Source organism: Pygocentrus nattereri, chromosome 22 (assembly GCF_015220715.1).
Source record: "Pygocentrus nattereri isolate fPygNat1 chromosome 22, fPygNat1.pri, whole genome shotgun sequence".
NCBI lineage: Eukaryota > Metazoa > Chordata > Actinopteri > Characiformes > Serrasalmidae > Pygocentrus > Pygocentrus nattereri.
Genome location: NC_051232.1, coordinates 10,763,154 through 10,824,101, shown reverse-complemented (window position 1 = coordinate 10,824,101; position 60,948 = coordinate 10,763,154). Strand labels below are relative to the sequence as shown.

General features: G+C 42.9%; 1 protein-coding gene across 2 annotated transcripts; it reads left to right on the top strand.

Moving 5' to 3' along the window:
* Nucleotides 1-1,668: 1,668 nt before the first annotated feature.
* LOC108438113 (CD209 antigen-like protein C) lies at nt 1,669-43,860 on the top strand. Of its 2 annotated transcripts, none has more exons than XM_037532899.1 (5): nt 1,669-1,898; nt 14,242-14,628; nt 15,032-15,156; nt 15,253-15,359; nt 43,570-43,860. In XM_037532899.1, the coding sequence occupies exons 1-5, from the start codon at nt 1,727-1,729 to the stop codon at nt 43,721-43,723; spliced, it is 945 nt and encodes a 314-aa protein (XP_037388796.1). In that variant the 5' UTR covers nt 1,669-1,726; the 3' UTR covers nt 43,724-43,860. The 2 variants fall into 2 exon arrangements, with proteins under 2 accessions (XP_037388796.1, XP_017571179.1); XM_017715690.2 differs by lacking the exon at nt 43,570-43,860 and adding an exon at nt 15,462-17,517.
* Nucleotides 43,861-60,948: the final 17,088 nt, after the last annotated feature.

Sequence of the window (60,948 nt, the reverse complement as noted above, 5' to 3'; positions counted from 1 at the left end):
TCAGCTTAATATCTAGATCCCGTTAGATATTTCATTGTATTTTAGTTGCATATAGCCTGTTTAGCACTAGACAACAGCTGCTTGGAAAGGTTAAACAAAACATAAGTGATAGCAATGACTAGGTGGCCAGAGCTTGGAAAACAAACTGTATTGAATATAGAAAGGAGCAATGTTACACGATTAGCACTGTAGAAATGTGCTGCTCTGTAATGTGTTTAGCGTTGTGTTAGATGTCGTTATATTCAGTATTGTGTGTGCCTTTACTGTGACTGTATTTAGAACATTCTTCACACCTGTCACTTGTCATGTATAAGCTGGGCCTAATCTTGGCATCAGTCCTGCTATCAAACTGCATCAGCCCAGTGTCTTATGGGCTGGCTAGGTGTCTGGTACCTGAGGGTTTGGATTCTTCTGCACTTCAGCTCACATTAGCTCATGTACTGATTAAACCCAGGGGCAAAAAAAGATGGTGCTCTGTCTACGTCGTTGGTACTACACAGTTTGTATAGACCTGCTTGATAGATGACTGTCAAAATAATGTTACAGCAGGGTTAAAAACATGCTTCTGCTTATTTCGCTGATTTACAGACAGGGTGTTCCAGCCACTGTGTAGTTTTGGACTCGATAGCCCACAAGCACCTCACAACCCAGGATGTACTGGAGTTCTTAAGATTAGAGGTTCTCCATAATTAGAGATTTTAATCTTAAATGTCAATAGAAGGACCTGTTAATTAGCTAGAACCATGTAGTTTTTCCTTGACAGTAAAATAGTTCAGGTTATATTATATGCAGATACACGCTCGTCACTTGTAACTCACAGCAGCTTGAACAGGAAGAGGCCAGCTTCACAGGGAGGAGCTGTTACTTAGTCAAATTGACATCTTAGCCATGTGATGTTCTTCTGAAGCCAACGTGCCTTTCAGAAACACCACTTTTTTTAATGCTTATCAGTTTCACATCTACAGTAGTTCTCAGACAATATAACACACTATGGTTAATGCTGACAAGAGCAGAACTGTTGTGGAGATCCTTAACAGTGATGGCTGGATGGATAGATAAGAAATTATTTATGAAATAAAAATATTCTTTGTGGCCTTTGGTGACCTATAACTCCTCCCAGAAGGGAGTTTTTCAAATTCATTATAAGGAGGATGTGAAATATCCCTCAGAATCTGATCAACATTCTGTCTAATAAAAGCCTGATATACCTCCCACTGCAGTTTCTGTGATATTCCTTGGATTTTCTCAGTTGTTCTGAAAGTTCTACACAATGTTTTCCTATTTCTTACTCTATTAACGCCATGGCAAGTAGAAATGCTGCACACTCTCAGTAAGACTATTGCATATTGGCTCTGTCCATGCTTACATTCTAGAGCTGGAGTGTTAGATGTAAATGCTGCAAAGCCTTTTAATGAATATGTTCAGAATTATAGCTATGAAGCTGAATCTACAGTTGATTCTGAATGTGGTAATATATGAACATCAAGTCTTGTAATAGTAAAGTGAAGGCATTAAGGGCCTCATGTACAAAAGATCAACATCATGTAAAAACAATATGAGGTCTGCACTCTGCTCTTCTCACACTTTGACCAGAAGAAGCTACTGAAGCTGCGTCATTTCCTGAACTGACAGCAGACGAGCAATAATAATAGGAAAGTGCATATGAAGTGCAAATAGTGGTGTCTTCAGACAGAGACACAGTAATTTAGCCGTTTACAGATTAGAGATGTCTCAGAATATTTACGATGATGTGATCAGCGTTGAAGAGCTGAAAAGAGGACAGCGAGTCGAGGTGGAGGTGGTTATTTATGAGAGTGCAGACACTGTTAGACGCCATGACCCCAACACGGACATGGAGGCCCCCAACAGCAAGAGGAAAGCAGAAATTCACAACACAGGTACCGGAAAGTTTTGCCATTTTTTGCTGCGTTATGAAGTCAGCTGGAGTAAAATCAGCTGTTAGGTACATTGTAAGACTCGAGAAGACACTGGAGAGCTCACTGATCACTCATGATGAAATCACACCCCATGAAATATTCACTGAATGTGTAATGATGCTACTGTTACCTCTAGTCACTGTAAGTCAGTAGTAGGGAACACCTACATTCTGCAGCAGTTGTGATTAGATTAACAGCCCGTCTCAAAGTTTCAAACGCATGCTTTTCTGAATTGATTCAAAGAGCACTGATTAAGACTGTGAGTGTGTATATATGCAAGATCAGGCCAGTCTAGTATTCACACTGTACAGTTATGCATTTCTAAATAAGTACACATTCTCTAAAGAGACCACACTTTTGCAGATTTGTCACACAAAATGTTTCATAACTTTTACACAGGTCATATTTCATGCAGAGGGGAATCCTTAGGGCAGGAGTGCTCAATCTGCATTCTGGAGATTTACTAATTTAACACACCCGTTCAGTGTGCCATGTCATGAAGGCCTTCAGGGGTATCTGATCATTAGAAGTGTGCTGGATCTGATCTCACCAGGGTGGTAGGTCTCCAAGACTTCTCCAAGACAAGAAACTGCTAAACTGCTGGGATTTTCATGCACAACCATCTCTAGGGTTTACAGAGAACGGTCCGAAAAAGAGGAAATATCCAGTGAGCGAAAATGCCTTGTTGATGTGAGAGGTCAGAGGAGAATAGGCAGACTGGTTCGAGATGATAGTGTGGTGGAAATCGTGACAAAAAATTAATTTGTGATTGACAGGTTTATTAAAAAGCCAACATGACAAAAAATGGATTCTCTCTCCCTTTCCTATATCTTTCCTAGCTGTGTGTTGTGCTTCTTATACCCTTCTGTCATTCCCCCGCCCTTACGTTCCTTTCATGGCAGTAAGCATTAGTCAGCATTATTCTCAATTGTACACCATTCTCTTACATGTTTATCTTATACGACCTGTTTACAGCGAGCAGCCAAGGAAAACATCCAGATTCGACCCATAGCCTTGTGGCTAGGCGCCACTGCCTTGCCGCCATCTTCACACTCTGCTTCTGTTCTCATAGCGAGGTCACTTCCACTTATCTCCTGAGACACAAAACAATCCCGCTACCTCTCGGCCACTGTGACATTTAGAATCATCCTTAAGCATAAAAGCTCAAAAGTCATATTTCAACACTATTAAATACATTTCCACGACAATTCCCCCCTTTGATTCTAAATCAACCTCTAAACTCTACTTTCCCTCATTAAATAATTGTTGCAAGTTCAAAGAATCAGAAGAAGGGTGATTTTCATCATCCACAAAGTCCATCTGTAACATGTGATATTGAGCAGTAAAGGAGCGGGCAACCATGGCAGAAATGCAATTAGAGATGCAGGGAGCAATACATATCACAAGAAGTAGCACACATATAAATGGTATTAACATAGTAACAATCCAGTGTCCCCATGGGCCCATCAGAGAGGTCAGCCTCTCTGAGTGTGGGCGTCTGTGCGCCCGTGCGCATTCTTCCCTTGTGTGCGCCCTCGGGCTCGTGTGCAGCCGTGCATGTTCCTCCCGTGTGTGCACCCTCCCGCACATGTGCACGTTCGTCCCATGTATATCCCATATACCACCCGGTCCTGGGTGGGCTTTCCATTTGCCCCCACCTCAGAGGGTGTATGGATGTGGATGATTGTGTGTCTATGTCCTTATCTCTTTCTGTATGGGCGGGTGAACGTGTACATTTAGGGGGGTGGGGGGGTGTATATATGGATGTGTGTGTGTGTACATATTGGGGTGACGTGTATGTATAAATGTGTGTGTATGTATGTATGTATGTATGTATGTATGTAGGAGTGTGTATATGTGTGGGGCGTGTGTGCGTAGGTGTATATATAGGGGTGGATAAATATATGGGGGTGAAGGTGTGTGGGTGTATATATGGGCGAGGATGCATATATGAGGTTGAGTGTGTGTGAGGACAGCTGGTTCTGGGTCGGGGGATTGTTGTCCCCGGTCCTCTCCCGGCTGCTCCCCTGTGGTTGCTACTTCCCCCCCGGATGGGGGCGCCTTGGGGTTTCAGGGCCTGGCCTGGTGCTCCGGCGTGGCGGTTGGCCCGCTCCCCTGGGTGGTTGGGTTCCGGGGCGGCTCAGGGCCCCTCGGCGGGGATGGGGCCCTGCTGGGTGTTGGGTGGCTCTCGGGCGTATGAGGCGCTGGGTCTTTGCTGCTGGCCCGTGATAGGGGGGGGCATCCTGGGGGCGGCTCTGGTTCCTCTGGTTCCCCTGGACCTGCGCTCCGTGGCTGGGGGGGTGCTGTCCGGAGTCCCCCTCTCCCTTCCGCTGGGGTGGGCATGCAGGGGTCACTGGGAGGTGCGGCCCTGGGTCTCCACTGCTCCTGGGGGGGCCGTGGCGGGCGGGATTCCCTGGTCTTTCTCAGCCTTCCTCTGGCCTCTGGGGGGATGTTGTCGCAGCTTTCTGCCCTTGCTATTAAGTGCATCTTGTGACAAATTTATACTGTACTGCACTCACAAACACACACACACACACTCACATACACATACATCACAGTCATTTGTGTAGTATTTCCAAGTGCTGTATGTCTCAGGTACACTTTATTCTCTTCTTTCAGGAGCAGCAGTTGGTGAACCATCGCCGTATCATTTGTGCTGTGTTCTTTCTGCCCTTTTGTTATTTCCCTATAATCTATAGTGCTCATTTTGGAAAAGTAAATTTGTTTGGCACAGTAATGCAGTCGGACCATAATTCTGATTGCAAATCTGCCAGACAAGACAGGCAAAAAAAAAAAAAAAAGGTCAGCTAAACCAGGAGTCATCTGCAATCAGTGGAAGCTGAATGCTAGCTCGCATGTGAGCAATGAGATCAGACATATTTCTATAATAATCTGGGAGTGAGAAACAACATGAAGTGTTCAATACCTTACAGACCCCTCCTTCCTTAGCCAGTAAGAGGTCAAGAGCCATTCTGTTCTGCAACATGGCTTGTCTAATTGCAGCCATCTCAGTATTCACTAAGGTGAGAGCTTTCTCTGTTTCATTGGCCAAGACTAGTATCTGCCATGCCAGGCCATTTATCTTGTTCAAGGCTGCTGCTGTGCCTCCACCTAAGAACACAGACCACCCCACAGCTGTCCCTGGGGAGATCCAGGTGTCAGCTAGGGTGTATCCATTGTAAATTGAGGCACCTCGCCTAGTCCTAACGGACTATGGAGCACGGCTAAATTGGGAACTACTATGGTGGGAGTACAGCACCCTCTCCAGTTATACTGCGATGCAATTGGGAACCCAGTGTAGGCCGATTGACCACAGACCCAGCTTACCGGACCCGAGGTTTAGGTGTACATGAGTAGGGTGCAGTTAGTAGACTGGAAATAATGGGTGATGTTACCAGTAGAGACAGAACAATTAGTATTTTCTAGATTTAGGACAGTAAAATTGACCCGGCACTGGGTGTGACCTAAGATGGGGCCATCTGGGACACCTACTGAACACAAGCACATGGCAGCATTATAATTGGGTATTACAGAAAAAGATATGTTTTGAAACTGAGGTGAATACCTGGGACCATTCATTTCACAATCATTGGGTCTATGTGCGATAGCTTGGGTGATATTAGTGGTCCATACAGGCATTCATTCAACATGAACCCCACCCCTGTGTTCAGTCCACAGTCTGACATGTTCTGGATCAGTGGAGCAGCCGTAGCATTGTCTAGTGGTGTGGGAACCCATGGGACGGCAAACTTGTGGCATACTAAACAATGTCGGGGTGCACAGCATTAGCTGCCACAACAGACATCATGCAGGCTCTGTTACCTCCACACTGTTTCTCAGTGGTCTCCCAGGCTCCTGCCAGGGAGACGAGGCAAAGCAACAGTGTGATGTACATGTTGAAGTCGTTTCCTCAGGTGTCATTGGAGCCCTCTTACAGTGAGTGTGATGTACCCACGTTCCTCGTCCTTCCACCTTGACTGCAGTGTGGGTGACCAGAAGCACTTGGTGAGGTCCCCTCCACTTGGGCTGGTTCCACCTCTGCCTCCTCAGGTCCCGGATCAGCACCCAATCACCCGGCTTGTAGTCGTGGAAGGGCTGGTCAGCTGCTTGAGGTAGTACTGCTTTCACCTGCTTAGACACAGACAGAAGTAGATCGTGAGAGAGTGGTCAAGCAACTAGTTATCGAGTGGGGGTGGACCTATTCCCAAGTTGGGAGGCCTGCCAAACACTATCTCAAATGCACTTAGGCTGTTCTCATTTGTGGTCTGATCCTACTCTGCCAAAGGACCAGAAAGAGACATTTGACCCAATTAAGGCCTGTTTGTTGTGTCATTTTTTGAAGACCATTTTTGATGGTCCCATTAGCCCTCTCTACTGCCCCGGCGCTGACGGGGTGGTAGCTGCAATGTTTTCTCATATCTATTCCTAGATACTTGGTCAGGCTATTCAAGCCTGTGTATACAAAGGGTTTACCATTATCACTTGAAACATGTTGTGGCAGACCCCATCTGGGAATTATTTCCTTGAGGAATGCTTTGGCCACTGCTTCGCCATCCTGGGTACCTGTAGGAAAAGCGTCAACCCATTTGCTGAACATGCATAAACAGACCAGGAGGAACCTTTTCCCTTCTGCTGGAGTTAATTCAACAAAATCAATTTGCCAATGTTGTAACGGTTCTGTCGCTGGGGGGTGACCCACAGACTGTTGTGACAGAGGCTGTGTGTGTTTTGTGCACATACTAAGCATGCTGAACAAAAATTTTGGGTGAGTGTGGAGAGTCCAGGTGCATACCAGTGTCTTGCTATCATGTCCATTATTTGCTCATGTGACTCCTCCCATGAGCAATAGCAATTAACCCTTTCATGTATGCTTTAGGGAGACATGGTCTGTTTGTAGCATTGTGTACCCATACCTTATTTTGTTTAACACACCCTGATTTGGACCATTGAGCCCGCTCTGCTGGAGTAGCAGAGGACTGGATGTCTTGCAGTGTAGGTTTCTCTTGGTCTGTTACAGGAAGCTGTGTGGCGGCGGATCTGTGCAGGCAGTATGTTTTGCCACATGGTCTGCGAAAGCATTTCCCTTATTGACAGGGTCATCTGCTGAAGTGTGTGCTGCACATTTGACTACTGCAATGTGTGATGGTAGCAATAAGGCAGAAAGTAATTCATTAATGAATTTGTGATGTTTTATTTTAGTGCCAGAGCTTGTCAGAAAATTCCTTTGTTTCCACATGTAACCGAAGTCCGTCCAGACCATGAGCATTTTGCCTTCTGCAAGTTCACAGGCTTTAGTTAACGCAATAAGCTCTGCAGCTTGTGCTGAATATGAGCTAGGAAGGCTCTGTGTGTGCAAAATATCCGTAGCAGAGACCACAGCATATGCAACCTGATTTATTCCCATTTCATCTTTGCTGGCTGAACCATCAACAAATAGTTCTAACTCTGCGTTCGGCAGTGGCTCGTCTTTGAGATCTATTCTGGGTGTGCAAGCATGTAACAGCAGTAGCTGGCAATCATGTGGCTCTCCATCTTCTGGAGTAGGCAGAAGTGAGGCTGGATTTAGAGCGGTGCAACGGCGCACCGTAATATTGGGCAGGTCCAGCAAAGCTGTATGGTAACGCAACCATCTTTGTGCCGAGAGGTGTGCAACCCTTGGTCTTGCAAGATGTTATGCACTGAGTGTGGAACCTTGAGTGTGAGGGGGGCATACGCACCTAAGTCTCTAGAGGCTACTAGAGCCTTTTCTGCTGCTGCCACTGCTCTAAGGCAAACTGGCAGGCCCTGAGCTACAGGGTCCAATTTGCAGGAGAAATACGCCTCTGGGCGTAACTTATCCCCATGTTTTTGTGTGAGGACTGACGTCATATAGATGCCTTTCGCATCCACCATTTGTACAAAGGGTTTTGTTGGATCAGGTATACCCAAAGCAGGCATGTTTTGCAAAGCTATCTTGAGCTGTGTGAAAGCTTCCTCAGCCTGCTCAGTCCACTGCAGGCGTGTGGTATTCGTGCTTTTTGTTGGGATGATTTCCCTCAGGGGCCCCTCTTTCTCAGCATAAGATGGAATGAAAGTGCGACAATATGAGCACATACCAAGGAAAGACAACAGTTGTTTCTTAGTCATTGGTTTGGCAGATCGCCTGTATTCTGTCTGCTGCCATTCGCTTTTGGCCTGCAGTGATATTGTGGCCCAGAAAGGTGACCTCTGGCTTGCAATATTGCAATTTGTTTTTGCTGGCTTTGTGCCCATTGTTGGCTAGATGCTGCAGCAACTGCTGGGTGGCCTGTTTGCAGAGCTCCCGTGAGGGGGCGCTCAGGAGCAAATCATCCACATACTGAAACAGCACCACCTCTTTGGGTACTGTTAGTGAAGCCAGGCTATCTTTCAAGGCCGCATTATAGATGGTAGGTGATTCGCAATACCCCTGACAAAGACGTGTAAATGTGTATGCCTTGCCTTCAAATGCAAACCAGAATCTGCTGTCAGGGTGCACTGGCACACTGAAAAATGCATTGGCCAGGTCCACTACTGTGTAGTGGGTGTGGTCAGTGGGTATTTGGGACAAAATGGTGTGGGGGTTTGGAACCTCTGGGGCTCTGGCTTGGACTGCTGCATTTACTGCTTGCAGATTTTGAACAAACCTCCACTCATCCCGGCCGGGTTTCTTTACTGGGAAGATTGGTGTTCTTACTGGTGAGTCTGGACAAGGAACTATTACCCCTGTCTGGAGCAGTGCTTGAAATACAGGCTTAATGCTCTCAATTGCCTCAGGCTTCAAAGGATACTGGGCCTGCCTAGGTCTGTATGCTGATTTGGGAGTGATCACAACTGGTTCACAGTCTTTAATTAGTCCCACATCATATTTACTGGACACCCACAGTTGAGGAGGAAGTGAGGCCAGTTCTAGTTCCTCCTCCTCTGTGAGCGTGGCAGCCTGCACCAATGGAGGGGGGCCAACTAGCTCCACAGTGCGTTCTCAATCTGCATTGTAAAAGGCACTTCCACGTTTTTCGTGGAGGCGCTGTACTGTACATTAGGGTGCTCTGTGTCAATCCAATCGTTAACCTTGGCCACTCTCAAAGCCCATGGTCCAATGTCTCGCCATGAGAGGGTGTGTTTAAATCTGGCTAGGGAGATGTGTGGGTACGAATTACCTACTGTGAACAGTTCGCTCTGAGCTTTTGTCAGTGAAACTTGGGCGGCCGCCATTTTGTCGCTCCGTATGAGTGCTGTGTTGGCAAGGGATTCTGTCATTGGTTTAAAAAACTGTTTCTCATAATCATGGTCTGGGCCTCGACTGATGTGTGAGGTGCAATGCACATCTTGAGTTTTCCATTGCAAAGATCCTAAAACTGTTTGTTGGGCTTTTGACAGAAAATGTTTAACAGTTTCCCCTTGTTCATCACCACAGCGCCACATGTAAGCGTATCCAGGGACACCTGATGCTAATTGAACCATGCATGGTTGTTCTAGAAAATCTATGGCTAGTCCCTCTGGTGAGCTAATCAAAGTGCATCCCAATTTACACATTAGATCCCTAGCTAACAGATTTACCGGGCAAACTAAAGATATTAAGAAACAATGCAAAAAACATTTTGCCAATTAGAGAGCACTGGAGAGGCACAGACACTTTCTCTCTAATTACTTCTCCCCCCACACCTATTAATGCTTGAGATTTTCCCTGCTGTGTGTCACAATGAAGGTCATTCGTTCTAATCACCGAATGCCCTGCCCCACTATCTACCAAAAATTCAGAATCCTTCCCTTGTACCGTTAACGTTATTTTTGGCATGCTTAAAGGGCATGTTGTCAGCTGCTGCACTAAAGTGAAAAATAGGGAGAAGAAGATAGCACTTCCCTTTTTGGTGTGTCAGTGGATCACGCCTCGCCATCCTGCCCCTCCGCCGCCCGTCACTTCTCTTGAGTGGGCTGTCCTGGACAGTCTCTGGCGAAATGTCCAAGTTGGCCACAGTTATAGCACCGTCATCATTCGCTCTTTGAGCAGGTGCTTCCAGCCCGCTGTAATCTGTGTGCACTCTTGTCAAGCGGACTAGATAATCTTGGACAGTCTCTCCATCTTCCTGTTTACATGCTACTATCTTCCACGTGTTCACATGCAGAGGGAAAGCAGCCTCTAGGCGAGTTCTCAAACCCCTTATCATATTCCGATAGGCAGCGTTGGGGTCTGGCTGGTCAGCTGGTGGCTGATAACTGGGGGCTGCCAGGCGAATGTCTCCATCTGGCCAGTTCCGGTTAATCTTGCAGTAACCGGACCCCAGCTTCTTGAACAAGATGCGTTTTATCTCATTTGCAGTTGGGCGACAAGACATAACAAAGTCCTCAAATTCCTCTCCAAACTTTCGTCCTCATACTTGTCGAGGGTCAGATAAACCAGAGGCAGCTTCCATTATATCCTTTTCAGTCCAGTATCGGTGGACTAACAACGGGCCTTCAGGTCCTGCAACTTCCACCATTGGAAAACATCCACTCGGAGCCTCAACTGCTGTAAGAACATTCCCATGGTGATGTCGGCCTCCCGGGGAGGTGGGCATACCAGTGAATGTCTCACTCCCCTCTATGTTGTTCTCATTACGGCTCCTGGTGTGTGCAGCCACGGGTGACCACACGGGAGGAGGCTGCTGCTGTCCAGGCCCGGTTGGGGATGGGCTGGTCTGCGGAGCCGCTGATGCGCTCTGTTGGATCTCATCCAGGCCTGCCCTCGCTGGTGCGTATGGGCTAGGCGTTGCAGGTGGTGGCGGTGGTGGATGGTATAGCGGAGGAGGTGGTTGGAGCATCTCCGGTGGTGGTGGTGGGAGCTCTTCTTCTGGTTCTGGTGCTGCTGGTTCTCCCGGTCGGGGTTGTCTCGGTGGGGCGGCATCGAGGTCAGGATCAAGCGTGACTGAGACACACTGAGACACAGGGTTAGTTCCCCTCCCTCTCTTTCTGCCTCCTTTTTTTGCTGAGGGAGAGTTCATTTGCTGGAAATCCGAAATATTTGATCCAAAGGGGAACATGCATTACACTTTCAGTAACATAATCCTGGCTCATTTGCTAAAAAGAGCTGCAGTATGGACTTTAGGGTTAAACTTTAACTCCTTAACTAATTGGGAATTAAATTAATTAAACTAAATTAAAACAATTAAACTAACAGCTAATTGGGATCCCATTTTGTTCTCTCACTTGATTTGGCGACTCAGAGAAATTTGGCCCCAACAACCAAGTCTCACCTCCCTTTAGCCCTACTTACTACTCAATCAGCACCCTGTACTTTTGATATTACTTATGCACTCCTCCCCACGGTCCGGACCTATTGCTCTAAAGATACGTCTATCAATAGAGGCCTCGCTCTGACCAGGCTAGTCTTCTCTTCCTGCCCCGACTGCCACGCAATGTGTTACACCGTCATGCAACTAAACTTTGTCCAGGGCGGAGTGCTTTATGCGAGTTGGAGGGGTATAAAATTCAACAACATTCAAATAATCTTAAACTTGTCACTCACCACCTATTCGTTCGTTGATGAGGCTTGGACTGCGTGCAGAGGGATGATTAGTCACACCCGCCCCCACGGTACTTCTCCCTTATTCTGTTGGATTTTCCCCTGCTGTTGGGTCCAGTTTCAGCCAGAGAGCGTCCTCGGTGGGTGTTTCACTTCTCCTCCCTTCGCCGCAGTCCGCTGCTCATCCTGTTCGTGACGCCAAATTGTGGTGGAAATCGTAACAAAAAATGAATTTGAGCCTCTGAGTCTTTATCAAAGTGAGTAACAGGTTTATTAAAAAGCCAACATGACAAAAAATGGATTCTCTCTCCCTTTCCTATATCTTTCCTAGCTGTGTGTTGTGCTTCTTATACCCTTCTGTCATTCCCCCGCCCTTACGTTCCTTTAATGGCAGTAAGCATTAGTCAGCATTATTCTCAATTGTACACCATTCTCTTACATGTTTATCTTATACGACCTGTTTACAGCGAGCAGCCAAGGAAAACATCCAGATTCGACCCGTAGCCTTGTGGCTAGGTGCCACTGCCTTGCCGCCTCTATCTTCACACTCTGCTTCTGTTCTCATAGCGAGGTCACTTCCACTTATCTCCTGAGACACAAAACAATCCCGCTACCTCTCGGCCACTGTGACATTTAGAATCATCCTTAAGCATAAAAGCTCAAAAGTCATATTTCAACACTATTAAATACATTTCCACGACAATAGAAAGGCAACAGTAACTCAAATAACCAACCAAAATCTCTGAGGAACGTTAATTTGTCAGAAGGAACTGCTAACATTAAAATTCGCCTTCGGCTTGTGCCTGAAACCAAATCACCGCCATGATGTTATTCTGTGATAACACACTTCCTCTCATGTTCTATTGCTTAAATAGCTACTAATGGTTAAGACTTCTAGAGCTGAAGAGAAGTCCTATCATGTTACAATGACTATTTGTATAATTACAGTACAGAGTGACAAAAGAATCAGCCAATCGCATTTTGATTTCCATTAGGCAGGAACAATTTTGAGTGGAAAAAAAGCTTCACACTAGGTTTTCTGAAAGTCAGATACGTCAATGACTGTAAATATGAGCAGCAGCCTAATCAGCGAGTTGTAAAAAATACAACCCCAAATCCAAAAAAAGTGATTTAAATTTAAATTTAAAACAGTACAAATAGATGTTTATATGTTACCTTATGAACTTATTTCAATGGCAAATGCAGTTTTTTGCAGATTGGTGAACCTCTGAGAACCTTCTGAGAGACTCTGCCGCTCACCTTCATATGGATCTATGAGATTTGAAAATCATTGAATTCAGTTTTAATTTTTATTAATTGATTTTTCCATCCAGTGACCTCCTCCTTTGTCTTTGGTAACAACCCGGCGGAATTACGTTAGCAGTGTTGACTGAATGAGATTTAACTTGCTAACATTGCTTTATCGCTAAATTAAGAAATGCATTATCCCTACAGGAGCGGAAAAGCTAGTTCATGCATTTATTACTTCAAGGCTAGATTACTGTAATGCCCTGCTGTCAGGATGTCCCAGCAAAAGCCTTAACAAGCTTCAGCTAGTCCAGAACGCTGCAGCCAGCGTCCTCACAAGAACCAGAAAGTTCGATCATATTAGCCCAGTTTTATCAAACCTGCACTGGTTACCAGTTAAATTTCGCATTGATTATAAAATTCTATTACTGAGATATAAAGCGCTAAACGGGCTCGCTCCTCAGTACCTGAGTGAGCTTCTCTCCCACTATGAACCATCACGCCTACTTAGATCACAAGGTGCTGGCTTACTACTGGTTCCTAGAATTAATAAAGCTACATTAGGGGGGAGAGCTTTCTCATACAAAGCCCCCCCAGCTCTGGAATAATCTTCCTGTTAATGTTCGGGAATCAGACACAGCCTCAATCTTTAAGTCTAGGCTAAAAACTTACTTGTGTAGTCAAGCCTTTGGTAATTAGTCTTCCCTGTCAGGTCTAGACCTGCTGGAGTCTCTGCTGCTCTGTTTTACTGTAATCTGTGGTCAGCCACTCTTTACAGAACTGTGTTTTTCTTTCCTTTCTCTGCCGAGTTGATCAGCTGCCCATCCTGTGCGTCTGATGCTGTTGCCTCTTCTGCCTTGATTGGTGCCACTGCTCACCAGCCTTCTGTACCGGTTTGACCACCACTGAGCTTCTTGCTTTACAGCGCTGTGCAGTCCTCACCCTCAGATCTTTTCTTTCCCCACGTTGTACTGTAAAACTTCATACTATGAATGTTTGCTATCCGGTGTCGACCTTAGGAGGATGGGTTCCTCTCAAGGTTTCGTCCTCTCTTAGGGAGTTTTTCTTTGCCACCGTCGCCCCTGGTGACGCTCATGGGGGCTCGGACCCGGATTTTGTTTTCTTTTCTCTTCTCTCTGTAATACTGATTGTTTTGTAAAGCTGCTTTGTGACAACACCTGTTGTAAAAAGTGCTATATAAATAAATTTTGCTTGCTTGCTTGCTTGAGTGATTTAACACGTCTATACTATTTTGCTCTTGGGGTAAAAGGTTAAAGTGATGAAAACATGAAATGACTGAAATATCCCATCCTTAAAACAACAGTATAGCACGATATAATATGCAAGTATCCAATCAATGTCGTCAGTGTAGTGTACTGATTCACTACATACAGAAGTGCCCTGCTGGTCTAAGCTGGTTTGTGCTGGTTCAGTGCTGGTCTGGTGTTTGTTTAGCTGTTATCTGTGGTCTGAGTCTACTTGCAATGCTGAAATGGTTCAAATGTAAATACCCCCATAATCTAAAGCACACGTGTTTCTATGTTCATCTCCCTCTAGGTGGAGACATAGCACAGAGTAAATGCAGCAGACTGCCTGCAGTGTGTCTGGGGCTGCTGTGTGTTCTCTTGCTGACTGCCATCACAGTGCTGTGGATCAAGTTCAACAACCTGACTATTGAGAGAGACCAGATACAGACCAGCTACACCAGCCTGACTAGAGAGAGAGACCAGTTACAGACCAGCTACACCAGCGTGACTACAGAGAGAGACCAGTTACAGACCAGTTACTCAAACCTGACTATAGAGAGAGACCAGTTACAGTCCAGTTACTCAAACCTGACTATAGAGAAAAAACAGTTACAGATCAAAAACACCAACCTGACTATAGAGAGAAACCAGTTAGAGAAGGAAAGAGATGGATTCTGTGAAATGCTTTCGAAACTGGGTAAGTGAATATCTGTGGACTTCAAAGACCACAGTTTTAGAATCTCTACAAGTGGCATAAAAGTGTCTAATTTTAATTTAGGCTTGAATCCGTATCAAAATTTGTTACTTTTTATTGTTTTTATGTTTATTTGAATTATGAATACGACTTTATTCTAATGTATATTGTGATAAAATCACTGCTGAGGAAAATTTTAAAATTTGCCTAAAACCTTCGTGCAGTACTGTATATCTCCACTAACAGCGCTGTTTAGCTGTTTTAGAAGGAGGAAGACTGAATGATAAAGCTGTTATGGAAAAGTAGAGAATGAATCATCTGTGAAAGATCATGAATGAATCAGAAGTTTAGCACAAATGCAAATGTGTTCACTATTATGTTCATGTAATGTTTATGCTCTAAAAAGGGTGGATCTACTTCAGCTCCAGCCTTTACTACATCTCTACTGAGAAGAAGAGCTGGAGTGAGAGCAGACAGGACTGCAGAGAGAAAGGAGCAGACCTGCTGATCATAAACAGCAGAAAGCAACAGGTGAGAGAGAGAGAGAGAGAGAGAGAGAGAGAGAGAGAGAGAGAGAGTGAGTGAGAATAAATCATTGTTCATTATTCTTTGCTACAACATTCACAGGAGTTCATCAGTGAAGCATTTGGCAGCTCTGAAGCTTGGATTGGTCTGAGGGATGTTGACACAGAGGGGGTCTGGAAATGGATGGACAAATCAACACTGACCACTAAGTAAGAGACCATTGAAGTGAACTCAGTTCATGATGCTGTATTCACTCTCTAAGAAGGTCTAGAGGTGTAAAAGTGAAGACAATCTAATTCTCTGTGTTTCAGGTTCTGGTGGACAGGGGAACCCAATGATTATGGAAATGAGGACTGTGCTATAACTGGCTATAAACGTGCTGTATCTGAACATTTATCAACCTGGGCGGATTATTCCTGTGATCATCTTGTAGTTGGAATCTGTGAGAAAAAAAAGAACTAAGAGTGAATGACACTTTTTTTCATTCTTGAAATAATGGAAGAATAGAATACTTGCAATTCATCAACACACTTACTGATCAGTTTCAACTACTAAACCATTATAAAGATTAGGATATGTGCATGTTTTTTGTTCATAGATTAAAAAGACGTTAGATAGAATACTATGAATTCCTGTGCTGAATTTTGTTACTAATTTTGCCACCTTAGCAAGCACACTGAGCTTGATTGTATGGGTGGGGCTACAAACAGTGCAGACCATTAATTGGTCAAACACAGTGTTAGACATGGCTATTGTCATAACCAGTTTAGACAGTAACAGTCCAAGTAATACAGCAGCTACCAAACACATTGAGCAGCTTCAGATGTACATCATTCTCTATCTTTGCCATCACTTGCAGTCAAAGCTGCATTACTGAGAAAGTGTCAGACTGACAGCAACTCAGCTCAGCCTATTATTTACTCTTCCTGATGAAGACAGAGCACTATTACAACAATACAAATTGCTGTGGAATAAAAACTAGAGCTGTATGGATGACCTCTACTTACAGATTGCATATTTATACATTTAAAAAATTAAACCGTGTAACTTTTTGGTCATGTCAGCAATGCTAGATGACAAAGTACTTGACCACTCAAAGACATAAAAAACAACACTATGTATTTCATTGGTTAAACTCACCTGCTCAGCTGAAAACACCTCTGTCCTCCTTTTCTAGCTGAAAAACATGACACCATTGTTCACTCTGGTTCTTTGCCAACGCTGGTCTCTTAGTTTTCTTTTTTTGTGATTTGCGTTTGTTGTATGTGACCTATTGCTCCTTGCTGGAGACTCCCCATCGTTTCTGCTTGTAAAGAGTAGTGATGAGCCTCCATGATCATTTTTCCATTCAATACTCAGCAACACACAGCTCACCTGTCAGGTACTGCATTGTACTTCATTGAATGATCCATGGGAAAGTGACTACCATAGCCTTAACAGCTTTAACCAATGAGTCTATATCAAGGGTGCACATCTGGGCTGCTGTACAGCACAGTTTGGCACAGTACAGCGCAGTACAGCACAGTTTGGTGCACATCTGGGCTGGTGTACAGCACCGTTTGGAGGTTTCCCTGCTTAACCACACCCACTAAACCATGCAATTAATAGACCGGTGTAATCAGGTGTGCTTGAGCAGATTAAGCACCAAATAGTATTGGACACTGGCCTTACAGGACTGGAGTCGTGCAGATCAGTTACAGTGATATGATTACAGAGAGAGATCAGGTACAAATCAGTTATAATGATACAATTACAGATAGAGACCAGTTACAGACTAGATATAATGGCATTATCATAGAGAGAGAAACCAATTATAGACCAGTTACAATGACATGATCATAGAGAGAGAAAAGTAATGGACCTGTTAATGATACATGTTTCTGATTGATTGTGAAATTCTATTGTGGTTAGATGCCTTCCGCCCAATGACCGCTGGGATAGGCTCCAGCATACCCCCGTGGATGGAGAGAGAAGTGGCTTAGAAACTGTGTGTGTGTGTGTGTGTGTGTGTGTGTTTGTGTGTGTGTGATCTGGTTAGATGCAAATTGCATTTCATTGGCTCTTTACCTGTACTCTGCACAATTACAATAAAGTTAAATCTAAGCTAATCTTATGTAATCTGATTCTCTCTATAGCTGCTGTTGACAGATTCTCAGTTCTGCATTTATTTTGTCTCAACAAAACAATGCATTTATTACTGCATAGCACCATCTGCTGGTTAGAAACACTCTGGCTTCTGTCACAGATGCTTCCTCTGTATGAGCTGAATGTCAGTGAGTTATTTCCGTATCTGTGAATCTCATCAGATTGGTCCCTGTTGCCCTCAGCATGCCCATGTCAGCTTGTCTGGACCTAAATTACTATAAAGCTGCTTTGTGACGATAACCAGGCTTCCATGCACATATTTCAATGCATATGTTGACATATTAATTTCTAAATAATGTATCTCTATTTTTGTTGTTTTCATGTTTTGACATAATTTGAATTACACTGCATGAAAATTTCATCATCAATAGAAATAGTACAAAATTACTGGGAATAAGTAATTTCTCTATTCATTTCAATAAAGGCTGCAGGCACCAGCTGCATATTGATGAAATTTGATATTTGGACTGCATTTTTGGACTGCAAGTGTATTGTGTCAAAGTTTGGTGGAGGAGGGATAATGCTGTTGGGTTGTTTTACAAGGGTCTCTCTACTAAATCTCTACTAAAACACAAGAAATCTGAGAAACACCTGAACTACAGGAGGCTTGGGCAAAAGTCTCCTTCGTCTTCCATCTGATCTAACTGTTGTCTAAGAGAAGCTACAGAGATATTAAGATCTTACTACAGCCTGGCTGCAATATGTTTGGGGCTGCTGTGTGCTGATCATTACGGTGATGTCATTCAACTTTACTGCAGAGAGACACCAGTTACTGACCATAGAGATGACTTATAGACCAGTTACAACTACTTGTTTACTAGCTAAAAGAGCCTGACTACAGTGAGAGAAAGTGTAATAGCAGAGAGGGACAAAATCATGACAATATGGCATTCTGCTATTAAAGGGAACTAATAATAAGCTGTCAGTGTCATCACTGTGCATCTGTACCATCACTATGAGTTCATATTTTTGAATAAAAAAGAAGTATTTTGGACTTGGTAGTGCAACTGGAACTCTACCATATGACATACACTGAAATGGGCACTTTTTATTACATAAAGGTGGGAAAACATAATTGTAAGACAGATCTGAAATTACAGTTCCAGTCAGTTCAGTTCCAGCCTTTACGTCATCTAGACTGATTAGAAGACCTGGGCCAGTTAGACAGGCCTGAAAAGAAAGAAGAGCAGACCAGGTGATCATAAACAGCAGAGAAGAATAGGCAAATAAAATGATGTTCAGAAAAAATATACAGTACAAACATATACAAACACAGTATACATACATGAAATGAATACAGATAGACCAAATTAAATGCTATTACATACTGGAGTTTGATCTGTTCTGTTGAACTATTCTGTTGAAACACTTACTATAAATAAACTACTGCTATGTTGCAACTTTAAATTTATATTTATTACATAATTACATTTCTTGTTTTTGCACCTGCACAAATATACTACATGTCCAAAAGTATGTGGACACATGACCATCACCGGAGCTCGTCAGACATCTCATTCCAAAACCATGGAATTAATATGCCGTTGCTTCCATTTCACATCCATAAAGTGCCCCATGCGTAAAGTCACTGAACTGTTAATTACGACTCTACTGCCAATATTTGTCCATGGTGATTGCATGGCTAGGATTTTGTACACCTGTCAGTGAAACACCCGGTGCTCAAGAAACAAAAAACAATCACAGTGAAGTAAAACTGCTGAGAGCAGTTCTAAAGCAGGTTAGTCTTTTTTTCACTACATCAAAATGAAACAGCAGTCAATTTTTGTTTTTTATAAACAACTTGGCACAGCAGGATTGGATCTGGGCAAGATGAGCCCTGAGAAGTACTTAACATATTGCTGAATTCATCTATAAGAGGGGCAAAAATCGTGTTTTACAATAGCAGCACGAAGGCATTATGGCCTATAACTACAAAACATTTTACACAATTACAGCACTTTCAGAGGACAGAAACAGCAGGTAAAAGAGAACATGAGGTCTGAACTCTGCTCGTTTCACACTTTGAACAGAAAAGGCTACTGGAACTTCATTTCCTGAACTGACAGTAGTCTAGCAATAATAATATTAATGCGCATGTGATGTGCAGATGATTTTCAATAGTAGTGTTTTCAGACAGAGACAGTTATTCAGCCTTTTAGTGAGTCTTCTACAGATTAGAGATGTCTCAGAAAATGTATGATGTGATCAGATTTAAAGAGCTATGCATCATCTATGAGAATGTAGATGCTGTTAGATGCCATGACCCCAACACAGAGATGGAGTCCACCAACAGCAAGAGGAAAACAAAAAGTTCACAGATATTGGAAATCTTTGAAATTTTCTTTGCATAATGGTGTCAGCTGATTAATAAGAATTGAGAAGGCACTGTTGAGCTCATTGATCACTCATGACCCCCCTGATATTTTCACAGAGTGTGCACTGAGCTAGAGATGCTACTGTTGCCTCCAGTCAGTGTGAGTCACTAGGAGTAACACTACATTCTGCAGCAGTTGTGATTAGACTGACAGCCTGTGTCCAAGATTCACACCTGTGCTTTTCTGAGTTGATAAAAAGAGCACTCATTAAGACTGTGTGTATATATACATCAGCAGGCCAGTCTAGCACCCACACTCTTTAATTGTGAAAATAAGTACACATTCTCTAAAGAGACCACACGTTTGCACTTTTCTTAGACAGTATTTTTTGCACAGACCATATTTTATGCAAAGGGGAACCCTTAGGACAGGGGCGCTCAATCTTCACCCTGGAGATTTATCATCCTGCAGAGTTTAGCTCCAGTCGTGGGCTGGAGGTTAGGGATCCAGGCTTGTGACCGGAAGGTCGCCGGTTCGATCCCCAGAGCCGACAGCACATGACTGAGGTGTCCTTGAGCAAGACACCTAACCCCCAACTGCTCCCTGGGCGCTGCGGATTGGGCTGCCCACCGCTCTGGGCAAGTGTGCTCACTGCCCCCTAGTGTGTGTGTGCTCACTAGAGTATATGTGGTGTTTCACTTCACGGATGGGTTAAATGCAGAGGTGAAATTTCCCCGTTGTGGTACTAATAAGGGTCTCTTAATCTTAACCATGGAGATGTCGCAAAGCAGAGTGGTGCCAGCATTGTCGAACGTCACATCTTGCAGCCGCAGCCCAGAAGTGGATGAACGGCAAGCCTGCACGTCCGGGTCTGTGGCCTGCTCTGCTGCCATGCTGCCATAGTCCAGGCCGAGGTGGACCACCCCCACAACAGCACGGGAGAGGCAGTCTGCGACATAGTTGTGCTTCCCAGAAAGGTGCACAATGTCCGTCGTGAACTCCGAAATGTAGGTCAGCTGCCTCTGTTGCCTGCCAGACCATGGCTGAGTGACCTTGGACATGGCGAAAGTGAGAGGTTTGTGGTCCACAAAAACGGTGAACTGGCGTCCCTCCAGCAGGAAACGAAAGTGTCGGATGGCGAGGTACACACCAAGTAGCTCCCGGTCGAAGGTGCTATACTTCCGTTCACTGGGACGCAACTTGTCTCTGTCCGGGCTCCAGTCCACAGTGTGTTTAGGCTTGCCGCCTTTCAGAGCCTCGTACAAGGGTCGCATAGTTTGGGCCGCTCTGGGGAGAAAACGGTGGTAGAAATTAACCATGCCTAGGAACTCCTGTAAGGCTCTGACGGTGACTGGGCGTGGAAAAGTGGTGATGGCCTCCACTTTTGATGGAAGCGGAACGACCCCGTCCTGCGTGACTCTGTGCCCCAGAAAGTCTATGGTGGACTGGCCGAACTCGCACTTGGCTGGATTGATGATGAGCCCGTGCTCAGTGAGTCGCTCAAACAGAGTGCGAAGGTGCGAAAGGTGCTCTGAAGGTGATGAACTGGCCACCAGGATGTCGTCGAGGTACACGAATAAGAAAGGCAGATCCCGTAACACAGAGTCCATGAGCCGCTGGAAAGTTTAAGCCGCATTCTTGAGGCCGAAAGGGGTACACAGGAACTCAAATAAACCAAACAGCGTGATTACAGCCGTTTTTGGGACGTCTAGCGGGTGTATGGGCACTTGATGGTAACCTCTGATGAGGTCCACCTTTGAAAAAATGACCGCACCCGCTAGGTGCGCTGAAAAATTTTGGATGTGCGGCACTGGGTAGCGGTCAGGCGTAGTCGCATCGTTGAGGCGTCGGTAGTCCCCGCAAGGACGCCAGCCCCCCCCCGGCTTAGGGACGAGGTGGAGGGGTGAGGCCCAAGAACTGTTGGAGCGTCGAACAATCCCTAGGTGCTCCATGGCCTCGAACTCTGCCTTGGCCACGGCAAGCTTGTTCGGCTCGAGGCGTCGAGCGCGGGCGTACACAGACGGGCCAGTGGTGTCAGTGTGGTGTTCGACGCCATGTTTGGCTGTGGAAGACGAGAAAGTGGGCTGCGTGAGTGCTGGAAACTCAGCTAGCAGTCGCTGGAAACTGTCCGTGACAGAGAGCAGGCTGGAGAGGTGTACTGCGTCAGAGTTGCTGAGCACACATGCATAAGAACAAAAAGTGACGGCGTCGATCAAGCGGGGATTTTTAACGTCCACCAACAGACCGTATGCACACAAAAAATCCGACCCTGAAAGGGGAACAGCGACTTTGGCAGTCACAAAGTCCCAGCCAAAGCGTTGGCCCTCAAAATACAGTTCAACATGCCTTGTGCCGTACGTACGGATGGGGCTGCCATTGGCGGCTTCCATGGGGGGGCCGTGGGTGTCAGCTACCACGTCCACTTGTGAAGCAGGCAGTAGACTCCGCTGTGCCCCAGTGTCGCAGAGGAAGCGCCGGCCGGAGATGGAGTCACGGATGAAGAGTAGCCTGCCGGCATGGCCGACGCTCACGGCCACTAGTGAGCGCCGGCCTTGGCGTTTCCCACGGAGAGCGGCATCGCTTGGCCTTGGGGCCAAACCTAGCATGGTAGTAGCACACACCTGAAGACCGCTGCTGATGCGGGGCTGCTACTGCGATGAGCGTGTGATCATCCGGAACCTCAGATACAGCACCAGCAGGGAGAAGGGCAGCTGCGCAGGGCTGCAGACTAGCCAGGAAACACCTGTCAGCCTCAGCAGCCAGTTCTCTGCAATCAGTGCTGGCAGTGTTGGCCAACGCAGCTCTCACATGAGCAGGCAGTTGGCGCAGGAAAAGGTGGAGGAAAAGGAAACCTGGCTTGTTGTCACCAAGCAGATCGAGCATTCGGTCCATTAGCTCTGAGGGCTTGCTGTCACCGAGCCCCTGAAGAGAGAAAAGCCTACTGGCCCTCTCAGTGTCAGACAGTTCGAATGTTTTCAGTAAGTGGTCCTTCAAGGTGTCATATTTTCTTGTCAGAGGGGGACGTTTAAGTAGGCTCACCACTCTCGATGCCGTAGAATTTCCGAGGGCAGACACCACGTAGTAGTATTTAGTTTCGTCAGCGGTGATCTGACGCAAGGCGAACTGTGCCTCAGTTTGAGCGAACCAGGCTGAAGCAGACAATTCCCAGAATTCCGGGAGCTTGAGAGACACAGCGTTGGCGGTCATGGCGATCTGGAAACGTCCAGTAAACAAATGTTGGGGTCACCAGTGTGGAAGTTTGTCCTTTTGGCGGAAAAACGAGCCGAAAACTTCTAACATTAAGACTCGTTGAGTCACGTTTATTACTTGAAAAACGAAACTTAACCTTGCGCCACGCACGACAAAACGTGCGGCACTCTTAAAGGGATCGCAACTATAACGTGAATCATAGCAATAAAGATGATGAACCAACAACATAACACACAACAGAACACATATAAGAAAGTGAATTATGCCGTCAGTGCTAGGAGCACTACACCAGTTACAATGACATGATCATAGAGAGAGAAAAGTAATGGACCTGTTAATGATACATGTTTCTGATTGATTGTGAAATCCTATTCTGGTTAGATGCCTTCCGCCCAATGACCGCTGGGATAGGCTCCAGCATACCCCCGCGGACGGAGAGAGAAGTGGCTTAGAAAATGTGTGTTTGTGTGTGTGTGTGTTCTGGTTAGATGCATTTCATTGGCTCTTTACCTGTACTCTGCACAATTACAATAAAGTTAAATCTAAGCTAATCTTATGTAATCTGATTCTCTCTATAGCTGCTGTTGACAGATTTTCAGTTCTGCATTTATTTTGTCTCAACAAAACAATGCATTTATTACTGCATAGCACCATCTGCTGGTTAGAAACACTCTGGCTTCTGTCACAGATGCTTCCTCTGTATGAGCTGAATGTCAGTGAGTTATTTCCGTATCTGTGAATCTCATCAGATTGGTCCCTGTTGCCCTCAGCTTGCCCACTATGAGTCTGGACCTAAATTACTATAAAGCTACTTTGTGACGATTAACCAGGCTTCCATGCACATATTTCAGTGCATATGTTGACATATTAATTTCTAAAAATGTATCTCTATTTTTGTTGTTTTCATTTTTTGACATAATTTGAATTACACTGCATGAAAATTTCATCATCAATGGAAATAGTATAAAATTACTGGGAATAAGTAATTTCTCTATTCATTTCAATAAAGGCTGCAGGCACCAGCTGCATATTGAAGATTTTTTTTTTTCTGAAAGAATGAGTCATTCTAAAGAGCTCACTAAATTAGAGCATGGTACTATAAACGGATGCCAACGTCGCACCAGTCAGTTTGTGAAATTTCTGCATTCTTGATATTCTAATGTCAATTGTGAGTGGTATTATTGAAAAGTCGAAGACTTAAGGAAACACAGCAAGTCAGCCATGAAGTGTCAGTCCACGGAAACTTACAGAGCACGGTCGCCGAGTGCTGAGGTGCATAGCGCATAAAAGTTTGCAACACTCTGCTAAGTCAGTAACTCAGGCATCTGGCATTGACTTCAGCACAGAAACTGTGTGTCAGGAGCTTCCATGAGTTTCCATGGCCAAGCAGCTGCACGCAAGTCTTACATCACCAAGCACAATGCCAAGCATTCAATGGAGTAATGTAAAGCACGCTACCCTTTGGACTGCATTGTGTATTGTGCCAAGGGTAAAGTTTGGTGGAGGAGGGATAATGCTGTTGGGTTGTTTTACAAGGGTTGGCCTAGACACCCCTTTTGTTCAATTGAAGGGAAATCTTAACGCTTCAGCATAACAGGACATTTTTGACAATTGTATGGCTCCAACTTTGTGGGAATAGTTTGGGGAAGACCCTTTTCTGTTCCAGTTAGACTGAGACCCAGTGCACAAAGCAAGCTCCATAAAGGCATGTTTGGAGTGTTACTGTGTGAGTAAATCTGAGCACAATGTGTGATTTTAATGAAATCTCTACTAAAACACAAGAAATCTGAGAAACACCTGAACTACAGGAGGCTTGGGCAAAAGTCTCCTTCGTCTTCCATCTGATCTAACTGTTGTCTAAGAGAAGCTACAGAGATATTAAGATCTTACTACAGCCTGGCTGCAATATGTTTGGGCCTGCTGTGTGCTGATCATTACGGTGATGTCATTCAACTTTACTGCAGAGAGACACCAGTTACTGACAGATCTGAAATTACAGTTCCAGTCAGTTCAGTTCCAGCCTTTACTTCATCTAGACTGAGCAGAAGACCTGGGACAGTTAGACAGGCCTGAAAAGAAAGAAGAGCAGACCGGGTGATCATAAACAGCAGAGAAGAATAGGCAAATAAAATGATGTTCAGAAAAAATATACAGTACAAACATATACAAACACAGTATACATACATGAAATGAATACGGATAGACCAAATTAAATGCTATTACATACTGGAGTTTGATCTGTTAGGACTATTCTGTTGAAACACTTACTATAAATAAACTACTGCTATGTTGCAACTTTAAATTTATATTTATTACATAATTACATTTCTTGTTTTTGCACCTGCACAAATATACTACATGTCCAAAAGTATGTGGACACATGACCATCACCGGAGCTCGTCAGACATCTCATTCCAAAACCATGGAATTAATATGCCGTTGCTTCCATTTTACATCCATAAAGTGCCCCATGCGTAAAGTCACTGAACTGTTAATTACGACTCTACTGCCAATATTTGTCCATGGTGATTGCATGGCTAGGATTTTGTACACCTGTCAGTGAAACACCCGGTGCTCAAGAAACAAAAAACAATCACAGTGAAGTAAAACTGCTGAGAGCAGTTCTAAAGCAGGTTAGTCTTTTTTTCACTACATCAAAATGAAACAGCAGTCAATTTTTGTTTTTTATAAACAACTTGGCACAGCAGGATTGGATCTGGGCAAGATGAGCCCTGAGAAGTACTTAACATATTGCTGAATTCATCTATAAGAGGGGCAAAAATCGTGTTTTACAATAGCAGCACAAAGGCATTATGGCCTATAACTACAAAACATTTTACACAATTACAGCACTTTCAGAGGACAGAAACAGCAGGTAAAAGAGAACATGAGGTCTGAACTCTGCTCGTTTCACACTTTGAACAGAAAAGGCTACTGGAACTTCATTTCCTGAACTGACAGTAGTCTAGCAATAATAATATTAATGCGTATGTGATGTGCAGATGATTTTCAATAGTAGTGTTTTCAGACAGAGACAGTTATTCAGCCTTTTAGTGAGTCTTCTACAGATTAGAGATGTCTCAGAAAATGTATGATGTGATCAGATTTAAAGAGCTATGCATCATCTATGAGAATGTAGATGCTGTTAGATGCCATGACCCCAACACAGAGATGGAGTCCACCAACAGCAAGAGGAAAACAAAAAGTTCACAGATATTGGAAATCTTTGAAATTTTCTTTGCATAATGGTGTCAGCTGATTAATAAGAATTGAGAAGGCACTGTTGAGCTCATTGATCACTCATGACCCCCCTGATATTTTCACAGAGTGTGCACTGAGCTAGAGATGCTACTGTTGCCTCCAGTCAGTGTGAGTCACTAGGAGTAACACTACATTCTGCAGCAGTTGTGATTAGACTGACAGCCTGTGTCCAAGTTTCACACCTGTGCTTTTCTGAGTTGATAAAAAGAGCACTCATTAAGACTGTGTGTATATATACATCAGCAGGCCAGTCTAGCACCCACACTCTTTAATTGTGAAAATAAGTACACATTCTCTAAAGAGACCACACGTTTGCACTTTTCTTAGGCAGTATTTTTTGCACAGACCATATTTTATGCAAAGGGGAACCCTTAGGACAGGGGCGCTCAATCTTCACCCTGGAGATTTATCATCCTGCAGAGTTTAGCTCCAGTCGTGGGCTGGAGGTTAGGGATCCAGGCTTGTGATCGGAAGGTCGCCGGTTCGATCCCCAGAGCTGACAGCACATGACTGAGGTGTCCTTGAGCAAGACACCTAGCCCCCAACTGCTCCCCGGGCGCTGCGGATTGGGCTGCCCACCGCTCTGGGCAAGTGTGGTCACTGCCCCCTAGTGTGTGTGTGTGCTCACTAGAGTGTGTGTGGTGTTTCACTTCACAGATGGGTTAAATGCGGAGGTGAAATTTCCCCGTTGTGGGACTAATAAGGGTCTCTTAATCTTAACCTTTGGTTGTGTAAGCTTGATTGTTGGTTACACTTAAACTCACTATTTGCTGATCTTTTTGTATATTTGCAGCTTTTCAATTCAGTTTCTTTCTGGTACAGAAATAAATGCAGCGTCTTGCACAGTCATGCTTTGAAAATAGCTAAAAAGTAGCCATTACCTTTTTTGGAAAAGTAGTCAAATTGTAGCCAGCTACAAATTTTGGAAAATAAGCTATTAAGTCGCTAACTACTAATTTTTCAATAATCCAACCCTGCACCTTGCAAAAGCATTTTCTTACCCTAGAGATGTAATTGTGCAAAAACAGTGTTTTCCTTCTCAATGAATGGAGAGAGACATTCATTTAAGACAAACTGATATAACTGGAAGATCTACTACACTGAAGCATGGAGCAGCAAATACAACCAAGAATCTGATCTAACATTTTAAGGTGTTAACATTATTCTTCCTTTTTTCAGTCATGCTGCAGCATCAATGAACCTCTGCGAGGAAGACAAGGTAAACAACCATACATCCTTGCTGTTGGCCAAACCCAGCCCAGAATTCTTACTTTCTACATTGGTGCAGACAAACAGCTCATTCCCTGCCGAGACACCAGCTCAATGAGTGCTTTTGATGAACTGTTTAAGGAGAATTAAACTCGCCTGGAATCTGTGAGGGAAACTCAGCTGAGGAATGAGTGGATTTTCATGTTTAGTTATTATTTAAATGCACCAAACTCAGTTCTGTTAAAGTGAACCTAAATGGGAACCACACCTTCTTTAGAACTCAGACCTTTTATAATTTCAATTATATTTTTTTGACAACCCTGTTTCTAAAAAAGTTGGTACACTATGCAAAATGTAAATAAAGGTGATATGCAAATCATTTAAAGCCCATATTCTGTTGAAAATAGTTCAAAGACAACATATCAAATGTTGAAAAATATATGCCCATTTTGAATTTGATGGCAACAACATGTTCCAAAAAAGTTGGGACGGGAGCAACAAAAGACTGGTAAAGTTTTGTAATGCTTAAAAAAACACTTGGTGGTTAATTGGCAACAGGTCAGACTGAGTCTTTCATAAGTAAAGATGAGGAGGAGTTCACCACTCTGTGAAAGACTGCATGATCAAATAGTGCAACAATTAAAGAATAAAATTCCTCAACATAAAATAGCAAAGAACTTGGGTATTTCATCATCTACAGTACATAATAACATTAAAAGATTCAGAGAATCTGGAGAAATCTCTGTATTCATGGGACAAGGCCTAAAACCAGTATTTGCTGGCAGCACTGCATTTAAAAACAGACATGATTCTGTAGTGGAAATCATTGCATGGGCTGGTAACTCTTCTGAAAAGCACTGTCTGTGAACACAGTTCGGCGCTGCATCCACAACTGCAAGTTAAAATTCTAAAACACCAAGACAAAACTGGAGATAAACAGGATCCAGAAATGCTGACACCTTCTCTGGGCCTGAGCTCACCTCTGGACTGAGGGGAAGTGGAAAAGTGTCTTGTGGTCCAACAAATCAACATTTGAAATTCTTTTTGGAAATCATGGAGACCGTGTACTCTGGGCCAAAGACCACTCAGCTTGTTATCAGTGCACAGTTCAAAAAGCAATATTCATGCTTTAGTGCACATACCATAGGTGATGTGCACATCTGTGAAGGTGCCATTAATGCTATTAAACAGGTTTTGGCAATATGTGCTGCCAAATGCTGACAGCTGTGAATTGCTGACCACTCATTGTATTGCTGACCCCTCATGCAGACCATTCATCATTAGAACTTCTCCAATGCTTCAATCCTGCAGTGATACAAACAAATCCAAGACTATATCAACTGACACCAACCGGAATGTTAGATTTACATAAACCAAGCCAACACTTCCCTTCACCAGCCAACAGCATCCTTCAGTATAAAGGAACCAAAATTTGAAAGAGGAACCCATCTTCCTGCACAGAACTGTAGAATTAATACAAAAATAAAACTGTGAGAAACCCGCTGACCTCAGCTTACTTAGGTAGCATTACTTTGTAGCATGCTGACTACTGTCTGTTACATTTAAGATAATAGCTTTCACCAATTTCCATATTGTCTTGGTTATCTCACTGTAGCATAAATATAATAAATAAGAATAAGAAATGAAAATGTACAGATTTTTTGTGTGGTCAGAGAAATACAGTTACAGTTTAAGGTGGTCTGCTGTATATTTTATAACTCCTGGTCTGAAATCAAGTCCCCTTCTAGCCCTGCATTCAGCCCAAATATAAACAAGACCCCATATAAAGAAGAAGAAGATGAAAAAGAAGAAGAAGTGCTTGACGTGGGCTTTTCCTTATACATAACTTCTGCATTTGAGCTCCCCAGTGTCACATATATTCAGTACTGTTAATTAGGAGAGTGTATTGTGAAGCTGCCTCTATCCAACTAAACATCGTCAGATTAAGACAATGAAAGAAATGAGAATTGAGGTGAACGAGGAAGCATATGTCAATCCAGACAAGTTCCAGAGATGTGAACATGTGCAAAGAAAGAAGAATGCTCCAAACAACTGGGAAACCAACCAAGGCTCTTCAAGAAGAGGTAAATACATACATGCTTATGCATACAGACCACAAGTAGTGTGACCCTTCCCAGTTGGAAATCGCAGTCATTGCTTCAGGCTCTACCGAGTGGCTGGGGCAGCTCCACTTGCAAAAAAAAGGATACTTTAGTACTTCAGTAGTATACTTAGACTAGATGAAGAATAGTCAAAGTACGTTTCTTAATTTCATGTTTTTTATAAAAGTATGTCTAAAATATACTTTTCTGTATTTTTGAAAAAAAAAAGTTTTTTTATAAAAAAAGACTTTAAATGATACTGTGAGGAAATACACTTGAATAAAGATATTTGTTAATATACTAAAATATATTTAAACCAAAGTATACTTACTGTAAGGGGTCAGATCACAAAGCTGACTGCCTGTAGGGGGCCTGGGCATCATGCCAGAAGAGCTGTTAGATGCAGCTCTAGAAACTCTAATTCCCAGAAACTCTTGTGCTAATCAGTGCTGACTGGTTACACCCAGGAAACGCATAAAAGCTCCCAAGAAGTGCAGCTCAAGGTTACACCTTTGTAAAGGGGTAACCAGTATGGTACTTTAGCCCAGATGAGAAGGAAGAAATAAAGAAATAAAGAAGGAAGGGAGGGAGGGAGGGAGGGAACAAAGAAAGAATGACAGAAAGCACTCAAACTGGCAACAGAAAAGAATGAGAATCTGAAGGGGAAAAGGTAGAACAGAGATCCAAAAAGAAAGACAATATTAAGGGAAGTTTGTGAGCTGGACTGTGGTTCTATATTTGAATATTGTAAGAATAAGTAGTGCATTAGCTCTACGAGGCTCGACGAGGTAGAGTCACCGTATTTCCTGCCAGCACTTGAAGGGTTCTCCTTCCCTAATTGTTTGGGGAGTAGCCCTGGCAGTATAAGACTGGATCCCTCTGGTGTGAGAAGGATACTAGTCTGCAAGTCACTTGCTAGAAACAGGAAAAAAGGGACAGAAAAGAGACAAAAAACTCTTTATTGTAAGAACCCTGCATGACTTGTGATGGTTGCTCTCTGTTTTAATGTGTAAATAAAGCATGTCGGTTAACTTGCGCTGCAGTTTGTGTGTATGCCTTTGAGCTGTTGCTGGGCGTCCACAGTCAGTGTGCGTTGGCCAGCGCCACAATAAGTTTTTTCAGTTTAGAACTTAAATGCACTGGTAGGGATAGAATATGTATTTCAACATAAAAATAATTTACGTATATATAAGGTGGGGTATTTGTATTAACATATTTAATTGGGTAATTACTTAAAAGTTCATTATGTTTTAGACACTGTACACTGTTGTACTTATACTATATATATATATATATATATATATATATGTATGTATGTAGTTATTTATGGTATTGAAATCTTATTTAAAATGAATGAAAATGTACTGTACTTGCTTTATAACTCAATGTGTAGCACTGAGGTGTATCAGTATAATAATATACTTAATATGTCCATCCATCCATCCATCCATTATCTTGCGCCTAGACCCAGACCTCCCTTTCCCCAGCCACTTCCACCAGCTCTCCAAGGGGGATTCCGAGGCGCTCCCAGGCCAGCTGGGCAATATAGTCACGCCAGCATGTCCTGGGTCTTCCCCGGGGTCTCCTCCCAGGTGGACTTGCCTGTGACACCTCCCGAGGGAGGCGTCCAGGAGGCATCCTAACCAGATGCCCGAACCACCTCAGCTGGCTCCTCTCGACGTGAAGAAGCAGCGGCTGTACTCCGAGTCCCTCCCGGATGACTGAACTTCTCACCCTATCTCTAAGGGAGAGTCCAGACACCCTGCGGAGGAAACTCATTTCGGCCGCTTGTATTCGCGATCTTATTCTTTCGGTCATTACATAAAGCTCATGACCATAGGTGAGGGTGGGAACGTAGATACTTAATATGTATTCAAGTGTAATAAGAGTCAAGTCTACAAACTACAAACTACATAATTGCATCTACTTAAGGGCAAATTAAGTTGTTTGTAAAAAAGCACTCAAACGTGTTTAACATCTCAGTCATAGCTATTTCCAATTTAAATGCACTTAAGCTGTCATAAACAACATGCTAGCATGAAAGCATATATTTCCCTGCAGTGGGCAGTAAGTTCAGCTCCTCATTGTTCCTCAGTCCTATATCAGTCATACTACAGTTTTAAGAAGGCAGGTTCAACTTAATAGCTCCAGGCAGAGGCCGCCCAGAAGTCCACTCCAGGTTCTCAAAGTTCTCTCCCCTTCTTCAATCAGTATTTCCTCCATGTGTTGAAGGCACAGCCTGAACTCCCAAAGTGAAGATAAGTCAACTTAGGAACACACTAGATGTGTTGTTACATTATTTATACTGTTCAGACTAATCAGTAGCAGGTAGGCAGCGGGGAATGGACGTTTTCTTTACAAATAAAATAATATAATACCTCCCATCGACCCACCACCGATGGGAGGGGCAGTAGTAGGGGTGCGGTGCATTGTGGATCGGGCAGTGTCCGAAGGCATGGGCCTTGGCGTTCTGATCCTCGGTTGCTGAAACTGGTTTTTGGAACTTGGAACGTTTCTCACTGGCGGGGAAGGAGCCTGAGTTGGTGCGCGAGGTTGAGAGATACCGGCTAGATATAGTCGGGCTCACCTCAACACACAGCTTGGGCTCTGGGTCCAATCTCCTTGAGAGGGGCTGGACTTTTTTCTTTTCTGGAGTTGCCCATGGTGAGAGGTGGCGGGCAGGTGTGGGCTTTCTCATAGCCCCTCGACTCGGCGCCTGTATGTTGGGGTTTTCCCCGGTGGATGAGAGGGTAGCTTCTCTACGCCTTCGGGTTGGGGAACGGGTCCTGACTGTTGTCTGTGCTTATGCACCGAACAGCAGTTCAGAGCACCATGTTTGAACACAAGGATGTCCATAAATGCACATGGCACCAGGACACCCTAGGCTGCAGTTCAATGATTGACTTTGTTGTCGTGTCAGCGGACTTGCTGCCATGTGTACTGGACACTCGGGTAAAGAGAGGAGCTGAGCTGTCAACTGATCACCACCTGGTGGTGAGTTGGATCAGGTGGTGGGGGAAGATGCCAGTCAGACCAGGCAAACCCAAACGTATAGTGAGGGTTTGCTGGGAACGTCTGGCAGAAGAACCTGTCAGATTGATCTTCAACTCACACCTCCGTCAGAACTTCGACCAGATATCGGGGGAGGTGGGGGACATTGACTCAGAATGGACCATGGTCTGCTCCTCCATTGTTGACGCGGCTGACTGTAGCTGTGGTTGCAAGGTAGTTGGTGCCTGTCGGGGCGGTAATCCTCGAACCCGGTGGTGGACACCCCAGGTGAGAGATGCCGTCAAGCTGAAGAAGGAGTCCTACCGGACAGGGTTGGCCTGTAGGACACCAGAGGCAGCTGGCAGGTATCGACAGGCCAAGCGATCTGCGGCTTCAGTCGTTGCCAAGGCAAAAACCCGGGTGTGGGAAGAGTTCGGTGAGGCCTTGGAAAATGACTTTAAGTCGGCTCTGAAAAGATTCTGGCAAACCGTCAGGCGACTCAGAAGGGGAAAGCAGTGTGCCACTAGCACTGTATATAGTGGAGATGGTGTGCTGCTGACTTCGACTGAAGACGTCATTGGGCGGTGGAAGGAATACTTTGAGGACCTTCTCAATCCCACCAACACGTTCTCCAGTGAGGAGGCAGAGTCTGGGGACACGGGAATAGGCTTGTCCATTACTGAGGCCGAAGTCGCTAAGGTAGTTAAAAAGCTCCTTGGTGGCAGGGCTGCAGGGGTGGATGAGATCCGTCCCGAGTTCCTCAAGGCTCTGGATGTTGTGGGGCTGTCTTGGCTGACACGCCTTTTCAACATTGCGTGGACATCGGGGGTGGTGGCACTGGATTGGCAGACTGGGGTGGTGGTGCCTCTTTTTAAAAAGGGGGACCGGAGGGTGTGTTCCAACTACAGGGGAATCACACTCCTCAGCCTCCCTGGTAAGGTCTATGCAAGGGTACTGGAGAAGAGAGTCCGGCTTATAGTCGAACCTCGGATTCAGGAGGAGCAGTGCGGGTTCCGCCCTGGTTGTGGAACACTGGACCAACTCTTTACCCTCTCCAGGATTCTGGAGGGTTCATGGGAGTTTGCCCAACCAGTCCACATGTGCTTTGTGGATTTGGAGAAGGCATTCGACTGTGAGCCCTCTCTGGGTCGGGGATGAGCTCTTGCCTCAAGTGGAGGAGTTTAAGTATCTCGGGGTCTTGTTCACGAGTGATGGTACAAGGGAGCGGGAGATTGACAGGCGGATTGGTGCTGGGTCAGCAGTGATGCGGGCTCTTTACCGGTCTGTTGTGGTAAAGAAAGAGCTGAGCCATAAGGCAAGGCTCTCGATTTACTGGTCGATCTACGTTCCCACCCTCACCTATGGTCATGAGGTTTGGGTAATGACCGAAAGAACGAGATCGCGAATACAAGCGGCCGAAATGAGTTTCCTCCGCAGGGTGGCTGGACTCTCCCTTAGAGATAGAGTGAGAAGTTCGGTCATCCGGGAGGGACTCGGAGTAGAGCCGCTGCTTCTTCACGTCGAGAGGAGCCAGTTGAGGTGGTTCGGGCATCTTGTTAGGATGCCTCCTGGACACCTCCCTTGGGAGGTGTCACAGGCAAGTCCACCGGGGAGGAGACCCCGGGGAAGACCCAGGACACGCTGGCGTGACTATATCGCCCAGCTGGCCTGGGAGCGCCTCGGAATCCCTCCCAGGGAGCTAGTGGAAGTGGCTGGGGAAAGGGAGGTCTGGGCTTCATTGCTCAGGATGCTGCCCCCGCGACCCGAACCCCGGACAAGCGGAAGATAATGGATGGATGGATGGATGGATGGATGGATGGATGGATGGATAATATAATACGAATATGAAGATGAAGATAAAGCCCAGTTAGTTGCTATACAGACTTAAACCTCATGTGATGTTACCTAACTGTCATGGTATCCCTCAGCTGGGCTCTGCCTGATGCACCTGAGGAGTCTTATGTCATGCTGCTTAATCAGAGCTTAATAAGCCAGAGGCCTCCAAAATTTCTGGTTGGCCTGACCTTCTTTCTACCCTCAATGGCCAGGTTTCCATTCAAACATTTCTCAAATGATATGCGCATTTACAAAATTTGAGCAATAAAAAGCAAATTACATTGTTTTTCCATGTCCTACAGTTAATGTTTAGGTGATGTAGGCTACCATGACTATGGACTGAATCCAAATGAGCAAAGTGTGGATTTAATTCAGTTTTACTTTAAGTAGAATTATCTTTTATAGTCATTTGCCTCCTTTTAGGGTCGCATTGTTTGAAGGCCAGCTATGGCTCACCCAATGAGGGCCAAAATCTTCATTCCTCATCGAAGACGTCCACTGGTCATTTTTCAAATTTTTTGGGTTTTGGATTTGGCATTTCAGAATGCCTAAAGCACCATTCGGAAAGCTATGTTTCATCTGTAAGGCCAATCATTTCTCAGTTATGTCATCATTCATTTGAAAAACCCTTTCACTCACCCTTTTTCACATTTCAGCTTTAGAGATATTCTAACTTTTCCGCCTTGTTGTAGCATAAACTCTTTCCATGTTTTTTGGATGTTTTTTAACATTTTTAACTTTTTCCATTCAGGTTTCTTCTTGTGCATTTTTCAAAAACCCGGTGGGGGGAAAACCCACTAATGTCTCAAGTGTGTTGTACAGTACAATTTATTGTACAATCTCTTGCTTTCACTCTCATCTTCAGCCTTTGTTCCTGACTTTTCTGGCTTTCTGACCCTGGCTCAGTCCATGGCTTGGACCTATTAACTTTTCTATTGCCAGCCTTTCAGGCTTCACTAGTTCCAGCTAAGTAAGTAGCTTCATTGCTGGCCCTCGTGTGTCCCCATTGTCAATGCTTGGTACCTAATGTACCTAATAAAGTGGCCAGTGAGTGTATATCACTCCACTGAGACGCTGTTGCTAAGCAACGACTTTGCTAGGAGATGCTCGACCTATTTGAACATTTGTACTTTTTACTTTGCCACTAGCAGAAAATGGACACTTTTAACGTCACATTTGACTGACAGCCGATTTGCTCAGACTCTGAAGATGAGACTACACTAAATTCCCAAACTGTCAGTTGGTTTGTGTGGAGCTGGAGAACGAACTGCCAGCTGTGCAGCAAATGGGAGGAGCTCGTTACTGTGACGAAGCAACAAGCTGCTTGTGAAGGAATTATAATTTGTCAGAAGGAACTGCTAACATTAAAACTCGCCTTCGGCTTGTGCCTGAAACCAAATCACCGCCATGATGTTATTCTGCGATAACACACTTCCTCTCATGTTCTATTGCTTAAATAGCTACTAATAGTTAAGACTTCTAGAGCTGAAGAGAAGTCCTATCATGTTACAATGACTATTTGTATAATTACAGTACAGAGTGACAAAAGAATCAGCCAATCGCATTTTGATTTCCATTAGGCAGGAACAATTTTTAGTGGAAAAAAAGCTTCACACTAGCTTTTCTGAAAGTCAGATACATCACTGACTGTAAATATGAGCAGCAGCCTAATCAGCGAGTTGTAAAAAATACAACCCCAAATCCAAAAAAAGTGTGAATATGAAAAATACTAATAAAACAGAAAGCAATGAATAGTAAATTTGGCCTGTATTAAATTTAAAACAGTACAAAAAGATGTTTATATGTTACCTTATGAACTTATTTCAATGGGAAATGCAGTTTTTTGCAGATTGGTGAACCTCTGAGAACCTTCTGAGACACTCTGCCGCTCACCTTCGGCTAAAAAATGCACTTTTTACACCCCGTCATGTGAGTTGGCTGCAAATTGCTCTTCCAGCTGTTTTTAGTAGTACCACTTAGTTTTCCAGGCTTTTTTTGTGTTGCTGCCATCAAGTTCTAAATGAGTTAATATTTTTCATGAACTGGTAAAATGTCTCACATTTAACACCTGATATGTGTTCTATGTTATACTGTGAAACATATGGATCTATGAGATTTGAAAATCATTTAATTCAGTTTTAATTTTTATTCATTGATTTTTCCATCCAGTGACCTCCTCCTTTGTCTTTGGTAACAACCCAGCGGAATTACGTTAGCAGTGTTGACTGAATGAGATTTAACTTGCTAACATTGATTTATTGCTAAATTAAGAAATGCATTATCCCTACAGGAGCAGAAAAGCTAGTTCATGCATTTATTACTTCAAGGCTAGATTACTGTAATGCCCTGCTGTCAGGATGTCCCAGCAAAAGCCTTAACAAGCTTCAGCTAGTCCAGAACGCTGCAGCCAGAGTCCTCACAAGAACCAGAAAGACCATATTAGCCTAGTTTTATCAGCCCTGCACTGGTTACCAGTTAAATTTCGCATTGATTATAAAATTCTATTACTGGCCTATAAAGCGCTAAATGGACTCGCTCCTCAGTACCTGAGTGAGCTCCTCTCCCACTATGAACCATCACGCCTACTTAGATAACAAGGTGCTGGCTTACTACTGGTTCCTAGAATTAATAAAGCTACATTAGGGGGGAGAGCTTTCTCATACAAAGCCCCCCCAGCTCTGGAATAATCTTCCTGTTAATGTTCGGGAATCAGACACAGCCTCAATCTTTAAGTCTAGGCTAAAAACTTACTTGTGTATGTAAGCCGTGAGGCAGAGGCCCACAAAACACTTCCCTTAAATTGTCCCAAAAACAGTTAAACAGCAGCTATACTGCCACCTTTAGGTTATAGAGAGTCACCCAAACTAGTGCTTTCCCACTCAGGGTTGGTAAGCCATTTGGTGAATTACCAAGAGTGAATTAAGGAGAGCGATGACTGATTTTACACAATAATTTTATTAGAATAATCCTTGGCTCATAAAATATACAACACACAATAAAACTTGACCAGGAACAGAGTTGACGGTATAGCAATGACACAAATTTAGGAGTCAGTGGCCATGTAGCAAGAGTATGTTGGAAGGCCAGTAGTACAACCATAAAACAAAACAAAACAAGGATTTACAAGGATTAAGGGCCCAAATGCAAACAAACACTCCAAAACAAAATATACATAAATTAAATAAATCAAAAACACGAGTAAACAACAAAATTAAGCAAAACACCAAATTAATTATATAAATTTAAGGCTTTGCTAAACATGCCAGCCCTCTTCATCGACTCGTGGCTGTGCTACAGGGGGGGAAAAGGAAAGTCAAGTCAAAGCCTCTGGAGGGCCATTGGAGTGAGGCCTGTGAAGAAGCTTTCAAGTCCTTGAAATCAAAGCTAGCGTGTGCGCCTGTCTTGGGTTATGCCGACTTTTCAAAACCCTTTGTGTTGGAGATTGATGCTAGCCATGTGGGACTTGGGGCGGTGTTATCACAAGATCAAGAAGGTGGACGCAGACCAATAGCTTATGCTAGTCGTGGATTGCGAGAGAGTGAGAAAAACATGTCTAATTATAGCTCCATGAAGTTGGAACTGCTTGGCCTGAAGTGGGCTGTCACTGAAAAGTTTCGAGAGTACCTATTAGGTGCAAAGCTCACAGTTTTCACGGATAATAACCCCTTAAGTTACCTGCAGACAGCTAAACTCGGGGCGGTGGAGCAACGTTGGGTGTCCCAATTGGCTTTGTTCGATTTTGATATTAAGTATCGGCCTGGACTGTCCAATCGAAATGCAGATGCTTTGTCTCGGCTATCAGCTTGTTTAACACCATCGTCTTTCAAGGAAACCGCTCCTGGGATTTGCATTCCAGTGCAAGGTGGTGCAACAAAAGTAACGGTATCCACGGTAGATGCTGTCCCTCTTCGTCCCAAGGCAGACTTGCAAAGACTACAATCAGCTGACCCAGTCATCAGGCCCTTCCTGCAATATTGGCAAAGACATGAGCCTCCAACTGCTGTGGTGCGAACACAAGAATCTAAAGAAGTCCTGGAACTGGTGCGTCAATGGAGTAAGTTAAGAGCATGTGATGGTGTGTTGTACCGCTTGACAAGGACACCGGATGGAGTGGAAGAATGTTGGCAGTTAGTGCTACCAGAGTGTCTACAGAATGAAGTTCTCACTGCCCTTCACGATAACCATGGTCATCAAGGAGCAGAAAGAACAGCAAGTTTGGTAAGGCGGAGATGTTTCTGGCCTCACATGTGGAAGAAGATCGAACAGTGGTGCAAAGAGTGTTCTCGCTGTGTGGTGGCAAAAATGGGGCAACCCAAAATACGAACATTCATGGGCAGTTTATCTGCTTCCAGACCATTGGAGATTATAGCCATTGATTTCACTTTGATGGACCGGGCTAGTGATGGGAGAGAAAATGTGCTTGTGGTTACAGATGTGTTTTCCAAGTTTACACAGGCTTTCCCTACACCGGATCAACGAGCCAGCACGGTTGCTCAAATCTTGGTGGAGAAATGGTTTTATGTATATGGTGTTCCCCAGCGTATACATTCTGACCAGGGACGAAACTTTGAAAGTGATCTTCTGAAAAGTCTGTGTAAAATCTATGGTGTTCAAAAGAGCCGCACCACCCCATATCGGCCACAAGGAAACGGACAGTGTGAACGATTTAATCGCACAATGCATGACTTGTTGCGTACACTTCCATCTGAGCAAAAGAAACGATGGCCCAAGCACCTACCGCAACTACTTTTTGCATACAACACCACGGTACATCAGGCCACTTCCCACTCCCCTTATGAACTTATGTTTGGTCGTGAGCCACGGCTACCAGTAGACTCTCTTTTAGGAGTAGGAGAAGACCTCGTTGAGGGCACGGTAGAAGAATGGGTTGAACACCACCAGGAACACCTTCGCACTGTCTATGTTCATGCCAAGAAACAACTGGAGACTGCTGCAGCTCAGCGTGCACGGCAGAATGAACTTGGTGGGTGCAATTCTACAGAAAGAATAATTTGCAAGGTTGCAATAAGATTCAGGATGTATGGGCCAGCACAAAATACTGTATCACTCAGTGCCTTGATGGAGAAGGAAGGGTGTATTCAGTCCGTCCTATAGAGAATCCTGGCCCAGAGAAGAATTTGCACCGTTCAGAACTGAAAGTGGTACCTGGACATCCTCTAGTCAGTTGTCCTGCTGAACAAGAAAATGGAGGTCAGCTTCAAATTTCTCCTCTGAGGAGTAGTAGCCCCATAAGTGAAGACGAAAGTCCATTTCAAGCGTATCCTTCAAGGAGTAGTAGTATTAGTAGTGAGGAGGGTCATCCCCTTGCTGGACAGTGGTTGAGATCTATTGGTGAGTCTGACCTGCCACAATCCCCTAGGGTAGTCGTGACCAGCGGCAATACACCAGCTCGTCAGGTGAGGCGGACTACCAGGAAGACGGCGGGCCAACATTCCAATCCTTATAACGTTCCTCGCCCGGCTGGGAGACCACAGGGTGGAGTGAGTGGGGCTGCAGCTCGCCCAGTAGCATCATTGTCTGTTGGGGCTTATTTTAGGCCATGGCAGCAATAAAATGACACCGGGACGGTGTTTGGTTAAAGGGGTGGTGGATGTAGCCTGTACTAGGGATATGTGCATTGGGGCACTCCCACACCTGACCAGCAGAGGGGGGCGGTGCACTGTGAATGCTTCGTGCCTGCAGGCTTTGTTTGAAGTCTCGTGGGAGCTGAGTAAATTCTCGTTTGGCTCGCTGCGAGCGAGATGCTGGGCTTTAAAGTCTCGTGAGATTTAGCCCAGAGATCGTTTGGTTCACTGCCAGGGACACGTGCGGGCAGCGTGAGGAGCTCTTAAAACTTCAGCACAGCTGTTAATACTTCATTCGGGTTGGTTGGAGTAGATGCTGCTATACTAATTGGAGCTGGAAAAGTGAGCTGTTTTGTGCACAGTGAATCCGGTACGTGCTGTGGAAGCCCAGATGCAGTGGGTAGCAGTATCCGGTATTGGACAGCAGTTTCATTGACAAGGGGGAAGTGGAGCCCTTTCAAGGCAAACGCATTAAATTGTTCAAGTATACAGACAGGAGTGGTATCCCTGGCATGTGGAAAAAAAGTTAATCACTGTTCTTTCCTTACCATTTAGGTCTTAATAGAAAATAGATTTATTAAAGATGGATTTTTAACTGAACTACGCCTTAAATGAGTCAAGTGCCAACCATTCTTGTTTTAGTCAGTGTCGCATTTTTTTTATTAACAGTTCTGACTGTGGGAGGCCAGTTAAGGGGAGGAAACCAGTAGCTTACTTCTACCATAGTAATATAAGCTAAGCTGAGAAACAAGCTTGAAGGTTCCTTTTTTTTTTTTTTGTGGAGTGCAGTGTTTATTTAATTAATTTGGTGTTTTGCTTAATTTTGTTGTTTACTCGTGTTTTTGATTTATTTAATTTATGTATATTTTGTTTTGGAGTGTTTGTTTGCATTTGGGCCCTTAATCCTTGTAAATCCTTGTTTTGTTTTGTTTTGTTTTGTTTTATGGTTGTACTACTGGCCTTCCAACATACTCTTGCTACATGGCCACTGACTCCTAAATTTGTGTCATTGCTATACCGTCAACTCTGGTCCTGGTCAAGTTTTATTGTGTGTTGTATATTTTATGAGCCAAGGATTATTCTAATAAAATTATTGTGTAAAATCAGTCATCGCTCTCCTTAATTCACTCTTGGTAATTCACCAAATGGCTTACCAACCCTGAGTGGGAAAGCACTAGTTTGGGTGACTCTCTATAACCTAAAGGTGGCAGTATAGCTGCTGTTTAACTGTTTTTGGGACAATTTAAGGGAAGTGTTTTGTGGGCCTCGGCCTCACGGCTTACATGTAGTCAAGCCTTTGGTAATTAGTCTTCCCTGTCAGGTCTAGACCTGCTGGAGTCTCTGCTGCTCTGTTTTACTGTAATCTGTGGTCAGCCACTCTTTACAGAACTGACTGTGTTTTTCTTTCCTTTCTCTGACGAGTTGATCAGCTGCCCATCCTGTGCGTCTGATGCTGTTGCCTCTTCTGCCTTGATTGGTGCCACTGCTCACCAGCCTTCTGGACTGGTTTGACCACCACTGAGCTTCTTGCTTTACAGCGCTGTGCAGTCCTCACCCTCAGATCTTCTCTTTTCCCACTTTGTACTGTAAAACTTCATACTATGAATGTTTGCTATCCGGTGTCGACCTTAGGAGGATGGGTTCCCCTTCTGAGTCTTGGTTCCTCTCAAGGTTTCTTCCTCTCTTAGGGAGTTTTTCTTTGCCACCGTCGCCGCTGGTGACGCTCATGGGGGCTCGGACCCGGATTTTGTTTTCTTTTCTCTTCCCTCTGTAATACTGATTGTTTTGTAAAGCTGCTTTGTGACAACACCTGTTGTAAAAAGTGCTATATAAATAAATTTTGCTTGCTTGCTTGAGTGATTTAACACGTCTATACTATTTTGCTCTTGGGGTAAAACGTTAAAGTGATGAAAACATGAAATGACTGAAATATCCCATCCTTAAAACAACAGTATGGCACGATATAATATGCAAGTATCCAATCAATGTCGTCAGTGTAGTGTACTGATTCACTACATACAGAAGTGCCCTGCTGGTCTAAGCTGGTTTGTGCTGGTTCAGTGCCGGTCTGGTGTTTGTTTAGCTGTTATCTGTGGTCTGAGTCTATTTGCAATGCTGAAATGGTTCAAATGTAAATACCCCCATAATCTAAAGCACACGTGTTTCTATGTTCATCTCCCTCTAGGTGGAGACATAGCAGAGAGTAAATGCAGCAGACTGCCTGCAGTGTGTCTGGGGCTGCTGTGTGTTCTCTTGCTGACTGCCATCACAGTGCTGTGGATCAAGTTCAACAACCTGACTATAGAGAGAGACCAGTTACAGACCAGCTACACCAACCTGACTATAGAGAGAGACCAGTTACAGACCAGTTACACCAACCTGACTATAGAGAGAGACCAGTTACAGACCAGTTACACCAACCTGACTATAGAGAGAGACCAGTTACAGACCAGTTACACCAACCTGACTAGAGAGAGAGACCAGTTACAGACCAGCTACACCAACCTGATTAAAGAGAAAGACCAGTTAGAGAAGGAAAGAGATGGATTCTGTGAAATGTTTTCGAAACTGGGTAAGTGAATATCTGTGGACTTCAAAGACCACAGTTTTAGAATCTCTACAAATGGCATAAAAGCTCAGTGTCTAACACCAAGCATTTTAATTTAGGCTTGAATAAAACCGTAAGAGTAAAATTTCACTCTCCTTATGAAACTCGTTATGAGACTCAAAAACACCACAAAATGCCAGTAACTTTGTTTCTGTCCACGTCTGCTTACAAGCCAGTTCAATGAGGTTCTTTGCATCTTAAAATATGAACGAGAAATAAACAGGAGAACAGAAGCCTGACAAGCTCAAACAATGATAATCAACAAATTAGTAGTTTATCCATTGTTGGAATTCTGCTCTGGCTTTTGGGGGGTCTCTTCAAGACTCTAATGATTGGGGTTGATAGGTGGGCTGCAAGGGCAGAGTAGCTTTATTAGGGCAAATCCAAATATTCATAGTCACAAAGTAGATCCATTTAGCAAAACACAGTGAAACAATCCAAAGAAACACAGCTCAGCACTCAAGTAAGGAACACAGTGACTTCACAAGGCCCAAGGTCAGATGATGGGGTATATGCATAGGGGCGTTTTCACAGCTTCTTTACGGACCCAGGACTGCTTACAGTGAACTCTGCACGTGTGATAGTTATCCACTCTCGGTTGTTTTCAGGGGAGCTCACAACTCTTTTATGAATAAGCTACCCCTGGTCTCTCACCTGATCTCTCACCATTCAAATAGTGAGTTTATTAGAAATGCTCATAACACTGAGTTCAGCTTTGTGTCTGTCTTTATATTTATACCTGAAGACTGTAGATATTTCCACTTCAGCTTTTACTACATCTCTACTGAGAAGAAGAGCTGGAGTGAGAGCAGAAAGTTCTGCACAGAGAGAGGAGCAGACCTGGTGATCATAAACAGCAGAGAAGAACAGGTGAGAGAGAGAGAGAGACAGACAGACAGACAGAGATAATGGGCCACTGTTAATTATATTTTCTTACAACGTTCACAGGAGTTCATCAGTAAAGCATTTGGCAGCTCTGAAGCTTGGATTGGTCTGACGGACACGGAGAAAGAAGGGGTCTGGAAATGGGTGGACAACTCAACACTGACCACTAAGTAAGAGACCATTGAAGTGAACTCAGTTCATGATGCTGTATTCACTCTCTAAGAAGGTCTAGAGGTGTAATAGTGAATACAATCTAATTCTCTGTGTTTCAGGTTCTGGTGGACGGGGGAACCCAATGATTATGATAGAAATGAGGACTGTGCTATAACTGGCTATAGAGGTGCTGGATCTGAACATTTATCCACCTGGGCTGATTATCCCTGTGATCATCCTGTAGTTGGAATCTGTGAGAAAAAAAAGAACTAAGAGTGAATGACACTTTTTTTCATTCTTGAAATAATGGAAGAATAGAATACTCATCAACATACTTACTGATCAGTTTCAACTACTAAACCATTATAAAGATTAGGATATGTGCATGTTTTTTGTTCATACATTAAAAAGACGTTAGATAGAATACTATGAATTCCTGTGCTGCATTTTGTTACTAATTTTGCCACCTTAGCAAGCACGCTGAGCTTGATTGTATGGGTGGGGCTACAAACAGTGCAGACCATTAATTGGTCAAACACAGTGTTAGACACGGCTATTGTCATAACCAGTTTAGACAGTAACAGTCCAAGTAATACAGCAGCTACCAAACACATCGAGCAGCTTCAGATGTACATCATTCTCTATCTTTGCCATCACTTGCAGTCAAAGGTGCATTACTGAGAAAGTGTCAGACTGACAGCAACTCAGCTCAGCCTATTATTTACTCTTCCTGACGAAGACAGAGCACTATTACAACAATACAAAGTGCTGTGGAATAAAAACTAGAGCTGTATGGATGACCTCTATTTACAGATTGCATATTTATACATTTAAAAAATTAAACCGTGTAACTTTTTGGTCATGTCAGCAATGCTAGATGACAAAGTACTTGACCACTCAAAGACATAAAAAACAACACTATGTATTTCATTGGTTAAACTCACCTGCTCAGCTGAAAACACCTCTGTCCTCCTTTTCTAGCTGAAAAACATGACACCATTGTTCATTGATTTGTGTTTGTTGTATGTGGCCTATTGCTCCTTGCTGGAGACTCCTCATCGTTTCTGCTTGTAAAGAGTAGTGATGAGCCTCCATGATCATTTTTCTATTCAATACTCAGCAACACACAGCTCACCTGTCAGATACTGCATTGTACTTCATTGAATGGTCCATGGGAAAGTGACTACCATAGCCTTAACAGCTTTAACCAATGAGTCTATATCAAGGGTGCACATCTGGGCTGGTGTACAGCACAGTTTGGTGCACATCTGGGCAGGTGTACAGCACAGTTTGGAGGTTTCCCTGCTTAAACACACCCACTAAACCATGCAATTAATAGACCGGTGTAATCAGGTGTGCTTGAGCAGATTAATCACCAAATAGTATTGGACACTGGCCTTACAGGACTGGAGTCGTGCAGATCAGTTACAGTGATATGATTACAGAGAGAGATCAGGTACAAATCAGTTATAATGATACAATTACAGATAGAGACCAGTTACAGACTAGATATAATGGCATTATCATAGAGAGAGAAGCCAATTATAGACCAGTTACAATGACATGATCATAGAGAGAGAAAAGTAATGGACCTGTTAATGATACATGTTTCTGATTGATTGTGAAATTCTATTGTGGTTAGATGCCTTCCGCCCAATGACCGCTGGGATAGGCTCCAGCATACCCCCGCGGATAGAGAGAGAAGTGGCTTAGAAACTGTGTGTGTGTGTGTGTGTGTGTGTTCTGGTTAGATGCATTTCATTGGCTCTTTACCTGTACTCTGCACAATTACAATAAAGTTAAATCTAAGCTAATCTTATGTAATCTGATTATCTCTATAGCTGCTGTTGACAGATTGTCAGTTCTGCATTTATTTTGTCTCAACAAAACAATGCATTTATTACTGCATAGCACCATCTGCTGGTTAGAAACACTCTGGCTTCTGTCACAGATGCTTCCTCTGTATGAGCTGAATGTCAGTGAGTTATTTCCGTATCTGTGAATCTCATCAGATTGGTCCCTGTTGCCCTCAGCTTGCCCATTATGAGTCTGGACCTAAATTACTATAAAGCTGCTTTGTGACGATAACCAGGCTTCCATGCACATATTTCAGTGCATATGTTGACATATTCATTTCTAAATAATGTATCTCTATTTTCATGGTTTTCATGTTTTGACATAATTTGAATTACACTGCATGAAAACTTCATCATCAATGGAAATAGTATAAAATTACTGGGAATAAGTAATTTCTCTATTCATTTCAATAAAGGCTGCAGGCACCAGCTGCATATTGAAGAATTTTTTTTTTCTGAAAGAATGAGTCATTCTAAAGAGCTCACTAAATTAGAGCATGGTACTATAAACAGATGCCAACGTCGCACCAAGTCAGTTTGCAAAATTTCTGCCTTCTTGATATTTTAATGTCAATTGTGAGTGGTATTATTGAAAAGTCGAAGTCTTAAGGAAACACAGCAACTCATCCATGAAGTGTCAGTCCACGGAAACTTGCAGAGCAGGGTCGCCGAGTGCTGAGGTGCATAGTGCATAAAAGTGTGCAACACTCTGCTAAGTCAGTAACTCAGGCATCTGGCATTGACTTCAGCACAGAAACTGTGTGTCAGGAGCTTCCATGAGTTTCCATGGACAAGCAGCTGCACGCAAGTCTTACATCACCAAGCACAATGCCAAGCATTCAATGGAGTAATGTAAAGCACGCTACCCTTTGGACTGCATTGTGTATTGTGCCAAGGGTAAAGTTTGGTGGAGGAGGGATAATGCTGTTGGGTTGTTTTACAAGGGTTGGCCTAGACACCCCTTTGTTCAATTAAAGGGAAATCTTAACGCTTCAGGTCATTTTTGATAGTTGTATGGCTCCAACTTTGTGGGAATAGTTTGGGGAAGACCCTTTTCTGTTCCAGTTAGACTGAGACCCAGTGCACAAAGCAAGCTCCATAAAGGCATGTTTGGAGTGTTACTGTGTGAGTAAATCTGAGCACAATGTGTGATTTTAATGAAATCTCTACTAAAACACAAGAAATCTGAGAAACACCTGAACTACAGGAGGCTTGGGCAAAAGTCTCCTTCGTCTTCCATCTGATCTAACTGTTGTCTAAGAGAAGCTACAGATATATTAAGGAGATCTTACTACAGCCTGGCTGCAATATGTTTGGGGCTACTGTGTGCTGATCATTACGGTGATGTCATTCAACTTTACTGCAGAGAGACACCAGTTACTGACCATAGAGATGACTTATAGACCAGTTACAACTACTTGTTTACTAGCTAAAAGAGCCTGACTACAGTGAGAGAAAGTGTAATAGCAGAGAGGGACAAAATCATGACAATATGGCATTCTGCTATTAAAGGGAACTAATAATAAGCTGTCAGTGTCATCACTGTGCATCTGTACCATCACTATGAGTTCATATTTTTGAATAAAAAAGAAGTATTTTGGACTTGGTAGTGCAACTGGAACTCTACCATATGACATACACTGGAATGGGCACTTTTTATTACATAAAGGTGGGAAAACATAATTGTAAGACAGATCTGAAATTACAGTTCCAGTCAGTTCAGTTCCAGCCTTTACTTCATCTAGACTGATTAGAAGACCTGGGCCAGTTAGACAGGCCTGAAAAGAAAGAAGAGCAGACCAGGTGATCATAAACAGCAGAGAAGAATAGGCAAATAAAATGATGTTCAGAAAAATATACAGTAAAAACATATACAAACACATTATACATACATGAAATGAATACAGATAGACCTACATTAAATGCTATTACATACTGGAGTTTGATCTGTTAGGACTATTCTGTTGAAACACTTACTATAAATAAACTACTGCTATGTTGCAACTTTAAATTTATATTTATTACATAATTACATTTCTTGTCTTTGCACCTGCACAAATATACTACATGTCCAAAAGTATGTGGACACATGACCATCACCGGAGCTCGTCAGACATCTCATTCCAAAACCATGGAATTAATATGCCGTTGCTTCCATTTCACATCCATAAAGTGCCCCATGCGTAAAGTCACTGAACTGTTAATTACGACTCTACTGCCAATATTTGTCCATGGTGATTGCATGGCTAGGATTTTGTACACCTGTCAGTGAAACACCTGGTGCTCAAGAAACAAAAAACAATCACAGTGAAGTAAAACTGCTGAGAGCAGTTCCAAAGCAGGTTAGTCTTTTTTTCACTACATCAAAATGAAACAGCAGTCAATTTTTGTTTTTTATAAACAACTTGGCACAGCAGGATTGGATCTGGGCAAGATGAGCCCTGAGAAGTACTTAACATATTGCCGAATTCATCTATAAGAGGGGCAAAAATCGTGTTTTACAATAGCAGCACGAAGGCATTATGGCCTATAACTACAAAACATTTTACACAATTACAGCACTTTCAGAGGACAGAAACAGCAGGTAAAAGAGAACATGAGGTCTGAACTCTGCTCGTTTCACACTTTGAACAGAAAAGGCTACTGGAACTTCATTTCCTGAACTGACAGTAGTCTAGCAATAATAATATTAATGCGCATGTGATGTGCAGATAATTTTCAATAGTAGTGTTTTCAGACAGAGACAGTTATTCAGCCTTTTAGTGAGTCTTCTACAGATTAGAGATGTCTCAGAAAATGTATGATGTGATCAGATTTAAAGAGCTATGCATCATCTATGAGAATGTAGATGCTGTTAGATGCCATGACCCCAACACAGAGATGGAGTCCACCAACAGCAAGAGGAAAACAAAAAGTTCACAGATATTGGAAATCTTTGAAATTTTCTTTGCATAATGGTGTCAGCTGATTAATAAGAATTGAGAAGGCACTGTTGAGCTCATTGATCACTCATGACCCCCCTGATATTTTCACAGAGTGTGCACTGAGCTAGAGATGCTAGTGTTGCCTCCAGTCAGTGTGAGTCACTAGGAGTAACACTACATTCTGCAGCAGTTGTGATTAGACTGACAGCCTGTGTCCAAGTTTCACACCTGTGCTTTTCTGAGTTGATAAAAAGAGCACTCATTAAGACTGTGTGTATATATACATCAGCAGGCCAGTCTAGCACCCACACTATTTAATTGTGAAAATAAGTACACATTCTCTAAAGAGACCACACGTTTGCACTTTTCTTAGGCAGTATTTTTTGCACAGACCATATTTTATGCAAAGGGGAACCCTTAGGACAGGGGCGCTCAATCTTCACCCTGGAGATTTATCATCCTGCAGAGTTTAGCTCCAGTCGTGGGCTGGAGGTTAGGGATCCAGGCTTGTGATCGGAAGGTCGCCGGTTCGATCCCCAGAGCTGACAGCACATGACTGAGGTGTCCTTGAGCAAGACACCTAACCCCCAACTGCTCCCCGGGCGCTGCGGATTGGGCTGCCCACCGCTCTGGGCAAGTGTGCTCACTGCCCCCTAGTGTGTGTGTGTGCTCACTAGAGTGTGTGTGGTGTTTCACTTCACAGATGGGTTAAATGCGGAGGTGAAATTTCCCCGTTGTGGGACTAATAAGGGTCTCTTAATCTTAAACTTTGGTTGTGTAAGCTTGATTGTTGGTTACACTTAAACTCACTATTTGCTGATCTTTTTGTATATTTGCAGCTTTTCAATTCAGTTTCTTTCTGGTACAGAAATAAATGCAGCGTCTTGCACAGTCATGCTTTTGAAAATAGCTAAAAAGTAGCCATTACCTTTTTTGGAAAAGTAGTCAAATTGTAGCCAGCTACAAATTTTGGAAAATAAGATATTAAGTCGCTAACTACTAATTTTTCAATAATCCAACCCTGCACCTTGCAAAAGCATTTTCTTACCCTAGAGATGTAATTGTGCAAAAACAGTGTTTTCCTTCTCAATGAATGGAGAGAGACATTCATTTAAGACAAACTGATATAACTGGAAGATCTACTACACTGAAGCATGGAGCAGCAAATACAACCAAGAATCTGATCTAACATTTTAAGGTGTTAACATTATTCTTCCTTTTTTCAGTCATGCTGCAGCATCAATGAACCTCTGCGAGGAAGACAAGGTAAACAACCATACATCCTTGCTGTTGGCCAAACCCAGCCCAGAATTCTTACTTTCTACATTGGTGCAGACAAACAGCTCATTCCCTGCCGAGACACCAGCTCAATGAGTGCTTTTGATGAACTGTTTAAGGAGAATTAAACTCGCCTGGAATCTGTGAGGGAAACTCAGCTGAGGAATGAGTGGATTTTCATGTTTAGTTATTATTTAAATGCACCAAACTCAGTTCTGTTAAAGTGAACCTAAATGGGAACCACACCTTCTTTAGAACTCAGACCTTTTATAATTTCAATTATATATTTTTTGACAACCCTGTTTCTAAAAAAGTTGGTACACTATGCAAAATGTAAATAAAGGTGATATGCAAATCATTTAAAGCCCATATTCTGTTGAAAATAGTTCAAAGACAACATATCAAATGTTGAAAAATATATGCCCATTTTGAATTTGATGGCAACAACATGTTCCAAAAAAGTTGGGACGGGAGCAACAAAAGACTGGTAAAGTTTTGTAATGCTTAAAAAAACACTTGGTGGTTAATTGGCAACAGGTCAGACTGAGTCTTTCATAAGTAAAGATAAGGAGGAGTTCACCACTCTGTGAAAGACTGCATGATCAAATAGTGCAACAATTAAAGAATAAAATTCCTCAACATAAAATAGCAAAGAACTTGGGGATTTCATCATCTACAGTACATAATAACATTAAAAGATTCAGAGAATCTGGAGAAATCTCTGTATTCATGGGACAAGGCCTAAAACCAGTATTTGCTGGCAGCACTGCATTTAAAAACAGACATGATTCTGTAGTGGAAATCATTGCATGGGCTGGTAACTCTTCTGAAAAGCACTGTCTGTGAACACAGTTCGGCGCTGCATCCACAACTGCAAGTTAAAATTCTAAAACACCAAGACAAAACTGGAGATAAACAGGATCCAGAAATGCTGACACCTTCTCTGGGCCTGAGCTCACCTCTGGACTGAGGGGAAGTGGAAAAGTGTCTTGTGGTCCAACAAATCAACATTTGAAATTCTTTTTGGAAATCATGGAGACCGTGTACTCTGGGCCAAAGACCACTCAGCTTGTTATCAGTGCACAGTTCAAAAAGCAATATTCATGCTTTAGTGCACATACCATAGGTGATGTGCACATCTGTGAAGGTGCCATTAATGCTATTAAACAGGTTTTGGCAATATGTGCTGCCAAATGCTGACAGCTGTGAATTGCTGACCACTCATTGTATTGCTGACCCCTCATGCAGACCATTCATCATTAGAACTTCTCCAATGCTTCAATCCTGCAGTGATACAAACAAATCCAAGACTATATCAACTGACACCAACCAGAATGTTAGATTTACATAAACCAAGCCAACACTTCCCTTCACCAACCAACAGCATCCTTCAGTATAAAGGAACCAACATTTGAAAGGGGAACCCATCTTCCTGCACAGAACTGTAGAATTAATACAAAAATAAAACTGTGAGAAACCCGCTGACCTCAGCTTACTTAGGTAGCATTACTTTGTAGCATGCTGACTACTGTCTGTTACATTTAAGATAATAGCTTTCACCAATTTCCATATTGTCTTGGTTATCTCACTGTAGCATAAATATAATAAATAAGAATAAGAAATGAAAATGTACAGATTTTTTGTGTGGTCAGAGAAATACAGTTACAGTTTAAGGTGGTCTGCTGTATATTTTATAACTCCTGGTCTGAAATCAAGTCCCCTTCTAGCCCTGCATTCAGCCCAAATATAAACAAGACCCCATATAAAGAAGAAGAAGATGAAAAAGAAGAAGAAGTGCTTGACGTGGGCTTTTCCTTATACATAACTTCTGCATTTGAGCTCCCCAGTGTCACATATATTCAGTACTGTTAATTAGGAGAGTGTATTGTGAAGCTGCCTCTATCCAACTAAACATCGTCAGATTAAGACAATGAAAGAAATGAGAATTGAGGTGAACGAGGAAGCATATGTCAATCCAGACAAGTTCCAGAGATGTGAACGTGTGCAAAGAAAGAAGAATGCTCCAAACAACTGGGAAACCAACCAAGGCTCTTCAAGAAGAGGTAAATACATACATGCTTATGCATACAGACCACAAGTAGTGTGACCCTTCCCGGTTGGAAATTGCAGTCATTGCTTCAGGCTCTACCGAGTGGCTGGCGCAGCTCCACTTGCAAAAAAAAAGCATACTTTAGTACTTCAGTAGTATATTTAGACTAGATGAAGAATAGTCAAAGTACGTGTCTTAATTTAATGTTTTTTATAAAAGTATGTCAAAAATATACTTTTCTGTATTTTTGAAAAAAAGTTTTTTATAAAAAAAGACTTTAAATGATACTGTGAGGAAATACACTTGAATAAAGATATTTGTTAATATACTAAAATATATTTAAACCAAAGTATACTTACTGTAAGGGGTCAGATCACAAAGCTGACCGCCTGTAGGGGGCCTGGGCATCATGCCAAAAGAGCTGTTAAATGCAGCTCTAGAAACTCTAATTCCCAGAAACTCTTGTGCTAATCAGTGCTGACTGGTTACACTGACTGGTTACAGGAAACACGGCATAAAAGCTCCCAAGAAGTGCAGCTCAAGGTTACACCTTTGTAAAGGGGTAACCAGTATGGTACTTTAGCCCAGATGGGAAGGAAGAAAGAAAGAAAGAAAGAAAGAAAGAAAGAAAGAAAGAAAGAAAGAAAGAAAGAAAGAAAGAAGGGAGGGAGGGAGGGAGGCCACAAAGAAAGAATGACAGAAATCACTCAAACTGGCAACAGAAAAGAATGAGAATCTGAAGGGGAAAAGGTAGAACAGAGATCCAAAAAGAAAGACAATATTAAGGGAAGTTTGTGAGCTGGACTGTGGTTCTATATCTGAATATTGTAAGAATAAGTAGTGCATTAGCTCTACGAAGCTCGACGAGGTAGAGTCACCGTATTTCCTGCCAGCACTTGAGGGGTTCTCCTTCCCTAATTGTTTGGGGAGTAGCCCTGGCAGTATAAGACTGGATCCCTCTGGTGTGAGAATGATACTAGTCTGCAAGTCACTTGCTAGAGAGAGGAAAAAAGGGACAGAAAAGAGACAAAAAACCCTTATTGTAAGAACCCTGCATGACTTGTGATGGTTGCTCTCTGTTTTAATGTGTTAATTGCGCTGCAGTTTGTGTGTATGCCTTTGAGCTGTTGCTGGGCGTCCACAGTCAGTGTGCGTTGGCCAGCGCCACAATAAGTTTTTTCAGTTTAGAACTTAAATGCACTGGTAGGGATAGAATATGTATTTCAACATAAAAATAATTTACGTATATATAAGGTGGGGTATTCGTATTAACATATTTAATTGGGTAATTACTTAAAAGTTCATTATGTTTTAGACACTGTACACTGTTGTACTTATACTATATATATATATATATATATATATATATATATATATATATATATATATATTTATATCAGTCCTATATCAGTCATACTACAGTTTTAAGAAGGCGGGTTCAACATACTAGCTCCAGGCAGAGGCTGCCCAGAAGTCCACTCCAGGTTCTCAGAGTTCTCTCCCCTTCTTCAATCAGTATTTCCTCCATATGTTGAAGGCACAGCCTGAACTCCCAAAGTGAAGATAAGTCAACTTAGGAACACACTAGATGTGTTGTTACATTATTTATACTGTTCAGACTAATCAGTAGCAGGTAGGCAGCGGGGAATGGACGTTTTCTTTACAAATAAAATAATGTAATACGAATATGAAGATAAAGCCCAGTTAGTTGCTATACAGACTTAAACCTCATGAGATGTTACCTAACTGTCATGGTATCCCTCAGCTGGGCTCTGCCTGATGCACCTGAGGAGTCTTATGTCATGCTGCTTAATCAGAGCTTAATAAGCCAGAGGCCTCCAAAACTTCTGGTTGGCCTGACCTTCTTTCTACCCTCAATGGCCGGGTTTCCATTCAAACATTTCTCAAATGATATGCGCATTTACCTAATTTGAGCAATAAAAAGCAAATTACATTGTTTTTCCATGTCCTACAGTTAATGTTTAGGTGATATAGGCTACCATGACTATGGACTGAATCCAAATGAGCAAAGTGTGGATTTAATTCAGTTTTACTTTAAGTAGAATTATCTTTTATAGTCATTTGCCTCCTTTTAGGGTCGCATTGTTTGAAGCTCAGCTATGGCTCACCCAACGAGGGCCAAAATCTCCATTCCTCATCGAAGACGTCCACTGGTCATTTTTCAATTTTTTTGGGCTTTGGATTTGGCATTTCAGAATGCCAAAAGCACCCTTTGAAAAGCTATGTTTCATCTGTAAGGCCAATCATTTCTCAGTTATGTCATCATTCATTTGAAAAACCCTTTCACTCACCCTTTTTCACATTTCAGCTTTAGAGATATTCTAACTTTTCTCCGCCTTGTTGTAGCATAAACTCTTTCCGTGTTTTTTGGATGTTTTTTAACATTTTTAACTTTTTCCATTCAGGTTTCTTCTTGTGCATTTTTCAAAAACCCGGTGGGTGGAAAACCCACTAATGTCTCAAGTGTGTTGTACAGTACACTTTATTGTACAATCTCTTGCTTTCACTCTCACCTTCAGCCTTTGTACCTGACTCGACTTTTCTGGCTTTCTGACCCTGGCTCAGTCCATGGCTTGGACCTATTAACTTTTCTATTGCCAGCCTTTCAGGCTTCACTAGTTCCAGCTAAGTAAGTAGCTTCATTCAGTCAATGCTTGGTCAATCTGTTGTCTCTCTCCTTGTTGCTGTCATCTTCCTGGCACCTGTCCTTGTCCAGACCTTTGTTGCTGTTCCCATCCTGGCCCCTGGACCAGGCCCCTCTCCTGTCCTGGATTCAGTTAGGTGGGGCTTGTTTTTGGGTTAGATGGGAGGGAGTCTGTCATGGGATCTCTGATCAGGCTTCTCCACGTTCAGTCTCCATCCTTGTCCTGTCTCTACATTTCCTTGGTTCTGTAGGCCTAGACCATGTAATCATTGTCTGAACCTGGGTCTTTTTTTGTGGATGTAGCCTAGTCCTGTTTGGATCCTCATTTTGTTTCCTTGTTAGGCTGCTCTTGTTTTGTTTTCTAGTCTATGGATCTTCTATTTTAGATGTCCTAGATGTTAATCCCAGTTTAAGATTTACCTAGAACCTGTATTTTTATTTATTTATTTATTTATTTTAGAAACAATGCCCTAGAAATTACTCACCTAAAACCTAATTTATGAAACCTGATTTATGAAAATTATATTATTTTATTCTTACAAGTTCATTACAATGTTTATTAAGCTAGAGAAAGATCAGGTTTCCAACATTTTATGCATGTTCTGGTAACTTAACTGGATTTTTTGTTTAAATTAATGAGTTAAGTACAGGGAGATTCACTTGAAAGAGACCCCGGATATTCTGCTGTAACTCCCATTAGAACGAATCAGTCTGAGCTGAAAAATACACTGCATACAATGACGTATGTGTAATCAATGGCATAACAGGCGATGCTGAAAGTGATCTCCATTCTCTCCCAGACCGAAGTTAAACATCACGATGGCTGTCCGACGCCTACCTAATCACTCCGACACAGGAGCTTGTTCAAAGCTCCATTAACTGAAGAGCACATTGTTTCGTTCAGATTGCTTCATCCTAGCAAGAGTTATTACAGAATCTTCTGGGTCTCTTTTGAGTGAATCTCCCTGGATTTTACTGACTGATTAAGGCAAAAAAGAATGTCAGAATTGTTTGTTTATAATCTTTAAACTGATTAATTTAGATGTTCTCATAAATACATTTTGACACCACAGGAGGCAGACGTTCCACAGCGGCTGCAGTGTGTCTGGGGCTGCTCTGTGTTCTCCTGCTGGTTGCTATTGGCCTGCAGTGGTTCAAGTTCAGTGGAGAAAGAGAAAAGCTTTTAAAGAGCTTTTCTGATTTGGGTGAATTTTTTTCTAATATTTAGTGACAAAAATAATTAATTCTTGCTGCATTAATTATGGTCAAAACAACATGTTTAAACATGTGTCATGACGGATTTTCTTTATTTAAGATGGATGGAGATATTTCCGTTCCAGTATGTATTATATCTCTACCAAGAAGAAGACCTGGGGTGAGAGCAGACAGGACTGCAGAGAGAGAGGAGCAGACCTGGCGATCATAAAGAACAGAGAAGAACAGGTGAGAAGCGAAGCATTGTCTGAACTCAATCAAATATATTGAGGCAGAGAACATTAGTATTAGGTCACTTTGAATAGACATACTGTTACTGAATTGTGGATTAAGTACAGAATTCCATTCAACTCTTAATTATTACTGCCAGACTGTAAAAACTAAACACACAGATCAGTACTGAATTAATAGAATTTTATTGCATTGCATTTTGTAATTTTGCATGTTGGCTTAACAATGACAGGAATTCATTGTTAAATGTATGGGCCAAGGCTGGATTGGTCTGACTGACACTGAAACTGAGGGAACGTGGAGATGGGTGGACAGCTCAGCACTGAATGTTGGGTAAGAGCTCACTGAATTGAGGTATTATGCTCTGAAGTGGATATCCAAGCAATATCCAAACACAGTTGACACTCTGATTTCCTCTTTCAGGTTCTGGAAAAGTGGGGAGCCCAACAGTAATGTAGGAGATGAGGACTGTGTAGCAACTGGCGAAGGGTCTGATCCTGTTGGGAACTGGGCTGATTATCCCTGTAATCATCAGTTTGTTTGGGTCTGTGAGAAGAGAGTTTTTGACTGAATCTGCAAGAAATCGAAGAGCAAACAATATAAAGACGGTGCACATTTTATGTAAAATCAATTCATTACAATCTTTGTTTTAATTTGGTAGTGCAGAAGATTATATGTGCCATTTTTTTGCTTTTTGCTTACATTTAAATCATGATTAAATTGTCTAACTTGCCACAGTGATGTATAAGAGTACTTTGGTAAATTGGCATTTGCAATAAAAATATATATCCATGCGTCTGTATGGGGGTGTCTGTCATAGAATCTCTATTTTGTCTCCACCTCCACCCAGGCTCTTGTATATTGAGATAGAATAAGACTTTGAGAAAGTTAATAGCATCAACGCTAATTGTTTTTGAAGGGTTTCCAACGGATGTGGTCAGTGGCTAATGTGATTCCAGCAGTAAGTGGGCTTGTGTCTCGCCTTGGCAGTTGGCGAGGAGGCACTGGTGAGAGTCTACTAACGTTTTAATTTGATTCTTAGCTGTTACATCCCATTGTGAGTAAACTACATAGACATAGCTAACTTGTTGGAGTCAGACTAAAGGTTAGCTGCTAGTTAAACCAGTTAATCAGATATTGTTTTAGATACTGCAATTACAACATTGGACATGTATTTGAAGCAGGATTTCAAAAAGTTAGGCATTTATAATTTACAGGTAATCATACACATTCATTCGCTTAACAATGTCAGTTTGGAAAATGAAAAGAAACATAATACAAATTGAAACATGCTTCTGTCGTATTACCCGGTGTCAACATTATAGTTTCGCATCAAAAAGACAACAAGCAATAAGACTTCATCTTGTTTTCTGAGTAATTTTTGATAAATGCACATATTTTTGGGTTTATGGACTTTTGGTTTTAAAGGTGGTTTTACTGGAGCAACCCATGTAACATGTGCATGTGGTATTTACAAAGATCATACTATTATAGATCCTATCATTACTTTTATTACCATCACTGCAAGGTGCCCAGCCCTCTGCTGGTGGCTGAGGGCAAGTCGCCCAGCCTGATAAGTTTATGGCACTTTGCTGCTGTTGTCCTCTGCTGGTGGCTGGCGGAAAATGCCATAATGTCAGGGAACTCCAATTCCCACAAGCCCTCGGGCTGATTAGGCCCAAACTGACACACCTGTGGACTCCTCTACTTAATGCTGTAGCAAACAGCAGCCCTTTGTCACACCTTTGTAGAGGAGAGACTGCTACAGTACACAGCCCAGGTGGGTATTTAAACAAAAAGAAAAACCAGGAAAAAAAAACAAAACACACACACAACAAGAAGGGCTACAAAAGATGCTCCACTAAGAGCAAACAAGTGAAACATAAAGTCTGCCTTCTCCTCATAATTGCAGTGGAAGTGTTTTGTTTTCTCATTATCTTTTATATCAAGTTTCTAGTTCAGCCTTTGTTTGAGTACACTGTTGCCTTTGTTTGCCCTTTTTCCTGCCTTATATTTCCTGCTCCTTGAGGTGTTTTGCTCATTGTCGCTTGTGCTTCCAGGTGGCACAGGACCTTGGCCGTTCGAGCCTGACTCCATTGCCTCAATAAATTTATGATGAATGAAATTAAAAGGCTTGGAAGAAAAAAATATCGTACCTTGTGATTGCTGCAGAGCATCTAGTCGATAAAGACAGAACTCTGAGTTCTTGCCAAAAAAGGTGCAAGACCCAATCTATACCATAACAAAATGGTGACTTTATTAAATTTAAGCAATGATGTTTCATCCTCCATTCTAGACCTTTATTAGATGCACAACAAAGAACAAATTAAAAACCCTCACCGATAAAACATTAACGGTCTCCATGTCTCAGAGCTAAGTGGATGCCGTCAAGGTAGGAGAGACCTTCCTAGCACTGGTATCCAAAGGCTCCTCTTCAGTTTCATTCACACACATTTGAGACAGCTTGAGCAGGCTGTACTGACACCTGATAGCTTAGTTTAAGCTGTGTGGTCAGTGACAAAGAGGGGGTCTGGAAATAGGTGGACAAGACAACACTGACCACTGGGTAAGGTGCAACTGAACTGCTCACGGAAGATGGAGATGGGAAATAGTGAAGACCTTTTTTTGTGTTTTAAAATATTGGAGTACATCTTAACTTTAGATTTCATTTAAAATATTAGCCTTACTCACAAACTGCCATTCTTTCAGGTCATAAGTATTCAATGAACTACGTTAATTCAGGGTTGCCCAACTGTTCATTCCAATCAAGCAAGAGCACACTCTGCTCTACTTGTTTAATCAAGTGCTCTCAGTCTTTTAAAAACTGAAGTGAGCTCTTGCTTGGTTCAGCCACACTGGCTCTCCTTTAGATACACTAATCAATAAAGAATACATAATTCATCGTTATTATTTATGATTACTGAAATACACTATATTGCCAAAAGTATTCACTCACTCATCCAAATCACTGAATTCAGGTGTTCCAATCACTTCCATGGCCACAGGTGTATAAAACCAAGCCCCTAGGCCTGCAGACTGCTTCTACACACATTAGTGAAAGAATGGGACGCTCTCAGGAGCTCAGTGAATTCCAGCATGGTACCGTGATGGGATGCCACCTGTGAAGTCCAGTCCATTTCCTTGCTACTAAATATTCCACAGTCAACTATCAGTGGTATTATCCTCAGGGTTGTCATCGGAAGGCAGGATACACCCTGGACAGGTCACCAGTACATCGCAGGGCAGACAGACAGACACAATCACTCTCACACCTAGGGGCAACGTAACATGTCCAATTTGCCTGACTTCATGTCTTTGGACAGTGGGAGGAAACCCACGCAGACACGGGGAGAACATGCAAACTCCACACAGAGAGGATCCCAGTCGCCCAGCCGGGGAATCGAACCCAGGCCCTCCTCGGTGTGAGGTGACAGCACTACCCACCATGCTGCCATATTTTCTGTTCTTAGTGTTATCTCCACAGCATCTTTCTAGATGATTCATTAAGCAGAAAACAATTTACCTCATGTAAATGACAATGTTAAACTGTTAGCATTAGCTCAACTATTGATTTAACCTGCGATGGCTAAAATAAGCGTACACATCTCTCTGCTTCCTTTGTGCTACTGAATTTGCTGCACAGCTCTGTTGGATAAATGACTGGCAAAGGTAGTGTTACAATAATTCTCACATAAAAATGGCTCTCAGTTGTCAGCTTTCAGAATGTAAACCTAAACATCAAGAAGTTAATTTGGCTTTTTTTTTTTGTTCCATGTGAGCTAGCCAAGTTCTTTTCTTGGCAATGCTCATCTGGAGCGGCACACTTTGGTAACCCTTTTGGGGGCTAGGAATGCTAAAGAGGCTGCCCCCCCCCCCCCAACTGTGAGGTAAACTCAAGGTTTCCAATTGCTAACATGAGCAAACAATAACTTACAAGGTGCTACCCTATGATGTTCCTCTGCTCATGAATCCATCCTGTGACTGTCAAACACCTCAGTTTTTTCTCGGCTTATAAGAGTTTCATATCTAGAGTAGCCCTCTAATACAAATGTGACGCACTGTGTTTAGTGTTTTTTGTTATAAAAAGTTTTTTATTATGCAGCTTGTTGCAGTGGTAGCAGTCTTCTCTTCCAGAACATAGGGAGCACGCATTGATGTGTCCAACCAGCTTGCAGGGCAGCGTCAAGGGATCTAGATGGGCTTTGATGTCAGTTCTTCCACCACCAATCAGCAACCCATGTCAGGTCCTGTTTCTTCATCCCTGTCTCAAGTCTGCTCTGGCATATCCTAAAACAAAGCACATAGACACAGCAGCAGTATCGTGTTCTTATTACACAAACCATGCCGTATGCCCTTGTGTAAAGGTTTGCTTTAGCCCTTGTCATGGATACCTTCTTTCCCTACCTAACATGGATCCTGGTCTCTAGTTGGGAGTAAGGGAGCATTAGCCGCAAAGATGATTAGGAAAATCTTCACTCCTCAGACCTTCTCCTCACCCATTCTATCCCTGTGCTAGCCAACACCTGCAAGTGGGGGCACCCATGTATCCATTTTTTTTCTTGCTGATATTTTAGAGCAGAGAACGTGGTATGGAGAACTTGATATGGACCTTTTCATTTTGGCTCTAATGGCTGAGTGTTATGCACCTTTTGTCCTCAGACAATAGGGTGACCTACTGGACCATCAGCATTTGCATTTGGCAAAGTGAACTAGGACAGAACTAGGATCCAGTGTTTCGCAGTCATGAGCTAGATCATATTCCAATTCCACCAAATAACTGCAGTTAACATTTACAGGTGACCTTTTTCATAACTAAATTAGGTTTCTCCACCTTTGTGGACATTTCAGTGAGAATTTGATCCAAGAAATTAAGAGCAACATCTAAAACATGCAGATATGTTGCCTCGGTTGCTCTCAGGTAAGGTGACATTCCAAGTATAACTGGTGTCTATTTTAGCAGAGTAACGAACTATAGACCTCTCTTTGTCACTGAGTTTGAGTTAAGCAGCTAGACACAAACCCTAGCGATGCTGAAACATACAGTGTGAACAGTAGTTCCATGTTCACTAGACCCTAGGGTACTGCATACCGCAGGACTCCTAACTGATCATCAGTTAGTTGAAACTCAGTTTTCTGATTTTCAGTTAGTTAGATCATATAGTGGTTAAACAGCTTTTCTCATAAACCACAATTCAAGGTTGTCAGTAATTGCACAACCCCACAAAAGACTGTGTAACCCAGACATAAACACTGCTCAGTGGATTAAATTTCAAATATCA

What these genes read in the sequence shown, in the direction of transcription:
- LOC108438113 (XM_037532899.1), top strand. Translation starts at nt 1,727, where the DNA reads ATGTCTCAGAATATTTACGATGATGTGATCAGCGTTGAAGAGCTGAAA. An exon ending in TGAAATGCTTTCGAAACTGG is followed by an intron (nt 14,629 to 15,031) that starts GTAAGTGAATAT and finishes TGCTCTAAAAAG; the next exon opens with GGTGGATCTACTTCAGCTCC. An exon ending in TAAACAGCAGAAAGCAACAG is followed by an intron (nt 15,157 to 15,252) that starts GTGAGAGAGAGA and finishes CAACATTCACAG; the next exon opens with GAGTTCATCAGTGAAGCATT.